This window comes from Lucilia cuprina, chromosome 3 (genome assembly GCF_022045245.1).
Source record: "Lucilia cuprina isolate Lc7/37 chromosome 3, ASM2204524v1, whole genome shotgun sequence".
NCBI lineage: Eukaryota > Metazoa > Arthropoda > Insecta > Diptera > Calliphoridae > Lucilia > Lucilia cuprina.
The window spans coordinates 57,291,065-57,363,153 of NC_060951.1; the positions used below are offsets into that span (position 1 = coordinate 57,291,065).

At 29.6% G+C, this 72,089-nt stretch overlaps 4 protein-coding genes across 5 annotated transcripts; 1 reads left to right on the forward strand and 3 right to left on the reverse strand.

Annotated features, from left to right (window-relative positions):
- Positions 1-12,820: 12,820 nt before the first annotated feature.
- On the reverse strand, positions 12,821-13,496 carry LOC111681374. Its single transcript, XM_023443130.2, has 2 exons — positions 13,378-13,496; positions 12,821-13,318 (listed from the first exon to the last, which is right to left on the reverse strand). Exons 1-2 carry the CDS (start codon positions 13,453-13,455, stop codon positions 12,896-12,898), a joined length of 501 nt encoding a protein of 166 aa, XP_023298898.2. The 5' UTR covers positions 13,456-13,496; the 3' UTR covers positions 12,821-12,895.
- A 2,594-nt stretch (positions 13,497-16,090) lies between these two features.
- On the reverse strand, positions 16,091-22,398 carry LOC111681377. The gene is made up of 5 exons (XM_046947124.1): positions 22,215-22,398; positions 21,714-22,131; positions 19,783-21,605; positions 18,267-18,467; positions 16,091-16,681 (listed from the first exon to the last, which is right to left on the reverse strand). Exons 1-5 carry the CDS (start codon positions 22,311-22,313, stop codon positions 16,220-16,222), a joined length of 3,003 nt encoding a protein of 1,000 aa, XP_046803080.1. The 5' UTR covers positions 22,314-22,398; the 3' UTR covers positions 16,091-16,219.
- A 1,065-nt stretch (positions 22,399-23,463) lies between these two features.
- Positions 23,464-24,644, forward strand: LOC111681373 (mediator of RNA polymerase II transcription subunit 15). The gene is made up of 2 exons (XM_023443129.2): positions 23,464-23,645; positions 23,769-24,644. The coding sequence occupies exons 1-2, from the start codon at positions 23,574-23,576 to the stop codon at positions 24,444-24,446; spliced, it is 750 nt and encodes a 249-aa protein (XP_023298897.2). The 5' UTR covers positions 23,464-23,573; the 3' UTR covers positions 24,447-24,644.
- Positions 24,645-35,510: 10,866 nt separating this feature from the next.
- Positions 35,511-60,271, reverse strand: LOC111681375 (cuticle protein 16.5). 2 transcript variants are annotated; one of them, XM_046945731.1, is made up of 5 exons: positions 60,115-60,271; positions 46,259-46,499; positions 45,450-45,866; positions 37,488-37,560; positions 35,511-36,177 (listed from the first exon to the last, which is right to left on the reverse strand). In XM_046945731.1, the coding sequence occupies exons 1-5, from the start codon at positions 60,124-60,126 to the stop codon at positions 36,111-36,113; spliced, it is 810 nt and encodes a 269-aa protein (XP_046801687.1). In that variant the 5' UTR covers positions 60,127-60,271; the 3' UTR covers positions 35,511-36,110. The 2 variants fall into 2 exon arrangements, with proteins under 2 accessions (XP_046801687.1, XP_023298899.1); XM_023443131.2 differs by having other exon boundaries at positions 45,450-45,875.
- Between the last annotated feature and the right edge of the window lie 11,818 nt (positions 60,272-72,089).

Below are 72,089 nucleotides of genomic sequence, written 5' to 3' on the forward strand. Positions count from 1 at the left end.
AGTAAGTTAGTAAGTTAGTAAGTTAGTAAGTTAGTAAGTTAGTAAGTTAGTAAGTTAGTAAGTTAGTAAGTTAGTAAGTTAGTAAGTTAGTAAGTTAGTAAGTTAGTAAGTTAGTAAGTTAGTAAGTTAGTAAGTTAGTAAGTTAGTAAGTTAGTAAGTTAGTAAGTTAGTAAGTTAGTAAGTTAGTAAGTTAGTAAGTTAGTAAGTTAGTAAGTTAGTAAGTTAGTAAGTTAGTAAGTTAGTAAGTTAGTAAGTTAGTAAGTTAGTAAGTTAGTAAGTTAGTAAGTTAGTAAGTTAGTAAGTTAGTAAGTTAGTAAGTTAGTAAGTTAGTAAGTTAGTAAGTTAGTAAGTTAGTAAGTTAGTAAGTTAGTAGTTAGTAAGTTAGTAAGTTAGTAAGTTAGTAAGTTAGTAAGTTAGTAAGTTAGTAAGTTAGTAAGTTAGTAAGTTAGTAAGTTAGTAAGTTAGTAAGTTAGTAAGTTAGTAAGTTAGTAAGTTAGTAAGTTAGTAAGTTAGTAAGTTAGTAAGTTAGTAAGTTAGTAAGTTAGTAAGTTAGTAAGTTAGTAAGTTAGTAAGTTATTAAGATAGTAGGTTAGTAAGTTAGTAACTAGTTAGTTAGTAGTAGTTAGTTATTTAGTTAGTTAGTTAGTTAGTTAGTTAGTTAGTTAGTTAGTTAGTTATTTAGTTAGTTAGTTAATTTTGGGCCCAATGTTTTACCGATATTAGTACACAAAGGACTCTCCTCTATTACAACATTGTAAAAAAATACGTCGAGAACACATGTATGTGTGTCTGAAAGGTACTGGAAGGCGGGGAGTCACGTTACATGCAAAATACGTATTACATATCTCAGAAACTGCAACAGCTTGCGTTCTGCAATTACTGCGGACAACTTTGACTTGAATATTTTTGCACAAAATGGGCGGAACGACTATGGTAGGTGTGGCATCTTCAACATTAAGAAAATATTACATCAGTATATCTGAGAAAATACATTGCTCAAATTTTGTCGGAGCCACTTAAGTGTCAATGCTTTTTTTTTAAACACAAAAAGGCGGACTATCATAAGGGGCCATCATTCATATGAATAAAATTAAAAAATTCGTTTATCTTAAAAAATCGTGAAAGTTAGAATATTCAAATTTTGTACGAAGGACTTTAACAACCGTGTAAACGTTTTGGTTAATTAATTGGCGGACTATCAATAGAGGTGCGGAACCTCTCACATAAATTACATACAAAAGATTCGTTTATATGTGAAACTAGATTCTATAGTAGGGGGAGGGGGGGAATTTTTTGAACACTTTTCTGTGGACGTTGTAAGTTTGTATCTAAATATATGTACACTTCTAAACGTTTAAGTTTTTAGTTGTATTTTTGCCACCTCTTCTCTTTCTTCTAATGGTAAATAAACAATATGGTTCAACAAAACTTTAACATAGATTTCACTTTTTACAGTGCTATTTATGCGCTTTTATTGCATACTGTAGAGTATACACAACTAGAATATAAAAATTCCTATTACCTTTTTATATTTTGTTGCATCAATTTAGATTCTTTTTTGAGCAAACTGATACGGAAATTAAGAACTTTGCATGTGTTCACAAAAAAACGGAAAAAAAACTAACATAACATAGAAATGTACATGTAAAATATGAAAACATTGTGTTGGATGGACAAATATTTAAACTTGCCAAAACAATTTCGTTTTTTTGTAATATTTTTGATTTGTTTTCTTAAACGGTTTAAAGGAAATAAGTGTTTGGATACAATAGTTCTTATCTTTTATATATTTAAAGGATTTTTTTAATTCTCAACTAATAAATTCCTCTAATACATTATTATTTTAAAGAGTAGATTTTAAAATTGAAAAAAATATATATATTTTTTAAAAATAGCAGGTACGTACTTATGTATTTTGAAAACATTTAAACCATTTTAAAAAAAGTTTATTTCGTAAAATTCAAAATAACATTTCTGTTTAGTTATTTCTCATGCATGTTTAATTTTGAAATATTACGTTTTAAAATGAACAAAACTTAAACTAGGAAATAAAACGTGTATGCAAAACATTTAAAATTCGAGAAGTAAAAAAATTCCACAAATTAACATTCTTTGGCGGGGATCCGAAATCTGGAAGAAATGGTGGGCCGCATTTAATATATATAATGTTAAAAATTGCATGTTTTAACTGCAAAATTTATGAAAATAAATTTGCAAAATTTCTCCATTTATGTTTAGGAGTAACTAAATTTACTCTTTCTCCCTGAAAATTTTGTAAATAGTATTGCCCCTCATATAAGCCGTCTCAGTTAGTAAAATGTGAAATGTATGATTTAGTTTTATCACACAATTTTTTTTATTTTGTACACAGAGTAAAATACATATAATTTATATTTTATAACTGACCATAATCACTGAATTTGCAATTGTTACGAAAATAAATGAAAGAAACAGATTTCACATAATGTGCGATTACCATTCATTGTAATTGTAATGTTTTCTAAATGCGAATGGACAAATACATTCATTTATTTACTTAACTCATAACGTAACAATGTGTAAATGTCTTTCAGATGACATGATGAAGACACGGGGATCCAAGCGTATGTTTTTAATATAGCAACAGACTAGTTAAAATACATACGTGTGTTAACGACTTGCCGGCATATGAAATAAAATAACTTTTATTTTAAAAGTTAAAGTCAATAGTTGTAGAATTGCAGATATAAGAAACAATTGCTTTGACAGGTTTTCTTTACAGTTGACCCTTTTATATTGTAACCGAAATGATTACAAAAGCTTAGGTGAATATCTTAAAGAATTTTTCAGTTATCAATGATTCATAAAACTTCTATTCTAAGATTAGTAATCTTATTGAACGATTAAGCCGTCGATTAAATTTACACAACACTTACATCTAATGATAATTTACTTGAATATAAAATAAGAACACTTTGAAAGGGTGGACAGTAAGTAACTGTTGATACTGTCATTTACAGTGATGTTCAAATAAATGTGTTATATTTTGTGCCAGAAAGTAGATAGATAGATAGATAGATAGATAGATAGATAGATAGATAGATAGATAGATAGATAGATAGATAGTATAAAATAATTATGAAGTTAGTATGTGAATACCTATTCAAATATACGTAAGTAGGTGTTTTAAACAAAATTCGATCTTTAAACCGTTCCCTAACGACTTATTACTATCATTTCACCAAAACTGTTTGGTTTAGTATATTGTTATCGTATGAATGTGTAAAGAATAGCAATAATTTGTGCAAGAATTTGAGTGTGTTTGTTTTCGTATTTACGAGTAGTAAACGTATCAAAGTTAAAATGTTAAGTTTATTGGCTTAAGTATGCGACGTGTTATAATAGAAAATGAGAATAAAAGAAAAAAAAAAACAAATATTATACATATACAAAAATACATACACATGCACTCACTCACTAACTCTCCCATCCACCCACTTGCTTTATTTTTACTCAACTTTAACTATAACTAGCATGTGTTCGTGCAACATAACAATAACAACAATGAAACATATGGCTGTATGCCATACAATTTATATTAGAGAGAACATTATTATTATTACTCGTTGTATTGTTATTAAAATCTAGTATATGAAAAGAGGAAAAACAACAACATTACAAAGAATTGTTAGACTATTTTCACACTCATACGTACTTAAATGTGGCGTTGCTCTCATGCCCGTGTAAAAAATGTTGGTTTCTTTTCGCGTGATTGTTAGTAAAATAATATAATTCATACGACTTGGTCTCACATACAGTGTTGCTAATTTTGACGCTTTGCCTATCAAATCTGATGGTTTTGAACTAAAAATTTCTCTAGTCTATAGCCTAGTCTATAGTCTGGTCTATAGTCTGGTCTATAGTCTGGTCTATAGTCTGGTCTATAGTCTAGTCTATAGTCTAGTCTATAGTCTAGTCTATAGTCTTGTCTATAGTCTTGTCTATAGTCTAGTCTATAGTCTAGTCTATAGTCCAGTCTATAGTCTAGTCTATAGTCCAGTCTCTAGTCTAGTCTATAGTCTAGTCTATAGTCTAGTCTGTAGTCTAGTCTGTAGTCTAGTCCATAGTCTAGTCCATAGTCTAGTCTATAGTCTAGTCTATAGTCTAGTCTATAGTCTAGTCTATAGTCTAGTCTATAGTCTAGTCTATAGTCTAGTCTATAGTCTTGTCTATAGTCTAGTCTATAGTCTAGTCTATAGTCTAGTCTATAGTCTAGTCTATAGTCTAGTCTATAGTCTAGTCTATAGTCTAGTCTATAGTCTAGTCTATAGTCTAGTCTATAGTCTAGTCTATAGTCTAGTCTATAGTCTAGTCTATAGTCTAGTCTATAGTCTAGTCTATAGTCTAGTCTATAGTCTAGTCTATAGTCTAGTCTATAGTCTAGTCTATAGTCTAGTCTATAGTCTAGTCTATAGTCTAGTCTATAGTCTAGTCTATAGTCTAGTCTATAGTCTAGTCTATAGTCTAGTCTATAGTCTAGTCTATAGTCTAGTCTATAGTCTAGTCTAAAGTCTAGTCTATAGTCTAGTCTATAGTCTAGTCTATAGTCTAGTCTATAGTCTAGTCTATAGTCTAGTCTATAGTCTAGTCTATAGTCTAGTCTATAGTCTAGTCTATAGTCTAGTCTATAGTCTAGTCTATAGTCTAGTCTATAGTCTAGTCTATAGTCTAGTCTATAGTCTAGTCTATAGTCTAGTCTATAGTCTAGTCTATAGACTGGTCTATAGTCTAGTCTATAGTCTAGTCTATAGTCTTTGTAGACTAGACTATAGACTAGTCTATAGTCTTGTCTATAGTCCGGTCTAGTCTATCCAATTGCTATCACGTTCCGGCTGTTTTTGTGACATGGTATAACGAGAAATCTGATATTGTCAACACCGATAGTCTCATACAGACATACATATACTCTTAAGCTTTTCGTGCATTTCTTCGTTTGCCGATATATTTTAATATATTCGTTAATTTTGTTGTCGTTGTTTTTATTTGTTGAAAAAGGTACGTGTTACAAAATATATGATGTATGTATGTTGTTACTTGTTTGTCGTTAAAACTCTTTTAATACCCACCAATAAACATTCTGCGGTATATTGATTTTGTCATTGCTTTTGTAACACATCAAAATTTCAGTCATACAAAAAAGAAAAAACAAAAAGAAACCAGTAATCCGCGCCTGAAGCAACCATGTGCGATTTATTAAAATCAATCAAATTAATCCCCAAATGGACTTAAATCTAGCTCAATTTGTACTTGTTTTTAAAATTCTGAAAATTTTATCAAAAAAGTTTATTACAAAAATATTATAAATTATCTGATGTTTTAGTTATGACTTACCATCGAACTTGGCACCATAAGTTCTAGTTAAGTTAAGCCAATAATGTTTAAAATAACACCAAATCAGATAACTTCTATAAGAAATGATAATAGATTGCATTGTTTTAAATTTAATATGCATGTTTAATGATAGGTATCTAAGATTCGTTGCAATCCAATATAACAGTTGAATTTGTTGTTTTACACTAAATTTTTTAAATCTAGAGGGCGGGGATGAGTGTTCTAGTATTTTAGAAGTGTGTGGATTAAAGCCACTAAAATATTTGTTTGAATTTTAAATTAATTATTTATTTAGTTTATCATTTTAAGTCTCTATTATTATTATTATTATTTCAAAGGAATAAACAAAGTTTAAGGCACGTGCGCTTTTATGAATGCGTGTGTATTGTTGAAAAGTGAAATGTAATGAAAATCATAAATTATTTAATAATATTTTGAATATTAATTTTAATTATTATTATTATTGTTATGAAAATTATATATTCTTTAGACGTCCAAAACATTTATGTAACTGTTTAGATGGTAGAGGGTGGATCGAGAAAATGGTGTTAGATTAAAACTTTTTAAGTTTTGAATTAAAAATAAAAAAAAACACCTGGTTAAATTTGTTCATAGATAGATAGAAATTATCGAACTTCTGGAAAACTATTGTAGTTTTAATCTTCAAAATCGTCAAGTGCTTTTAGGTTAGCAAATCGCAGTGGTGTAGATAGTGCAGGGCAAGGATTTCTATGCATGCTTGTAGTCAGTAACTCAAATTAACTTTTAACTAGTTTTCCTTTCGAATCAAACAATTTGCTGAAAAATGACATCGATTTGTTGTTGCATATTTTGTTTTAAATGTATAAAATGCATATTTTACTTTAAATTGCATTTATTTTGCATATTTGCAACATTTTTATAGCATATTTTGCATATTTTTGATTTTTTTTAACAAATTGTTTTATTTGTTTCTGTATTTTATATTTTTACAATAAATTTGGTATTTACATAAGATGTTATTTAGTCTTTATATTTGTCGTTCTTGAGGTCGTGGTTCCGTTAAAGAAATATTGTAGTATATAAAACAGTCCTGAAAAATCTTTATATTTGTTGTCAAGAACCTAAGATACATTCACAAAAAAATATTTTTGGTACATATTTTTATTGCATATTTTCCCATTTTATAGTGCATATTATAAGCGCATATTTAAATTTGTTTAGTGCATGAAAATCCTTGCTCTGATAATGAGCAATATTTCGATATGCTAATAAACATTTTAAATAACACTTTTTGTAAGAAAACTCTATATATTAAGTGACTAAGTGATAATATTTAATTGTGTCTCTATGTTTTGAGGTAAATTTTCAATTCAGTCAACTTTAGTACCCAATTATGAATCGCACAGTTACTATAAACACAAAAACCTGCCCAGAGAAGAAATAGGGTCTGCTTATGTGACCAGTTTATAGAAAAATTACTCGAAATTACACGAAAAAATGTTATTTAATGTTGCAATTTTGCAGCAGTACTTAACCACAGACATATGAACATATTTGTAGCCACAAACCAAATAAAAGTAGTATCTGTACGTATGTTGGTGTTTTATTTATTTATATGGGAATAAACAAATAAATTAATTTATTTATACTGTGAACTTTATAACACTACTTTTTAATTTAATTGCATTCGCATACAGATTACCAAAAATCCAAAATTAGTATTTTATATACAAACATATGTAAATATATACATACTTCATGCAGTCAATCTTTCATACGTACGTTCGTTCATTCACTCAATTTACATAAAAGGGATACAAAACAGTAGCAGTCAGTTAGTCCATTGTTATTTTAATGCTACTCATATGGAGCAAATTGTATAATTTAAAAATGATTATATAATAAGCTGTAGATAGTCACTGGATATTTATTTATGTGTATGTGTACTTACATACAAATGTATATGTTAAATTAATCTGATTTTGTGGGAGTATAAAACTCGATTAATTTAATTTGTACTCAAATTTAATTTAATTTGAAAACATAAATATTTTAATGAGCAGATAAATTGATGAATTTCATTAAAATATTTATTTGTATTTAAATTGAAAATAATGTTAAATATATTTGCAAATCATATTAATTCTGGTAGTTTTTTAAATTTTTCATTCTAGAATATTTGTTTAAGTAAATAAGAAGTTATAGGATCAACAGTATTATATGCATCGGATCGGTCTAAATTTGAGTGCGATTCGTTCTTGATCTATCTGTTTTACCCATTATAGAACTACTGATTTTAGATCTGCAGGAAAATACACGCTTATGTTAAGGTAGATCTGTGGAAATCGCTTTAAATGAAGTTGTCTACTACATAAATGAATCCTTCGATAGTAAACTGTATACACTTGCGGTATGCATTGTCATCGAAGGTTCTTTCAATAAAGTGCTCATTCATACTTTTATCCAATCTCTTGACTAGTTTTATGTTGACCGGGTTATCCGTAACAGGATCAACTACATGTTAAGGAACAAATGAATAAGCTGCGAGATGTACGATATAAACAAAATAATATAGGTATTTAGCGCTACACCACAGCATCACCTTTACTCTGGATTACCACGGTTATTAGCTTACAAATGATCCAACCCGAGAAAGGACTTGGACCTGTCTACTATGTAGACGATGTCACAATACTTTTAAAGGGAAAGGTTCAAAATTATATGTTTAGATAAGCTGATGAGGCTTTAAATATGACCTTTAACCGAGAGGCCTTAATATTAACACAGAAAAGACGGAAATATGTCTGAATCTACTACATACCACTTCCTGGACAATTATATAACGGTTACAGGCAAAGTTTAATATTTAAGTTTTATCTTTGACTAATATTTAAAGGGAAACATCATCAACATAGATGATAGGATTAAAAAGTGGATCTGTGCTGGACGATATGTAGAAGAACTATAGGCATAAAATGGGGTCTTAGTTCTACTATGACACATTGGCTTCATAAAGTTTATAAAGTTTATGATGGACTTCTTTGAGTACAAAGTGTAATATCAAACTACTACAGTATGTTCAGCGTACATGCTGCCTGTGTGACCCCCGGGCATATTATAATTGATGACAGATCCCATCTTGGTGTATTGCAATCCGGGGGTAGATAGGTGATACCAATACCTCTGGTCGGCCGGGAATATAAATTGCATAAATTGATTTATACTCAAATTCCCGGGAAGAGTGAGTTGCGGTTAAAAGACTGGTGTAGGGTAAAGACAATATTTCGGGATAAGTTCGGTGCTGTTGCCGAAACAACGAATAACCCACAGAGGTGTGACTGTGGGACTAAGCGTTGAAAATGAGTTGGTATTACTTGTATATAGGTATACGGATCTCACCCATCCGTATACTTATAATAAATGTGTCGTATGTTTTTTCTTTTATGAATATGTGAGATAAATAGGAAGTGTGCTGGGTTATCTGATGATGGATGAAAGGTATCATATACAAATGATACCATTGCATTTTCCTTCCTTGTCCAGATATGTTCAGAGTTTACTCTGTTCATATCAGATTTACCACAATGTAAGTAAGAACAAAGACTCGGTCTAGGTGCTGTTGCCAAATCAACAGAGCCCATCCCATCTGCGTGGTTGTAAACGGAAGTGATGTTTTTCATCTCGGAAGTTAAGCAACGGGGCAGCAGTGGTCAGATCTTAGATAGCTCAAGTACTCGAGCAATCCACGTATAAAAATTACAACCCGCGTGTGAGATACACAAAGGGGCAGTGGTGAGTTGTTTCCTTTTTACTCACCCAGTGGCTGAAAAAGTACCACCGTGAGATAGGGAAACATGCCAGGTACTCACGTAAAGCACATCGACTTCATGCTTCTTGGGTATAAGTGGTGTCATGTGCCTCCGAGACTTTGGAAACCTTACTATATATTACACCCATAGTTAAGATATGAGGCGGCGCTTTCACCGAACGGCTCATTAATTCAGGTGAACTGGCCAAAAGCGGTTATAGGGCACTGGACACATTAGAAAGCTATGTCGCATACCTGACACTGACGAACTCAAAACCATTCTATGCAACGAATGCTGAAATATGTATGTTTAAGAGAATTTAATAAGGTCTCTTGGAATCAAAGGGTCGGTAAAACTACAAAGATCCTATAGGTGACTAGCGAGAGCAAGACGAGAAATTTCCTCAAAATGTGAAAGTCTGAGATTAGTATGATCGCACGCATTCAGAGTGGACACACCCGATTAAGGGCACAGCTATACATTACTGCACATACTGTGGAGAAGACTGTGAAACTCTTTCTTTCCACTGTCAGGCATTCGTTCAAGTTAGATTGAAGTGTCTTGGGAGTGATGTTATTCCGAAAAATGATAGGGAATCACGTCCAAGAAACTGAAATTCTGAATATTGAAAGATAATCATAATCAGTGCATCTTTTTTAACAAACAAACTTTTTTCTTCCAAGAAAAGGAGCGCACAACAGGCCCAATAGACGCCTAGGTGTATTTCTTGGAATGCGGTGTAGTATGGATACTCCTATCAACTATACATATGAAATTTTTATGTAATGGAGAAATTAACATAAAGAAAATTTGAATATTAATAAAGTTAAATTATGTTTTAATATTTCCACGTATAATACTGAGAAAGAAAGTAAAAATATTTAAATGAAATATGAAAAAAATATAATTAAAATTTACTATTTAATTAAAAAAAAAACTAGTGTTAATAAAAAGTAAATAAAATTGAAAACAAAAGTAAATGAAACAACAATTGACAAACATTTAAAAAAATGTATGAATGTGAATCGAAAAAAAACGACAAATGTTTGGTATTTTTCAACGTCTTCTGCAAAAATTATGAGTGGAATAATTAATTGTGTTTAAAGTGTGAGCGAGTGTGTAATAGCACAGGGTTTGTTTGATGGATTTGACTGCCCTGGCATACTAACCAACTATTACTTATTTGGACTGTAGGTTTTTTTGTTTTTGGATTAACACTAACACACATTGAAAAGAAAGAAAAAAAAAACAACAACATAAAAAATAACTTATATGACGTATTTTGTTAAACAAATTTTGTGATTTAAATTGTTTTCAGTTGAGTGTTAATATAACAAGTTGGTTTAAACAATAAAAACATTAAACACAATATAAAATCATAACAGTTGCCAAAATCAATTTAAACCTTAAACAACTGTGAGTAAAACCACACAAAATAGTTTATAAAAAAACAAAAATTAAATAATTTTATTTTCTTTAAAGGATTTAACAAGAAAAAAAAAACACACACACACACAAAACCTAAAACAACATGTTCGCGAGTGTAGCTAAGAAATCCGCCTTTGGCTTGTTGGCCCTTGTCTGCCTTATTAATTCATGCACAGCTCAGTTGACATATCACACTGATGCCAATACAAATTCGTTCTCGTTAAAAACTCCCGGTTTACAACAGAGTTTTACACGTTTCTATGGTGGTAGTGCCCCACAACAGCAACAGCCCCAACAAGCTGCCCAACCTGTCCAGGTAAGTTGTTGACAAAAAAAAAAATCGACATTTCAACAAGTTGTTTACCTCAAAAAAAGAGCATTTCGTAGAAAATTCCTACGTCAAAAAGGACCTTAAGAAATGTGTCCCTGAAATATTGTTGCAACTAGTTGTTGCTTGTTTGTTTGCTTTTAAAGAGGCAAAAAGGAAACACATTTCCGTTAATTTTTAGTAAAACCAAGGATTTACTTTTGTATTTTGTGTTTTTGAGTGATAAGTTTGATTTTGTCTTAAATTTTTATGATTGAAATAATTGTTTTAAGAAAAAAAGTGATTTGAACTATACTAACTGTTATTCACGAAATTTACGAAACAGTAGGTCATACACCCATCTTAAAGTATACCAATCAGCTAAGTAAACCCCCAAGGATTAACTTTTGTATTATGTGTTTTTGAGTGATAAATTGTTTTTGTCTTAAATTTTTATAATTGAAATAATTGTTTTAATAAAAATGAGTAATTGGAACTATACTGATTGTTATTCACGAAATTTTCGTAAATATTACGAAAGCAGTGGGTCATACATCCATCCTAAAGGATACCAATCAACTCCCCTACAGGCTTCGGGAGTAATGATTGCCATTTCAATTACATTTAAAGTAATTGAAATTGAAGCTTTTCTAATTACAATTACTTTTAATTGTAATTTAAGCTTTGTCAATTACATTTATGAGTGTGTTACAATTACAAGCTTGCAATTGTACAAGTAATTGTAATTGAACGTTTTTTTAATTACAACTACTTGTAATTCTGAATTTTGTTTCTTATAATTACATATAATTTGTGAATTAAAAATAATTGTAATTGGTCATTACAAGTAATTGGTTCTCGGTTAATTAGGTAATTATAATTGATTATTTCTCAATTACACATTAGAAGTAATTGTAATTGATCATGTCCCCGAATAGGACTTTTGGGCTCATAATTATGTTAAATATTCTAGTATGTCAACAATTTCTGCCAATTTCTTAAATGATCGGGGCTCAGCCTCAGACCCTAGGCCCCATAAAAAAACTCCCCTTCGGAAAATGTCACGAAAGGCCAAATTTACTTATAAACACTAATAACAAGATTAAATTTTACTTAAATAGCTTTGAAGAAGTCATAAATTCCTCTACCAAAATTTATAAGAATAGATCCATATCAATTCTTACCCTAATATAAGCCCTCTTGTAGAAAATCTCTTCGGAATTACGATAGAAAACCAGTTAAATGTTTTATTGTCTAAAAAATAAGTAATCTACATTTTTAAAATATTCTCTGGTGTAGGTTATCATATGATCGGTCATGTATTTGCCCTACGAGGAAGTCAATAGATTACTCCATAGATTACGAAGAGACAGACAAAAGGCTTAAGTTTATTTTCTCTGTCGCTTACAAAGGGTATACTAAAGTGAAGATTATTTTTACTTTTGCGTACAAAGTTGGCGAATATTATAACCAATCATGTTTTCTAAAAAGTTTTGTATTCTGAAATCAAGAACGTGTCGTGCTCAAATCAAGACCATTTAAAGACTAATTCAATATTTGGTTTTCCTTAAGCAATCTAAGCTTTATCTCAAATCGAGTATGCATTTGAGCTTAAATGAAACATAAAATTCTCAAAAATATGCACATTGTGAGATCATTTTGAACCAAAACAGGTTTTAATAAGCTTTTTTAAACTTAGCGAATACGTACATACTTGAATCAATTAATAAAAACCATACTTATCGTACTTCTGAAAATGCTCGGGACTAATATGAGTACGAATTACTCAGTTAGTTTTTTTTTTGGTACAACTCTTAAGTTAATAGAGATGATGATGATTTACATATAAACATTTTGAGAAATAAAGTGGGTTTTTAGGAACATTTCTGAATTTTATAAATAATGTTCTTTTTATTTGGGATCAAAATATATTTTACATAATAAAATAGATTGTTTCAATTCAAATAAATCATTTTATTTTTAACTATTTACACTCAAATCATTTCTTTTTCAAATACATATTCATCAAATCATTGTTAAACTGTTCAAAACTATCGGAATTTTTAAATTTGGGCAAATCATTTAAATTCAAAGATCTCTTAGCTACGACTTTAGGTTCTTCAGATTCTGAAGAGGATGAAGAATAATCAGAATAAGAATAATCTTCATCATATAAATCCTCCTCCTCCTCTTCCTTCTCAATACCATTTATATCCTGCTCCACTGATCTTTTGCGTCTTTCATCCGACTCGGAAGAGGATGGACTGCGTTTTGATTTGATAGCATCACCAAAACCTACCTCCATGCCAGTTTTAACTTTAGCACCAAATATTTCAAATTCTTTATTATCCTTGGCGGCGGCGCCATTGTCTATAGTATCCTTGATCTGACCAGCAGCCAATAGGGCAGCAGTTTGCAGATCCTTAGGAATTTTTTTTGTTATTAGATTTAAATTTTATTTTCTTTTTAAAAAACACTAACCTCTGGCTTGCCTTGCACTTTTTCATTTAGCATTAAAAAAACGCTTAACAAAACTAAAAAATTTATAAATTTCAACATTTTACTATTTTAAACAAATAAGACAAAATTTTTTAAATATATTTTTGCCTTTATACTGTGGCCTTTTGTTTGGAATTTAAACTGGTTTTTATTAAATTTAAAGAATTTTATATAAAATTTATTAAAAATTTTAACTGCATGTTGGTGTTTATTTTGTTTGCGTATTAATAATACTTGTTTTGTTTTCGTATTTATATAAATTATATTAATTTATTTTAATTTTTAAACAATACATTTAAAGATTTGCATCATTCATTTTTCATATAGCATGTAATAGTTTGATTACAAATGTATTTCCTGTTTAATTTAGGCTATTCACAGTTATACATTTGTGGGTTTAATTACACATTTTTTTTCATTAAAACTCTTAAGCTTATCATCCATTTACGAAATATTTTATTGCCTGCTTTTTCTATTTGCTTGCTTGTGTAATCCGTGGTATATTTTAAGGCGTTTTATATTATTGGTATTTATTTTACTATATTTATTGAATGCTTTAATACTAATACTTTTTTGAAATTTTAAATATATCTAAAATACTAAACAGTTATAATTAATTAAAAAATTGCTTTTAAGTGGGCGTTTCTATAATTATATAAAATACTGCATTTATATATTACCTGATAACCTAATTATATATAAAAAATACTAATGCAGCATGAAAATTTATAGACCACTCACTCACTCACAGTTTCATTTCACCAAATGCTTTAGAATTTTTTTATTCATAAATCATTTAAATTAACATTTAACCCCTTAAAATTCACAGAGAATTAAAAAGTTTATATAGTTTATATGTCCATAAGGTTCTAAAAACTAAGGCAAGATCACAAATTTGGTAACTACTTTTTTCGTAATATTTACGAAAATTTCCTATATTATATGAAATATTATTTAAGCAAATTTTTTTTCAATTTTACGAAAGCGAAAATTACAAAATTTAAGAAAAATTATAATAAAACTTATGAATTATTTTCATAGCATTAAAGAAATTAATTTGTATTCGTATAATAATTTGTTAAGTAGAATTACAAAAATTACTTTCAATTGAGCAAAAATATTTGCATAAATAAATATCGCATGAATTTCATCATACTTATTCTAAATTTACATTTAATATAATTAAATTTTTCTAAAAATTTAATATATTTCGTACAATTTCTCATATAAAATGAAACATTTCGTATATATAATGAAACGCTGATGCATCGTTTCGCTTCGATTGATGAAATAAGTCGATAGCAACAATTCTTATTTGGTTTCTATTTCAAATTCTATTCAATTGTTGTTAAACTTATTTCTCAGTTATATCAAAAGTATTTTAATTCAGAAATAAAATTCAAATTTAGTTGAGAATACTTATGTAATAAGTGATAAATATGCGCTTAAATCATGCATTGAGTGTAAAGTCATGTTTCATAGTTTAGCTAAGTAAAGCATCGACATGGAGAGAGAGTGATAAAAAAAGTTCTGACGGCTTCCGATTATTTTGAATTACAAATACATCTAAGCAATTGAACAAAGAGTGATAAAGAACATCTGCCTGGTTTTGCTTCTTTTCAGTTACAAATACAATTCATTTGAAAATTAAATTTTTTTACTGAAATGTTCGAAAATCTAGTAAGAATCTATCTTAAATCATAACCATTTTCAGCTTAATTCAATATTTTACATTCTAAAATTAATCTTGATTTTATTTCAAACCAAGTATGCTTTAGAGCCGTACTTGACGTATCTCTGAAACTGATCAATTCGTTTGTTTAGTACAAGATCATGTCTTCAAAGTTAAACTAAGTAAAAGTTTCGATATGGTTAGAGAATGTTAACCATTTCATGCACGAAACCCTGCAGTTCGACAAAGAGTCAATGCATACGAAAAATACAGTAATTTCCACTAATAGTTAACCACCTGGATGTTTGTAATTCGTATGTTTTGGGTCATTCGTCACGAATGTACCCTTTGTAATCGGGAATGAAGACAGTCGTCACTTTAGTGTCATCTTTGTGAGCGGGAGCGGAGACAGTCGTCCCTTTACTGAGTACACATTTGAAATTTTTAACCTTTATTTAATTAATATCTTACCACCTGTTGGCTCCAATTCGCATATTTTGGGCCATTCATCAAGAATAAAAGTTAATCGTCATTATCCTAGAACACGTTCATGGTTTAGTTTTATAGTAAGAAAAGTAGCGCCAGTTAAAAAGCTAGTAATGTGCCCATTTGGAAATTACCATCCTTTGGCTGTTTTTGACCTTTCATTGACTGTCTCTTTGTAGGCTGTAGAGTGACAATTGACTTCCTCGAAGGACAAGTCCATGTTAAAATGGTTGGTTAAGTTCTTCTTCTGAATTCATTATTTTATTACTTTTTAAGGTTTAATTGGCCAATAATACTCAGTTAAACGTAGATAATAAGTAACTTAACTGATTACTGAAAAACACAAAACATATATTAAACCAGGTTTAACCTAAGAATGAAGATTATCTTTATCCGAAAAACCCGCCATAAGACTAAATGTTTCCCCTATTTTCTCTTTATAATTTAATTTATTTAAAGCTTATCTTTAACATGTTACCAAAAATAATTACACTTGACATTTGATATCAAACTTACTTACATTAATCATAAATTCTTACCAAAACAACATTTTCCTATTTTTTTTAAACATGTCTTTTAAAATTTCTTTTTAATTATCAGTTTCTTTACCTTCTACTGCGTTCAACAACAATAGAAAAAAAACTTAAATAAACATTCAAAAACATATTACAATTTATTTTCATAAACTTCATTATCATCTACATGTTTAGCATTATGATATTGCTCTGCCATCGCAACATGTAATTGTTGTAGTTGGTCGGGTGTCAAATCTTCTTCGACTATAGTTTCAGTAAATGAGGCACGCAATTCTTCTATACATTGTCGTATAGAATCAGTTAATGATTGCCACATATTTCTAAAACTTTCTGCTATTTGTTTTGCTGTTTCGGAAATTTGATCTCTTAAAGATGAAGATTGAGAGTTATCCTTTCCAATAGGTAAAATATCATAATTATCATCATAATATTCATTACTATCTTCAGCGGCTATATTTTCATAGGGGTTTATGCGTGGACTTATAAAGTCTTCTTCAGCTTGATACTGCTCGTGGTGTTCATTAGCAAAAGTATCACGTTTATGACGTAATGGTATCAAAGATGAAGAACTTTGTAAAAGTTTTATGGTTTTCTTGGTTGTTGTTTTTATTTTTGGGGTGGAGAATATCATTACACGTTTCAATGGTTGAAAATAATGTTGATAAATGAAGAAAAAGAAAAATTAATATAGTAAAAGAAAGTATAAAAAAGAAGGGTTAGACATTGATAATAATATTAATTAATACACCATTTCCCCAAAAAGGAAGAAAGTAATAAAGAATCATTATTAAATATTGGTTCAACTGAAAATTTTGTTATATGTAAATGTGAAAACATGGAAATTTGTTTCGTTAGAAAGTCATTGGAGATCTTCATGGAACATCTTAGCTTTGTAATCCTACAATTTGCAGCCTCTTACAAAGCTATATGATGATCCGTCTTCAAACCAGTTTCATTCAATGGAATCTATAGACATTTCTAAATCTATCTCTTAAATTATTCAATCTGTCCTTCCGTCGGTTGTTGTTACAGAGAAATGAGAACTTGTAGAACTTAGAAACTTAAATTACTTTGAAATAGTTGGAACTCTTAACTTGGAATACAATTATATTTCTTGACTCGAGTGGGCCCAGAGTATTATACTTATTATTACCTATTGATCATACACTGAAAATAATCAATGCTTAACTTTACAAACTACTGTTTTCATAATATTTACGAAAATTTCTTTCATAATACGAAATTATATTTAATCAAACCGTTTTCTAATTTTATAAAAGTATGAAAACCCGTGAATGTTATTTCGTTGTTTAATATTACAAAAACATATTTTAAAATGAAGAATAAATTTTCAAAATTAATATTTTATATTTACCCTCATTTTCACCACCTCCAGTTATCGTTTAACCGTTTCGTTAAGACAATTTTTATATGAGAACTGTCAATATAACTTAAAGTTTAAAAATAACTAGACATGGTGAAAATGATGTAATTTAATTTTTCTAAAATTATTCTGCATTTTACTAAAATATTTCTTACAAATTTCGTAAATATTATGAAACATGTTCGTAGTGTAAAACAGGGAAACTTTCGAACAATGTACGATATTTTTCGTATATATTAGACATAGATTGTTTTCAAAGTATACAGAGGGAAAAAGAAATATACACGCCTGGTAGCAAATTAACACCAAAGTGTTTATAATTTTTCAATAACATCCGTTGTCAAAGTATAAACATACGTACAACAACACTATGTTGTCAAACAATGCAACGTTGTCGATATTGAAACAAGTCGTTGTGGAAATCTAAATTTTATACACATTCTTTGTCTAAATGGTGTTGGTGTTGTATGTATATACATTGACATCGGATGTTACTGAAAAATTAGAGACTATTTGGTGTCAATTTTCCCATATTAAAGTGCAATTTTTACTTCATTTAAAATTTTAGTCATAAAACTGATCCTCAAGAACTAGTAACGTAACTAGTTAGTTTTCATTCTTTAAGAAGAAAAAAACGTTTTCCATCATTTTCACAGATAAAGGTTTCTAAGCTAAAACTTCCATTAACTTTATATTTCACTTAGAAATTTAAAATATTAATTTAAAAATTTCCAACTTTACAATTCGATTTCCTAAAGGAAACAGTGCAATCAATACCTTTACAAATATTTACCTTCGAACGTTGAACTACTGATTTCGCCTCCACATTATGATTAATAAGACATTGTAATACAACCGTCATTAGTAAAAGTATTGTGAAAAGATACTTTCCATTAACATTCGAAAAACCTTCAGCTGCTCTGCACACTTTCCTACCATTCCATAGAGAACGTTTCATTTCGCCTGGATTAATAAATTTATGAAACATTTTCATTTAATTGCCATTTAAAATTCCTTGATTTTATAACTTTTTCTTTGTTTTCTTTTCGACGGCGTAATTAATTTATTTGTTTAATTTAATAAAGGTATAAATAACTTTTATTTTCTTTTTTTTTCTCTTTTTGATTTAAATTTTTATTTATATTCAACAGCTATAATTTACGAATTTTTCTCTTTTCTAATTTAATTTAATGATAGCAATGATGTTTTATAGAAGACTGGATTAGAGGCTTTTGTTTTTGCACCTTTTTAATGTTTTTGGCTATATAATAGATAAATAGCCATTTTTGAGTTTAATGTTAGGTTTTAATTGTTAACTGTTTTAAAATGTTTTGAATTATTTTTATATTTACAGTTTTTACAAAATGTAATTACAATTACAGTTAGTTAGGAAAAACCAGCAGTTTTTAAAGTAATTGTAGACAAAATATTTCATTACATATAACTCAAGTTGTTTTCAAGTTTATTGTAAACACCAGTTACTTCTCTCATCCTTAGTAATGTATCACGTAGATAGTTGTACTTATTTCCCCATAAACTGCCATACCAGCGATCATTTAACTTTAAAAAAATCATTTACTACAATTGTTTAGCGTGGAACTAGTGAAATAACTAATGATAAGAAAACCATTACATTAATTTGATGAAATTTACTTTTAACTTATAAATTTACCTCTTGAAAACTGATTCCGTAAACTGCAGGGATCAAACAGTTTCATATTACAATTTGTATGTGTTTGCAAGAGGATGACAACGATTACGGCAATTGTATCCATAACGGAAATGCTTATTACTGTTATCACAAATTGTGTATCTTTGTATCTGTTTCATTACAGTTGTTGTTTTTGCTTGTTATACAAAGTTGTTGTTTTTTATATATATATTTAGATTTTGTTAAAATGTAAAACTTTTATACATATCCGCTGGCTTAGAATATTTAATTTTATTTTGAGAATGATTTTAAATAAAAGGGTTAAGGTTTTATTTAACAAAATAAATAACCCCCGACAACTGTGGGCTTATATCACAGTGTTGCCAAATTTCACTTTTCACTCAGCTCTGTCCAAGTTAAATCTAATTATTTTCTTAATTCTCATTTTATTCAAAATAATAAAAAAAAAACTTTTTTCACTTAACAGGATTTAAAAAATTTCTATATTTCTTAAACTTTTATTAAACAATAAAATATTTATAAAACAGTTACCATATACCTATATATTTATCAAATACATATTTCTAAATCTTTTTAACATATTATTTATTATACTCTTTTTACCGCCTTAACTACATGTCATATCATTCGCATTTTATCCCATAATTTGATCTTTAATAGTCATTGTCACATTTAATACCGTGTGCTTAAGACTTTCAGCTACATTACGTAATTTCTCGCCAAGATCTTGAGCATGTTGTGCGAATAGATTTTCCATGTTGTGATTTAAATCATCCAGTTCAGATTGACGTTTGGGTCGCATTAAAGCTTGATCATTGGACTTTATTAAATTCGAATTCTGAGCACCAAATTTATCTTTCATATTTTGGGTGACTTTTTCAACAGTTTGCTTTACTTTTTCGCCAATTTCCTTAGCTTTTTGCATAAAATCATTGTTGTCATGTTGTGCCTGACGCTTGCGTCGTTTAAAAGCTTGATTCATATTATTTGAAGGCATATTATTTGAACTTCCACCAAGAATTTGATCTTTAATAGTATGTGTTACATTCATTACAGAGTTCTTAACACTCTCAGCAACATTGCGGAATTTGTCACCAATTTCTGTAGCTTTTTGCATGAAATCATTTTGGGCTTGACGCTTACGTCTTGTCAACGCTTGATCATTTGTATTCATAAAATTAGAGTTCTGAGCACCAAATTTATCTTTAATTCTCTGCGTTACCTTACCTACAGTGTCCTTAACTTTTCCAGCAACATTTTGTATTTTTTCTTTAATACCTTGTTTGAAATCCATATTGCCCATGCCCTGATCATCGAACTGTGCTTGTCGCTTGCGTCGTTTGAAGGCTTGATTCATATTATTTGGAGGCATATTATTCGAATTTCCACCAAAAATTTGATCTTTAATGGTATGTGTAACATTCATTACAGAATTTTTAACGCTCTCAGCAATTTGTGTAGCTTTTTGCATGAAATCATTTTGAGCTTGTCGCTTGCGTCTAGCCAATGCTTGATCATTTGTATTCATAAAATTCGAATTTTGAACACCAAATTTATCTTTAATTCCCTGTTTTACCTTTCCTACAGTGTCCTTAACTTTTCCAGCAGCATTTTGTATTTTTTCTTTAATACCTTGTTTGAAATCCATATTGCCATTACCCATGGCCTGATCATCGAATTGTGCATGACGCTTGCGTCGTTTAAAAGCTTGATTCATGTTACTTGGAGGCATATTATTTGAACTTCCACCAAGAATTTGATCTTTAATAGTATGTGTTACATTCATTACAGAGTTCTTGACACTTTCAGCAACATTGCGGAATTTGTCGCCAATTTCTGTAGCTTTTTGCATGAAATCATTTTGGGCTTGACGCTTACGTCTTGTCAATGCTTGATCATGTGTATTCATAAAATTCGAATTGTAAGCACCAAATTTATCTTTAATTCTCTGTTTTACCTTTCCTACAGTGTCCTTAACTTTTCCAGCAACATTTTGTATTTTTTCTTTAATACCTTGTTTGAAATCCATGTTGCCCATGCCCTGATCATCGAACTGTGCTTGTCGTTTGCGTCGTTTGAAAGCTTGATTCATGTTATTTGGAGGCATATTATTTGAATTTCCTCCAAGAATTTGATCTTTAATTGTATGTGTTACATTCAATACCGAATTTTTTATGCTTTCACCAACATTGCGGAATTTGTCGCCAATTTCTGTAGCTTTTTGCATGAAATCATTTTGGGCATGTCGCTTGCGTCGTTCCAACTTTTGATCATTCGTATTTATAAGATTTGAATTAGCTTCGCCCTTTACCAGGTTTGAGTTTCTGCGGCGACCATTATTTCTGCGACTAGTTCTACGACCTGTGTTGGAGTTTCTTCTGGTGCTATTTTTGCGGCGGCGGGCATTAGCTCGTCGACGAAGTTCAGGTATGTCCAGAAAATCACCATCTATACCAAAATCTAGTCCACCAAGTCCTCCCCCTCCAAGACCTCCTACTCCGAGACCTCCTCCTCCAAGACCACCATCTCCTAGCCCTCCTCCAAGACCTCCTCCTCCGGTACTACCACCGCCACCTCCACCATCACCGCCTCCTCCACCATAACCACCACCTCCATAACCACCTCCGCCATATCCACCTGCTCCATACCCAGTTCCTCCTCCTCCTCCGCCACCACCACGACAAGGTGAACGTTTATCTCTATTTAATTGTTTCTCATTCAATTCAGCTTCAGCGTTCAACAGTTCATTATGTTTTTGCTCCAAATTAATCAAACTTCTTTTTCTGCGTCGCCTATCCTCTTCAGAGGAATCTTCTTCCTCCCTAAAAGCTGCTCCCGTACCAACTTTAGTTGAGGAATTTACTTTGACAAAGGGTAATTCAAAACCTTGTTGATCATTTATCATACCAGCATTACCCGCCATTTCAGCCACACTTCCCGCCAATTGCAAACCCTTGGTAGCAACATTTTCCAAAATATTAGTTTCCTTATTGAAAAAAAGAAAAGAAAATTATGTTGAGAAAGTATAAAAAAATCTTAAGTAATGTTCCACTTTATACACACACACACCTGTGGTTCAGCATTAACATTTTGATTCAGTATTAGTGCCAGCAATATTATAGCTAATGACCCTATTAAAAGGTTCAGTTTTAATAGGCGTAGCAACATTTTAAGGCATGAAAATTTTTAAATTTTTTTTTTTAAATTTAATTCTTTAAAATAAATTTAAATTTTTGCATTGCTCGCAGCAGTACAGCACATTTAGTGGTTTTCTTCTCACACTGCGGCGAAATATATTTGTTCAACAATTTTTATAATTTATTTATATTTTTCATTTTGTTTATGAATTTAATTTTTTTTATTTTATGAATTAAATTTCGCATGCAGTTGTGCATTTTATTGTGATATGCTGATAGTTTTGTTTTAGAAGTTAAACTAATTTTCATCAAGTGCATAGAAATTGTTTTTTATTTGTTTTATAAACAGTTGTTAAAAAGTTTATTTGTTAAAAAGCTGCAATTTTTAATTGCTTATAGTTTTAACTAAAATGAAAAATAATTTAAATTTGTCTTACTTTAGTTTTACTAATAAGTTCATGGTCAGTACAAACGAATTTAGTTAGTTAGTCAAATCCGAAAAAATACACCTAGGCCTCTTTCAAACTTGTTGTGCGATCTTCAACCAGTGCCTTAGGTTAAGAATCGAACTCACAACCTCCAAACGCTAACCACTATCCTACCGAAGACCACATATTTTTTATAAAACAAAAATCTTTCACAAAACATATTGCAGCCAATTAGTTGCGAAACTTTTAATTAAATCAACTACTGCATTAAACTTGATTAAAGTTTTAATCAAAGAAAACCGCCAAATACAAATTAAGACAAAATTTTAATTATTATAATTAATTAGTTAAAAGAATTTCAAAAACTAAAAAGTTTAAAATACCAAATATTGTCATAATCATCAAAAGTAGGGTAAATTTTAAGTTCATTAAACAGAGTTTAAAATAAAATATCTTTCGTTATTAATTTGCATGTTGACAACAAGCATTTAGCATGTTTTAACGAAGAATTATTCTTTAGTTATTTAATTTTTCAACTTATAATTAAAATTTAACAAATTGTTTTATTACAAATTATTAAAAATAAAAAACAGAAGCGTCTGAAAATGGGATATAAACTGGTTTCAATACAGCTCAAGCTTTATATAACTGTAATAAAGATAACCCACATATATACACCTTTTAAATAAAAAATAAAAATTTAATAACTAAAATTATTTATTCCTAGAAATCTTAATCATTTTTAAATTGTATTTTTATTATTCCAAGGAAATTAAGTAAAGGAAAAATATAAATTTTAATTAAATACGAAAAAATTCTCGATAACAAAAAAATTAAACGTGAAAAAGCAATAAATCAAAGCTATGAACAATATGAAAACATTGAATATGCCAACGATAACAGAAAAAACCGCGCACAAATGTTGTCATGCTGCGGTGAGCAACAAACAGCAAAAATTTCAATACTCAACATATTTAATGCTCTTTTTTTGATTAAACCAAAAAAGAAACTAGGTAAAATAAATTGTTTTTTTAATTAAATAATTTGTCTACTTGCAGTACGCTTCAGCTGTTCCACAATACCAACAATATCAGCCACAACAACAACAATTTGCTGGAGCTCAATATGCTCAACCTTTGCAACAAGCCCAATATAATCCTGCCGCTGCTGCTCCTCAAGTAGCTGCTTATCAACCAGCTGCTGCTTCTCCTTATGCCCAAACTTTGCAACAATATCAACGTCAACAACAGCAGCAACAACAACCTCAAGTGCAAGCTCAAGATGCTCAACAACAATATGCTGAACAATTGAGAGCCTACTATGCCCAGCAACAACAACAACAGCAGCAACAACAACAATTGTATGCTCAACAACAGCAACAACAACTTTTGAAACAACTCTACTCCAGCCAACCTACTGCCGCCTCTGTACAAGCCACCCCCGCCCCAGTAGCCCAACCCCAACAGGCCAATCAATACTTCACCGCCGAACAATATGCCAGCTACTTGACCAGCCAACAACAACAACAGCAGCAACAACAACAAGCTCTCAATGAACAACAACAACATCAATACTACTCAGCCCCCACCCAAGCTACTCACACTCAAGCCTACACCACCACTGCTACTCCTGCCTCTTCCTCCACCACTGCTCCTCGCAATGGTTTGCAATACTCTGCCGCCGATCAAGTGTCGCATGTCAAATTCCAAAGTGGCAATTTGGCCTATAACTTTTAAACACTTCCGTGAGCGTTAACAAAAAGGTTGTGTTTGATTAGCATCGCTGAGTGCCGCCTTTTCTGTGTTCTTAGTGTGTTTTGATTTTTTTTTTATTTTTCAAAATTTTTTTCTTCTTTTTTTTTGAAAAAATTATTTAATTATTTATCTTCATTTATATATTTTTTTTTGTTTATTTTATCTAGATTTAGTTGAAAAATTTTTAAATGTTCTCAATTGGAAATTAATTGTTTTCAAAATAAACAACAATTTGTTTAAAAACAAAAATTAATTTGAAAGTGTTTTTTTAATAATGGGTTAGAAGAAAGTGATAAATCACAAATATTTTGAAATTTTTTAAACAAATTAAAAAAAATGTGTTATTTTTTATATTTTTGCTTCGAGTTACTATTTAAATTATTACATTTTAAATAGAATTTGATTGATCTACAACTATTAAAGGGTGATATAAAATTTAAACAATTTTAATATATTTTGCTGCATATTTATAAAATAGCGAAAATTTGTCCTTAATTTAATGTTTTATAAAAAATAGAGAAAGGCGTCCAATCATATACTTCATCCGAAAAGAATATTTCTATGAAAAATCTAAAATTATTTAGATTTAGAAGAAGTGTTTTCAACCATGCTCTCATCTATGTTTTCTAAATTTATACATGAACATACATATGTATGTGTAGGTGTTAGGCTTCTTATTGCTTATCTGCTAATTGTTATAGTGGATAAAGCTTTGAAGTGCAAAACCTTACGTTTTTATCTAGGGTGTGCTGATTAAACAACGCACCACCGCCTTTTCACCACAGATGAGATGGTCTCTGTTGAGCCGGCAACAGCACCTAGAGTCTTGTTTTGGTAGACCGAAATATAGATATATTAAATAAGTCGACGACTTGTTCTTTGTGAGAACACACTGTGGTAAATCTGGTTTGAAAAGTAAACCTTGGAAATACGCTCAGAAATCCGAACGCTTACCACTTCTTCTTAGTAAGAACAACATCTAACACACAAACTCTAGGTATATAGATGGATAAGGTCTTCACAGCGCTTCATATCAGATCCCATATCATCATATAGTCCGACAATCAATTCTTTGCTATCAGGCTTTGTGATTTCTGGTTCTATCACATGTGAAAGTTTGACAGTCAAACCAATCCATGATAAGGTCGAGGATATCATTGATAGTCCCCACTTTATTGTAAAGATAGCAACTCTTTTGTCCGGGATTGCAATAAGAGCTATCAAGGTAACGTAAACCCTGGAGGCCTGAGAGGAGTATATGTAAGTTTGTGATTCCGTTTGTAATTTATTTTTCCGTCCGTATAAGGTATATATGTATGTTCCGACCGTCTGTATATGTGTATGTTGAAATAAGACCCCAGATATCTATGAGAACATCCCACTTAACACCAACTCATTTCCAGTTCTTAGTTCAACAGTCACTCATCTGTGGGATGTCTATTGTATCTTGGCAACTGCACCGAACTTATCACGAAGTTTTAACTGCCACATCCTCTACCATCAATATTTTAATCATCATTTGGCCCTGAATACTTTTGAGAATCCGCAGTTTAGAGTCCCAATTGACTAGAGAAACTAAAAGCGACCTTTTTCCTAGGAATTGCAATAACACCAAGTAAAGATATATACTTTCTATCAGTACAACCTGACCGGGGTCGTGAGAAGGTTTGTCATTCCGTTTAATTTTCCGACCCGACCTTTATAAATATCGGAGTCGGTTTAACCATGTCAGCCGAATAAGTTTTCAGAAAACTCCAGCTGTCTCTGAGATTTAAATTTTCAATAATTCTATCAAATGCTTTCGAAATCATACGAACCGATCCATATATAACGAAGATATTTGCAAAAATACTTAGTTTTTAGAACAAGAACCATACGTTACGATTGAAACGTCTTGAAACATGTCCAATGTAAATGAAAACCTATAAAAGAGAACATTAAAGGACTAGAGTGAATTAAAATTTAAAATCTAGGCTATCGTACTTTTGAAATATTAGCAAAGTGTTTGATTAAATAATATTTCGTATTATACATGAAAGTTTCTTTTATATAACGAAAAAAGTAATTTTTTTTCGTAAAGTGAAATATTTTAAGTGTATTTATTATACATTTCACCTTGACCTTCAAATTATTGAAGAACTAATACGTATGTACATTTATTTTGCATTTTATTTCCGTAGAATTTTGTGTCTAACATATAATTAAATTTTCCTTTTGCATGTTTATCTTTTAATGAAAATCAATAATCTTTAACCTCTATAAGATATTTATGATTTTCTTTTGAAATCTAAAATAGCATCTAAGCTTTAAAGCCAAAATTAATAAATTTGCAACATTATATTGTGGATATGTTTGCATCATTTAGAAATTCATATTTATGAACAATTTCATAAAGTCTTAAATGTTTTTCGTTTATATATATATATATATAATATATATATATATATATATATAATATATATATATAATAATATATATATATATATATATATATTTTATATATATAATATATATTATATATATATATATATATATATATATATATATATATATATAATATATATATATATATATATGTATATATGTATAATATTATATATATATATATATATATATATATATATATATATATATATATATATATATATATATATATATAATATATATATATATAAATATTTTGTACAGTTTGTCGGAGACACCGACTAAAGGTTAACAAATAATTTGGCAAGCATTCAAAGAAAAACTGAAGTCATCATTTTGGACCGATGACAAATAAATAAAAAAAACAAAAACAATTGTTGGCTATGCCTAGCATTGTTCTATTACAGCCATTGTATTGTCCTCACTCTCTAGATATTGTGTTTGAACACATTTTGTTGCAAATTGTGCATTACAAATGTGAATGTCCTGAATAAAATACAAAATGAAATTGTTATTGTTGTCTCTTTGAAATGTAAAACTATGATTATTGTAATGTCATAAAATGAAATGGTAGAAAAAATTGTCTAATAGTAAAAATTGTACAAATCTCAAATTGTTAAATTGAGATTTTCTTCAACAATTGAAATAGACATTGAAAAACCTAGAAATACAGTTTAAAGTCAAATATGGCGTATCATAATACTGTACAACCTGTTGTTTTCTTATATTAAATCAATTCCGATACATCGCAGCAAAAATAAGAGGAAGTACTTCCAAAAGAATAAGATTTATCACCACTTCAAAGTAGCACTAAGCGAAGTGGTGTTTATTGACTTCCAAAGAAGCGAAAATAATCCAATTTTTTTTAAATTAAAGGTATATTTCTTTTTGTACAGAAATTTTGTGAATTCAACCAAAAAAACTTCTCATCCGAATAACTTTTAAAAACCGAACAAAATTACTTCCTGAGAATGACTTTAGATGTTTTGAGTTTGGAATTAAATAAAATGACAAGCCTGTGTTAAAATCATCACTTTATCAGGACTTTTTCAGTATTTCCATGGAGTAAATTCTACTTTTTTTTGGCTTCTTTAGAAGTTTTTTTTTTCTTTTGCTGGAATGTATTTAAGTGATTTTTAGATGACAAACTAATCTTCTGAAGAAAAATTTATAGCTGTCCGATTGATATGTGTCAATCTTCCCAAAATTTTGTGAAAGTCATAAATTATTTTTGTATCAAAGATTCGTATGAAATTTCATTTCCTTTAAGGTGTTGGAAAACGTCAATAATTGATTACTTAAATAGTTTCTAATACTTCCTACATACATGGTTTTAAGAATAGTTTATTTTCAATATTATTTTTATTCTATTGTTAATATAGGAATCAATCATTGCATATACATTAGGTTGACATCAATATTAACCCTTCGTCATGCACATGTTCCGATAGTCACGTACGTAGCGCATGTATCTGGCGAGATACACTATGTATTTCAATACATTTATATGAAAAATATGCCATTTTAGTAACAATATTACGATATCTAACAATATTTGTAGAGGGTACCTGGATACTCAAACCCCTAACCAAATTAGAAATATATTAAAATCACAGTTAAATTCGTAAAATATCTGGCCAGATACATGCGCATGACGGAGGGTTAAAGTTACTGATAATCCTGGGTCTACTATACACTGTTGCCTTTAGCCTTTCTATGTATCATTTAGCCAGTAATTACTTGTGACTGGATGCTCAATTATAATTGTTACAAATACACGGGAATGCCCTACTCTAACCAGCGAAATAGATTCCATTTCAATTACTTCAACTTTATTTTGAATTGTTTCTACTCTATTTAACCAACCATAGACAGCGACTTTTATGATAAAAATAGAAGGGTTATCATTCGCCATAGGGGCACATCTGTCAATGCGAATAACTTGAAAATCGAGTAATCGATTTTATCGCATTATCAAATTTGGTTTTCGTTTATCGATTATCTATCATTCCTGAAAATTTGAAACATTAACTTTACATATGTTCGGAAGTAGACATGATTAATTGTTTTTCAAAAGGCTGTGAAAATATTTCACTGTGTGAACTTTTTGTGCTAACTTTTTTAGTTTTTGTGATAGAAAAAATATATTATTCAGTATAAGAACGTCAATAATAGTGAACAATATTTTTTCGATAATATAATTCAAAGCCGGAAAAAATTTAAACTAAAACCCAGAACTGCCCGTGGGGCACATGCGCCAAATATATGTATTGCTTGTGATGTAGAACAAAATTTGTTTACAATATAGAAAAAATCATTAATAATTTGTTTTAATTTTTTTGTTAAGTTTTGTGAAATAAACAATAAATGTCTGGTTTATTATACTTTGTTAAATGAATTAACAAAATAAGTTTTTATTTTTTCTTTTATTTTACTAATGACAAATCTGCCCCATCCCCTTGGCGCATTTACCCCATGGATAAGGCGGTATCATCGGTTTTGGTCAGTGCGGAAAAGTTAAAAAATATGTACATGAGGATGACTTGGGAAAGATTGAAAGAAATAAAACTAAAGCCAACATATGTAAATATCCGAACCAAGAAAAAAATTAAGAATATGTATTATGGTTTTAATTTGAGGCCGCCTCAAAAAAAAGTGCCGTATGGTCCCCCTTAATTGAAAAGTAAGTTCAAGTCATTAACATGTTTTTACTGGGACATTTTAAATGTTGTTGTTTACATTATTAAATAATGATTTGAAATAAAGGTTGATTTCGAAAAATTCAAATAAATAAAAATCTATATAAATAAAAGACCAATGTTTGCTCGTAATCGATGAATTCCGGGCATTTCTAGTAATAAATAAAATGTTTCTCCTTACAAAAGGAACCCACCTTAGTAAACATACATACGTATGTGCCTCAACAACACACTGTAGATAAATGTATAGAATTCAATTTAGAAATTCTTTACTGTGATTCTTTTTTCCCATAATAACTGGAAAAATAAATAATAAAGATATAGTAACAACTTATTCATCCTAATATTATTTATGCTGCTAATGATGTCCTGTTGATTAAAAATAACTACTTATTTGCGTCATAAGGTAGATAAAATAAAATTTCATGGAAAATGTTGGTTGTGTAAAAATTGTTTAAATATGCATGTTGCATATGTATGTAGGTATCATCGAAATTATAATTAAGCCTTGTGAACAATATAATGCACTATTCAATTTTCAAATGCTCGGTCAAATTTTCCTAAAACTCTTTTATTATTGATTTTTGTAATGAAAAATTTCTCAATGTAGTTTTTAATTGATTTTTTTGTTTGAAGAAATATTTGCTTAAGCCGGCTTTACACGATCACACATGTGTAAAGCCGGCTTAAGCAAATATGATCTGTCAAAATTTTGTGTAGAATAGAACGTATGGGATCACAATATGTAATGAAACCATCACACATTTAGAGAAAAAACGAATGGAAAATTTGACAGTCGCTATGGCTCTCTTAATTTTTTTGAAATCTTTCAAAAAGCAAGCAAGTCGCATCTGATCAGGGATGTATTTTTATGTTAACACATACAAAAAAAGTGAAACAGCTATTTTCATCTTACTTTGTTATTGTTTTATAAAAATAGTGTAAACACGAAAAATATAAATCAAACGACTTTTATTCTCTTTTTTTGTCATACGAATGGAATTTCATTTTCATTTTTCATTAGACTTGTCGTACGCGAAGTGTGATCGTCTGAAGGGCCCTTTAATAAAAAGTAATAAATACACGTATGTGTACTTTGAACACTTATGTTATTGAAAAATTATAAACACTTTGATTTCAATTTGGTACCAGGCGTGTATAATTAAAAAGGTTTTCCCTCTTTGCATCAACCTTATTAAGGTGGCCGCATTTCAGTGGGGAAAAACAAGGTAATGATATTGACATTCTCATGTAGTTATGTAACCAAAATTATTGTTGGTCATGAACGATATTTACAAAGTTGTAATACATGAACAAGATGAAAACCAAATATATATTCATCCTTCGCCTTATCCTTGATGCTTAAAGTTACATTATACTAGTTAAAGCCAACATCAAAAAATATGGTGGGTATATTGATTTGGTAATTCCGTTTGTAACACATAGAAATATTAATCATAGACCCATGAAAGGATATATATTCTGGTTCCTTTTTACATTCTAAGACAATCTAGCATTGTCTGTCCGTTCGTCTGTTGAAAGCATGATAGAGTCCTACAGAGTTGAAATTTTCACAAATATTTCTTATAGATACAAATGGCCCCGAAACAGCCTTAAAAGCTGTAACTATAAGAGTCAAATTCTCTCTACCAAATTTTATGCGGATCGGTCCATTATAGACCCTTGTAGCGCTGATTTAAATTTGCCGTATGCCGTAAGTGTAATGGGATAGCATTCAATTTACGGTTTGATGGTGGGTATATAAGATTCGAATATAACACTCTTAATTGTTCTTTCTTTTATTACAATTTACATGTTTACCACAAAATCATATTGCATTGATGGTATAACCATAATACGAATGTCGCAAAAAGTTGACATTATATTTTCTGTGAAATTCATGAGAGCTAAAGTTCTTTGGAATTAAATTGTTTAAAATTTATAACAAAAATTTTATGCACAAATAGTAATCTACATGTCAATAATATTTATGGTGGCAGTAATATTAGGGTTGTATAAAATTGTTGTGTCCAAATTTTTAATATTTACATATTTTTAATGGTTTTAAAATCCATATCGATTTATATGCCATATATAAATCCTTGAAAATTATTTATGTTTTTTGTGCAACAATTTTATAAAAATATTTTATTTATTTTTCCCATTTTTGCCATTAAATTATTAAACAACACAAACCGGAAGAATGGCTTGCAAAGCGGATGTGTTGAAGAAAAAAACTAGCGAACCGGCAAAAGACTGCATAAATGTACAATACTTTTATGGTTTTTCGAAGTTACTGGTAGATATATAAAAAAAATATATGAGAAACAAATAAATCTCTACAGAAGGAAGTTGTTAAAATAAATAAATTCGCTCTGACAATGACAAAACTACTAAAATTATTTGTATTAAATATTTAGCTTTAAACATTTTGACCTTCACTTATCGCGGAATTTAATATTAAATTTTATATAATGCATAAACTGTTTGAAAGATTTTAGTTTAACTTGGAGTCATCTAGGACTAGAAAAGATTCGACTGAAGTCGATTAGAAAAGACCCAACTGAAGACGAATAGAAGAGATTCGACTGAAGTTTAGTAGAAATGATTCGACTAACGTCTAGTAGAATATAAATAGAGAGCAGAGGGTTGACTGGAATTGGGTCGACTAGAATGAAGTCGACTGGAATGGTTACTAGAGTTGATGAATAGAGTTGACTGGAATTGAGTTGACTGTAGTTGATTAGAATAGAGTCCACTGTAGACGACTAGAATAGATCGAGTGGAGTCGACTGGAGTTGATTGGAATAAAGTCGACTAGAATTGGGTCGACTGTAGTTGATTACAATAGTGTCCACTGTAGTTGACTAGAATAGTCGAATAAAGTAAAGTAAAGTAGAGTGGAATAAAGTCGACTAGAATTGAGTCGACTAGAATATAGTCTACTAGAATAGAGTCGACTAGAATAGAGTTGACTGGAATCAAGTAGATTAGAGTCGACTAAAATAAAGCCAAATTGAGTCGTCTAACACAGACTCAACTTGAGTCAACTAGAATGAATTTCGGTGTGCTTTACGTGAGTACAATTCATGTTGCCCTATCTCACGGTGGTACTTTATCAACCACTGGGTGAGTAATGAAGTAAACAACTTATCACTGCAGGTTGCAATTTTTGAATATGGATATTCCGGTCCATGTTCAAGCACTTTGCTCAAGTACTCGAGCTTTCTAATCTCTTGCCAGGTGTCATGAGCAAGCTCAATCCAACCCCGACATAGAGTCGACTGCTTTGGAAAAGTCTATAATGGAGTCGAAGACAATCGATTAGAATAGACAACTAGACATGAATCAATAAGAAGGGAAACAAGATTTGTGTAGAGTAGAATTTACAGGAATATTGTCGGCTTGAATAGATTCGTCTGAAGTTGACTGGATCCGAATTTCTGAAATAGTCTGAAATAAGAAAGACTAGAGTCGACTATAATAAAGACAAATGGAGATAAAAAGATTAGAGATGAATAAAATCAGATAATTTTGACAAAATGTTAAAAATGTAAATTCCAAACTCCTCCAGACCATTAAAAAAAGTTTTCCAAAATTTTTTATTTAACATCCTGTACATAAAAAAATCCCATTAATAAATACAAATTATTTCAAAGTTCATATACAAAATATCTACAATCGATAAATGCAAATATGTATCTATAACAAAGTTCGAAAGTGATGCAAACAAATTAAAAATAGAACTTTATCTATGTTTGATGTTTTGTACAAAAGTTAGAAAGACTCAGACACTTGGGACTTATTGGCCACCTGAGCTATATTTAATAAATGAAATAGAAGAAAAAAACAAAAACGAAAAATGTTTCAATCATCTACATATCTATGCATAAATACTTTTCCCTTATTTAAACATGATACAAAATTTTTCATTTTTTTTTATCTTGTTGCTAGCTGCATGCTCTCAATTTGTGCAAATGTTTATCCTGGTCTTATCGTTTTACTTTTTTTTGTTTAAATCAATGACACTAAAGAATTTATACTACTGTATCCTGTAGTTAATGTTATTGTATATGTTTTGTAACTCTATCAAATAAAGTTTTTTGTTTAATTTTATGCGAACGTAAATAAAATACTTAGTTAAATAGATTTCATTGAAGTCAATCATGCTTAAAACTAATTGATGACACAGGTTATCGAGATTATTAAGTGTCTAAGAGTCGTACGTTAAATTAAAATAACTTTTTTGAGCAAACAATTGTTCAGTGATCGCTTTAACATATCCCTCAGATTTTAACTCTTATGTATTTTTATAAAAATCTCAAAAGTTTTAAAATTATTTATAACTTTTTTTCTCATATTTGTATAAAATTTCAACCCTCTAGCCTTTTCCGTTCGGACTCTATCGTGCTTTCATCAGATCTTTTAGGATTCTAGTGTTTGATCTTATAAATTAATATTAGTTTTCCTATGAAAGAATCAACCTTTTTAAGTACTTATTAAAAACTTTGCAAACTTTGATCATTTTTAATAATGATCATAGATCGATCATTAATAGGCAATAATTTAAAAGGTTTTTTTGTCATTAAGTACTTTTGTAATATTGTTGTTAATTGGCATTTTCACAATTATCCTTGATCAGGTAGATTGCGAATTAAAATCCTAATATTGAATTAGATCTTTAAATTAATAGTTAATACTGAGCCAGATCAGAGATCTCTCAATAACATTATAAATATATATTTAATCTAAAAGTTAAAATCATTTTAAGATTATTATGATTTCTGATCTAAGATTATGAGGACTATACTACAATCCTGTTATTTATAAATCACATAAGACTTTAAACATTTATTTAATGGAGAATCGATCTCGATCAATGATTATTCCAAATTTCAGGAAAAAATTCTTAAAATATCAATGATTATTCTACATTTCAGAAAAAACTCCTTGCTATTTTGTAAATTAGTGTTTAATAGAGAAGATGTATTTCAAGTTTGATCCATTAAAGTTAGTTTGATCAGTGATCACTCAAATTATATGTTTAAGTATTTCTGAATCAAAGATTTTTAATAAAAATCTTTAAGGCAATTTAATATGATCATTTATATTGCAGAAAGATTTGAACTACCTTTATCTTTAAAACTATTCCACGATCATTTGATTTTTGTTGAGTAGCATCAACAAAAGTCTTTGAAATACATAAACTATCCGATTATGAAATTGGAAAACTTTACAAAAGATCTTGCTGATTTAAGTATGATCAGTGATCAAATTTCAATCAGCAATTTCATTTTTTGATCAATTAAAGAAGCTTGATCAGTGCCCACTCAAATTATATGTTTAAGTATTTCTGGATCAAAGATTTTTAATATGAAACCTTAAAGAAACTTAATCTGTTGTCACTTATATAACAGAAAGACTTGAAGTACGTTTATCTTTAAAACAAACATGCGATCATTAGTTTTTCGTTAAATAGCATCAACAAAAGTCTTTGCAATACTTTTGGGGTGGAAACTATCCGACTAAGAAAGTGAAAAACTTTGCAAAAGAACTTTCTTATTGTAGTATGATCAGTGATCATACACAGAGAAAAAAGCTCGAGCAATGATCACTTTCACATTTCTGGATCAAAGTTATTTAATATGAAATCTTAAAGGAACTCAATCTATGATCACTTATATTGCAGAAAAACTTAAATTATTTCTATCTTTAAAAACATCCTGCGATCATTCGTTTATCAGTGAATAGCAAAATGATTTTAAACCTAACTCCTCTGAATGGGTTAAACAAATCACACATATTTATATTGGCATAATTATTTATCTATCTCTATTTTAAACAACAAATGCTAAAAAGGATTATTTTTTAATTTATTACCTTGAATTATAAATAAAATAAATAAAAATTTAAAAATTTTATGGTTTTTTTAATATTTCTCTTTTATTTCGACACATCATTTATAATTGTTGTTGTTGTTTTTACATAGTAAAATTTAACCGCGATAAATTGATTAAAGTGTTTATTTACAAATTAAAGTTTTTGTTTTTATTTTTTTTTTTAATATTATAACAAAATTTTCGGAAAAAAGGAATCATAAAAAGATGTTTAGTTTTAATACTACATTTTTTGCTCTCTTCTCCCCTTTTCTTTAAAGTGTTTGTTTGTATTTTGTTATATTTAAGTGTGTAAATCCTTCGATAGAGTTCTTTCTTACTTCACATTAAAGCAACAAAAGTAAATTAAATATTTACAGAAAATAAATATTTTTCATATTTCTGTTTTTTTTCTTCTCTTTAACTTTAATTTAAAGGTAAACGAAAAAAAATTTAAAATATGAAAATTATTCAATACATAAAATAACAAGGTTGGTTGTTGGTTGGTGTTTAGATTGGGTTGGGGCAAGCTATTCGGAAGTTTTGCAATATCATCATAGTTCTCATGTTTTCTTTTTTTGCTCTCTTTACTTCTCTTATGTTATTCTTCTTCATCTTCTTTTTTCCCTGTAACGCGTTCAAAGTGTTTAGTAACCGTAATGGACACCATGACCGGCAACGGATGTATGCACTAAAGCTGGAGCAGCTACAGTTCTGTAAAGGAAGTAAATAAAAGTTGAAACAGTTTTTTTTTACATTCTTTTTGCAAACATTCTTTACATAAATCAGCAGTATAAATATAAAAAAAGGGAAATTGTTTAAAACATTTTTTAATAATTTATAAAGTAAGAACTAAAGGTAAAGATTTTATAAGAGTATTTGTTGTATTTTTTATATATCCTAAGCTAGTGGTGAGGACTTAGTGTATCATCTGTGTGCATATTTTTAATAACCATAAGTATTGATTCGTTTGACTGCAAAATCCAGAGTAAGAAATTTTTCATTCATGAATACAATTTAATTTACATCTCTCGTTATAAAACTAATTTTCACGAGATTTTTGTATTTCTAAACTCACGAAAACTTTTATGTAAACTTTTAATATTTTATGTTCATTTCGGGAGATACAACTATTCAATTTTGTTCTTTTTTAATTTCGCTCACGAAAGAAATCAAAATGAACAGAACATGAATACAACTTATACACAAGAATGAGTTCTCGGAAACCGGATTTATGGCAAAGAAAACATACTTTATGTACAGTGACCCTCAACCCCCGGGGTATTTTTTCTTTGGTGTATTGAAATACCGGGGTAAAGAGTTGCTACCAGTATCTTTAGTCTGCTGGGACTATAAACTGGTAATGTCACTTCACTCCTAAGAATTTAATTTGAATGATTTGATATGGAGTCGATCCAGAGAACCACATAATCTGTTATTACGAAGATTATATAGAACTATGTCCTGGCTGGTAGTTGGATCAGGTTACTTCAGGATCCACATAGTGGCTGTAGTTCAAACTCAAATTCGTGGGAAAAGTCAGTTGCTGAAATCTATATTTTGGAATAAGTTCAGTGCTGTTGCCTTGAAGAGAAAGTCCATGGCTAATTTTATGGATTCGTACTTCGGTCTACAAATTACGTGGTCATCACATCTGCGTGGTTGTAAACGGAAGAGATGTTTTTGCATGTCGGAAGTCAAGCAACGAAGCATCAATGGTCAAAGATTAGAGCCCTTCGATATTCCTACTTTATGTGCAATATTATAAAATTCACGAATTATTAATATCACTCGCGATATTTATTGCAAATAGTTGAAGAAGATTCTAGTGAGTTCAAAGTAAATAACTCCAAAAACACCTTGTTCGGGTATTAATCATTCTTTAATTCTATTTATGATGATTATTCCGTGAATAACCACCACTCCCTATAGTGACTATTATAGAAAGCTACTATGTATCGGTGTAGGATTAAAGTCAGTTTTGATTGTATTTAGTTTCATTTGCATTATTTTTCAATACTTACTTAACGAGAGCAGGAGCAGCATAATGGGCTGGAGCCAATCCCAAACCATGACCAGCTAAGACAGCACCATGAGCTGTAAATAAGTTTAAGATTGAAAATATTAAAAATAGGATTTTGATATTGTTAAATTACATTTGATAAAAGTTTTGTTGAACGAAATAATTTAAAAGATTTTTAATCGATAAAAGAATTGAATTTATCAGGATCTGATCGTTCTTTATATCTCAGTTAAACGATCTTAATTTTTTTGATTTAGCGCATTTTGATTTTTTGCATAAATTAATTATGTTTATTTATTAACAAAAAATCAGATGTGTTTTGTTAATCTTTAAAGAAATGTCAATAAATTACAAAAATTTGAGCCTATTTCACACACTCTTGTAAAGAGTACTCCTCATAGGACTACGATTTGTCCAAAACTAATACAAATATCTGAAAAACTGCTGCATTTAACATTGTTATGTCCTATGTGAGGTCTATGCATAACATTAGAGTAATTCCAAAACTACTGCTTTGATCCGCAACATGGTCCCATGTACGGCAGAACCATATTGTTTTCAAAAAAATAAACATGCTCCATGCCCTTATTACATCGGACTACAGAACGGATCATGTACTCTAATAGTGTTTAAAGAGGGAGTAGTTTTAAGATTACTTAAATGGATTATGTATCCTCAAAGAACTAGGACTTGTTCAAAATTAATCCAAATATATGGAAAAAATACTGCATTTAATATTCTGTCATAGGTGAAGAACATGTTATGCACAATGTATAAGATCGGAGAAATCTTTTGTTTAAATTATAGAATTGTTTTCAAAAAAATAAATAGACGGATCATGTACTCTAATAATATGTATGTTCCAGTACTCGTTTAGGTTGCAAGTTTTTACAATAAGTTGTTCCCCTACTAAAATTTCAATGTATTTTGCTGTTTTTCTGATTATTTCTGACTGTATCTGACTAAAAACTGCAAAACTGACTAGTACTGGAACAAAGATAATAATTACAGGTGAGTAATTTTAGAATTATGAATAAAAAAATCTTCCGAGTTAATAAAATGAAATGTGGAAACCAACAAGTTGTTAATCTAAACAAGTTTTTAACAATCTCTTTGGAACAGCTATACATAAAGGGCTCTCTTACTACTTTGCTTATCACAGCTTAACTTTAGCTAGTGGTTTTAAAACTAGGAAAGGTAAAGAACTTTTATGCTTTCTCACATATGTATGCTCACATATGAATAATACAAAGAGAGAGAGATAGAGAGAGAGAGAGCGAGGACTCATTCTAAAGAAACAAATTTTCAAAATTTCACAATTTTTTAAACTTTATATGTTTTAGGAAATGAATTTTATAAATTACGCTTTTATTGAGCGTTGTCTCCATTAGTTTAGTGGTTAATATTTTTGTCTGTTAGACTGGATTTCAACCGTTCGAATTCCACTTGAGCAACAGGTTAGGAAGGACACATAAGAGCCCCGCTTGAGGTCTGGGGTATTTTTTCAAATTTTCTTCTTATACACGTAAATTAATATTTAAATAAAAAATTTTGCAAAAACTAGAAAATGTATTAAATTAAATGCAATTTTTTAAATCACATTGCTTTAATAAAATACAACAGTTTTACTTTTACAACTTTAACACTTAATGACCCAATTTTATATTATTATTCCAATTCATTTATTTCAACATTCAAGCATTATGTATGTGTATTTATGATCTTGAGACACATAATTATCCTTAATCAATATATTCATGAAAAGGAACAAAATCCCGTAAATGTCTACCGTGTAAAAAACAGGAGACAGAAACTCACACGGATACACATTCATAATTACAAAAAGAAAACCCAACAAACACAAATATTTAAACTGAAATTAACTTTGCTCAAAATTTCATAATGTGAACGCTATAATTAAATAGAAATCAAGATTTTTTCTCTAGTCTAAAGAGAATTTCTGTTTAGTTTTTGAGAACATGATTAAATGGATCTACATCTACTCAAATATAAAATTCAAACTTATTTAAACTTTTAAATTAAAATTCGATTTCAAATTTAACTAAAACCTCAGTAAAAGTTAAAGATAACATTAGAATATAAACCTTTTTTGTTTATTGGGTATTCACTTTTATATACACTCATTCATACATTAAATTTGTTGACAATTTGATTGATGATTAAACTTTTTACCAGCCATTTTCCTGTGAAATTAAAATAAACTTGAAATTGATACGAGCGACTGATTATAAGCGAGATGAATTGGAAAAATGGCATGAATGGGGTAGCGAGATAAAAAAAAAATAATAGCAGGAATCTGTAAACGAAAAAATCACTGATAAACAGCCACTTTTAGTGTGACAAGTAATTATTGAAAGACAATGATAAGTCAAAAAAAAAAAACATCATGAATATTAGGGTGAAGTTTGTTTGGGATAATCGTATACAAGATTCGAAAGAATAAGTTCTCAAGTTGATTTTATATTACAAATTCCGATTAATTTTTAACCCAGAAGGACTGAATTCTGCAGAATCACATTTTTTGAGAAGTTATAACTACTTTATTCTTATAATTTTGTATATCATTTGAAAGTTCATAGTGCCAGCTTTAAAATAAACTCTTAACATCTTCTTACTTTTTCAAGATATCTTCATCTGAAACTATTTTTAACAATAAGATGATAACGACTTGTACATTCCATTCACATTTTATCTATGAACATTTAAAATCTTTTATAGTTAATGAGATATCATTCGTTGAAATTGACAGACGGACGGACATCGTTTAGTCGAATCTTAAAGTGATTTTAAGTCGATTAGAACATCGTCAGATAGTCTATATTTTTATTCGTTATAAACGCACTACAAACAACCTATAGCTGGACATGCTTTAGGAGAATATATCTGCATGAAAAAAAAATTACATGTCATATTTAAAGCCTTTTTTTCAAAGCTGGCAGGACTTTCAGATGGCATACAACATTTTACAAATAAAGTTATATTGGCGCAGTTATAACGTCCTAAAAATGTTTAAAAATAGCGTTTTGACAAATTTCAGGACACGAGTTCTGAAAATTTTCTTAAGATTTTTTAAAATCTCCTCCCTAATGCTACACACTTTTATGGGTTTCTGTGTGTGTCTACTTGGAATGAGGTTAATGATTTTGGCTTTTTATCTCATAATAATTGAAGTGCAAGTGGAAATAAAAACAAAGAAGTCATATCAAATTAAAACTGACAAATTGTCAAAACCCAAATGTTTTTTACTTCTGATTTGATTTTTCTTATAGAATATAAAGATTCATAAGAGAATCTTTTCTTTAATGGTGAACTAAAAAACTGTACAAATTATCTAATAGGACGTAGTGCTTTGTGTACCCTTCTACCTAATAAATCAAATAAAGTCTAGGGAGAAAATAGATATATTGATTAATCGATTTACTGAAGCAGCTGGCTTAAAATAATTTTGTATTTTATAAACATAAATTTTGAAAAAAGCTAAATTTTTTTGTGGTTTGTAGAATTTAAAAATTCCACATGTCATCCCTGGTGTATAGTCTATCTTTAATTGCAAAATCCTACACACACATATGTATACATTCGTGAACACTTTCTAACTCTGACTAGAAATTAATCAATCATTTTACAACAACAACAAAAAGCAAACAACATGTCTATTGCCATGTTTACAACTACAGCAATGACAACAATGCTATTTTATGCGAAATGCATTGTTGTCATATCAAAAGTTCTAAAAGATACTCGACAGCACACACAAAATAAAGGACATCAATCACACACAGACAGAGACACACATACATACACACACAACTACGCGCGCATATAAATGTCTGCATATCCTTTCATTCAATACGGCCGAAATGTCATTAATGCATCTTCTCTACTAATAAATAAACAACAAACAAACAACAATGATGGTAACAATAGCAACAACTCTTCCACACATATTAACGAAAAACATACATATTTATGAATATTGTTAGTCCTTTTCGCAAAGCTCGTTAAAAATGTTCTTTCTTCTTCTTCTTGTACAGCGATTGAATTGCTGTTCTTAAGATTGTAATGCTAATGATGATGATATTTTATTATTGAATAAGTGTAGGTGTCTGGTAGATTGACATTTAATCCATTGTTGGTGTTGCAAAACATTTCTACTTGATTGGTTAAAATGCTAATGTAACGCATATGCAGAATTTGATTGTAGATATATATACAAAAAAATAAATGATTATTGACAATTATATCTGAATCCGTCTGCAAAAAGAATTGGAATTGCATGCAATATTTTTTTTTCAAAGATTTACCAATTAATGATAACGATGTTTATGATATGTTATAATTCAATGTACTATGTAGGGGTTTCTTAAATAAAAACAATATTTGAATGTAAAACTTGAGCGCAATTCTAGTCTATAATCTATAGTCCAGTTTAGTCTATAGTCTAGTCTATAGTCCAGTCTATCGTCTTTTCTATAATTTAGTCTAGTCTAAAGTCTAGTGCATATAGTCTAGTCTATAGTCTAGTCTATAGTCAAGTCTATAGTCTAGTCTATAGTCAAGTCTATAGTCTAGTCTATAGTCTAGTCTATAGTCAAGTCTATAGTCTAGTCTATAGTCAAGTCTATAATCTAGTCTATAGTCTAGTCTATAGTCTAGTCTATAGTCTAGTCTATAGTCTAGTCTATAGTCTAGTCTATAGTCTAGTCTATAGTCTAGTCTATAGTCTAGTCTATAGTCTAGTCTATAGTCTAGTCTATAGTCTAGTCTATAGTCTAGTCTATAGTCTAGTCTATAGTCTAGTCTATAGTCTAGTCTATAGTCTAGTCTATAGTCTAGTCTATAGTCTAGTCTATAGTCTAGTCTATAGTCTAGTCTATAGTCTAGTCTATAGTCTAGTCTATAGTCTAGTCTATAGTCTAGTCTATAGTCTAGTCTATAGTCTAGTCTATAGTCTAGTCTATAGTCTAGTCTATAGTCTAGTCTATAGTCTAGTCTATAGTCTAGTCTATAGTCTAGTCTATAGTCTAGTCTATAGTCTAGTCTATAGTCTAGTCTATAGTCTAGTCTATAGTCTAGTCTATAGTCTAGTCTATAGTCTAGTCTATAGTCTAGTCTATAGTCTAGTCTATAGTCTAGTCTATAGTCTAGTCTATAGTCTAGTCTATAGTCTAGTCTATAGTCTAGTCTATAGTCTAGTCTATAGTCTAGTCTATAGTCTAGTCTATAGTCTAGTCTATAGTCTAGTCTATAGTCTAGTCTATAGTCTAGTCTATAGTCTAGTCTATAGTCTAGTCTATAGTCTAGTCTATAGTCTAGTCTATAGTCTAGTCTATAGTCTAGTCTATAGTCTAGTCTATAGTCTAGTCTATAGTCTAGTCTATAGTCTAGTCTATAGTCTAGTCTATAGTCTAGTCTATAGTCTAGTCTATAGTCTAGTCTATAGTTAGTCTATAGTCTAGTCTATATTCTAGTCTATACTTTAGTCTATAGTCTAGTCTATAGTCTAGTCTATAGTCTAGTCTATAGTCTAGTCTATAGTCTAGTCTATAGTCTAGTCTATAGTCTAGTCTAAATTCTAGTCTATAGTCTAGTCTATAGTCTAGTCTATAGTCTAGTCTATAGTCTAGTCTATAGTCTAGTCTATAATCTAGTCTATAGTCTAGTCTAGTCTATAGTCTAGTCTATAGTCTAGTCTATAGTCTAGTCTAGTCTATAGTCTAGTCTATAGTCTAGTCTATAGTCTAGTCTATAGTCTAGTCTATAGTCTAGTCTATAGTCTAGTCTATAGTCTAGTCTATAGTCTAGTCTATAGTCTAGTCTATAGTCTAGTCTATAGTCTAGTCTATAGTCTAGTCTATAGTCTAGTCTATAGTCTAGTCTATAGTCTAGTCTATAGTCTAGTCTATAGTCTAGTCTATAGTCTAGTCTATAGTCTAGTCTATAGTCTAGTCTATAGTCTAGTCTATAGTCTAGTCTATAGTCTAGTCTATAGTCTAGTCTATAGTCTAGTCTATAGTCTAGTCTATAGTCTAGTCTATAGTCTAGTCTATAGTCTAGTCTATAGTCTAGTCTATAGTCTAGTCTATAGTCTAGTCTATATCTCTAGTCTATAGTCTAGTCTATAGTCTAGTCTATAGTCTAGTCTATAGTCTAGTCTATAGTCTAGTCTATAGTCTAGTCTATAGTCTAGTCTATAGTCTAGTCTATAGTCTAGTCTATAGTCTAGTCTATAGTCTAGTCTATAGTCTAGTCTATAGTCTAGTCTATAGTCTAGTCTATAGTCTAGTCTATAGTCTAGTCTATAGTCTAGTCTATAGTCTAGTCTATAGTCTAGTCTATAGTCTAGTCTATAGTCTAGTCTTTAGTCTAGTCTATAGTCTAGTCTATAGTCTAGTCTATAGTCTAGTCTATAGTCTAGTCTATAGTCTAGTCTTTAGTCTAGTCTATAGTCTAGTCTATAGTCTAGTCTATAGTCTAGTCTATAGTCTAGTCTATAGTCTAGTCTATAGTCTAGTCTATAGTCTAGTCTATAGTCTAGTCTATAGTCTAGTCTATAGTCTAGTCTATAGTCTAGTCTATAGTCTAGTCTATAGTCTAGTCTATAGTCTAGTCTATAGTCTAGTCTATAGTCTAGTCTATAGTCTAGTCTATAGTCTAGTCTATAGTCTAGTCTATAGTCTAGTCTATAGTCTAGTCTATAGTCTAGTCTATAGTCTAGTCTATAGTCTAGTCTATAGTCTAGTCTATAGTCTAGTCTATAGTCTAGTCTATAGTCTAGTCTATAGTCTAGTCTATAGTCTAGTCTATAGTCTAGTCTATAGTCTAATCTATAGTCTAGTCTATAGTCTAGTCTATAGTCTAGTCTATAGTCTAGTCTATAGTCTAGTCTATAGTCTAGTCTATAGTCTAGTCTATAGTCTAGTCTATAGTCTAGTCTATAGTCTAGTCTATAGTCTAGTCTATAGTCTAGTCTATAGTCTAGTCTATAGTCTAGTCTATAGTCTAGTCTATAGTCTAGTCTATAGTCTAGTCTATAGTCTAGTCTATAGTCTAGTCTATAGTCTAGTCTATAGTCTAGTCTATAGTCTATAGTCTAGTCTATAGTCTAGTCTATAGTCTATAGTCTAGTCTATAGTCTAGTCTATAGTCTAGTCTATAGTCTATAGTCTAGTCTATAGTCTAGTCTAGTCTATAGTCTAGTCTATAGTCCAGTTTATAGTCTAGTCTATAGTCCAGTCTATAGTACAGTCTATAGTTCAGTCTATAGTCTAGTCTATAGTCTAGTCCATAGTCCTGTCTATGGTTTTGTCTATAGTCTAGTCCATAATCCAGTCTATGGTTTTGTTTATAGTCTAGTCCAGTCTATGGTTTTGTCTATAGTCCAGTCAGTAGTCTATAGTCTAGTCTGTAGTCAAGTCTATAGACTAGTCCATTGTCTAACCTGTGGTCCGGCCTATAGACTAAACTTTTGTCGACACTCTAGTCTTTTTATACCAGAAGAATTTGTCTTAAAGCAATGATTCTGTTCTTCCGCTTTTAAGATCAGAATTAAACATTAATATGATCACGATCACTTATGTGTTCTCATTGATTGGTCTACAAACTCTTATATTAAGGGATCTATAACCATTAGATCGATTGTCGAGATAAAACGTTAAAAGGAATTTATAATTTTAGACTAAATGGATTTTTTGAAATTAAAATAAAAATATATGTAAAGAGTTTTATTGACATCCTAAGGGGATGTCATCTGTGCTATTAAAAATATATATAAATATTTGTGCAACAACTTAACTAAAATCCTTAAACTAATGTTAATAAACTAAATAATTATTGGTGCAAATAGTTTTCACTACAGAAAAAAGTATCTGTGCAAATTCTATGAAAGCATTAAAAGCACTTATACTCTAGATTACCTTTCCTATTGCTGTAGTTAACCTACCGATTGATGGTGCTGAAGTATATTTGATGGCAGCAGGTGCGGCATAAGCACTAATGCCATGTGAGACGCCATGCGAATACAATCCATGTGAGAGAGCGGGAGCAGCATAAGAAATGCCATGTGAAATAGCAGGAGCGGCAGCAGCATAGGAATAACCATGTGAGATGGCGGGAGCAGCAGCCGCATAAGAAATGCCATGTGAAACGGCAGGCGCAGCAGCAGCATAAGAAACACCATGAGAAAGGGCGGGAGCGGCATAAGAAATACCATGAGAAATAGCAGGAGCGGCAGCTGCATAAGAAATGCCATGAGATAAGGCAGGAGCGGCCGCAGCATAAGAATAACCATGTGAAAGAGCTGGTGCAGAATGGCCAATTAAGGCGGGGCCATGACTGAGAACGGCAGGAGCAGCAGCAACTACATGACCTTAAGTTTTATGTATTTTTTATATATATGAGGTTAGATTATATACAAATGGTTAATTTCAAATACGATTTCACAATACAAAAATGATCAGGCTTTTTTATACCGTTTATAGATAATGGATAGGAAGGAATGTTTAGAATTTGTGGAAGTTTTTAGTGGATTAAAATTGACTAAAATATGTTTAGGAAACGGGCAAAATGGGATAGATATATATATGTACATATGTTTTACAAATTTTACTGTGCAATATTTTTATGTACAAATTGGTGCTGAAGTTATATAAATATTTTATATAATATTTTGTTTTCATATTACTTAAGGAGTTTTTATAGGATATTTTATGTTTAAGGTTTTTTGTTTTGTTTTCAAGGGCAAAAACTTACCGGGAGCAATAGCAGCATCATTGCTAATGCTGGAACGTTGTACATGAGATTGTGAATGTGCGGTCTTAACTGCACTTGAGTATTCCGACTGTGAGGATTGACCATAATGACCCTTGACGGTATGCTCTTGTGATTGACCTACTGAAGCATGATCAATACTGGGTGCAGAAATTGAATAAGCAGCTGGACCACCAGGTTTAGCATAAGCGCAGGCAAGGAAAGCAGCCAAAACAAATACAATCTAAAATGAAAAGATTTTAAAGAATATAAATCAATTTTAAAACTAAAAATTTAATAAAGTAAAGTGTGTATTAAGGAGTTTGCTGTTGGAAACATGTGAAGCATATTTTAGGGAACCATTTAAATATTTCAAATTTGCCTTAGTCTTCTTATAATATTTCACTTTGATATTTTAATAAGAAAATTCCAGTAACGGGACTTGCTTAATTTTTAATTTAAATTTAAATTTTATATTATTTTGCTTCAGTTTTTCCTTTCTTATAACAGCCAATTTTTTCACATACGCAAGCAGTTTTTGTCACTTTATCTTAAAAAAACTCATAAATTTTTTATTGCTGCAGACAGGTATAAAATCTCAATTGTTGAACACTTTGACAGCAATAAAATATTGTCTATATTAAACATTAAGAGCCAATAACTCCCACTACTTAAAAAATCTATCATGTAGACATTATGTGAATAATAATCTAACGTTTTTTCTTAAGTTTTCTTTACACTAGGCATTTAATATATAAATATTCTAAGCCAAGTTAATTCTTTACTGAGTTATAAATCTTAAAATAATTGCAGTCTGTTGTTAGGCGCATTTTTAAATACTAAAACAATAAAACTTTTACTACTTGCAAACGAATGGAAAGAAGAAAAGCAACAACTGCAACAGACAGTTGCAGAAGACACCATCATATTTAGCATGGCTATAAAACTGGCCAAGAAAAACTATGACTGAAAAACATGATATTTTTTGGCATTAAAATGCAGCAGCAATCAAAATGCTTAATTTCCGCTTAGTGTCCAAAGAAACGTGAGAATTCAGCAATACATGGGATTGCAGAGAAGACACACAGCAGCAAAAATGATTATGGCCACGATTTTTGTTTTTATGTTGAAGAATTTTTTTTTTTTGGCAGTCGAGTATTTAGAAAACAGCTAAACTAACAAAAACATTTATAAGTAAAGATTTAGGTGGTCAGAAAAACTAAAACACGCATACAGCAACTACTACAAATTGTGTAGTATGGTTTTAGGGATTTTTTACAGATTTATTCTTCTAGACTAGAATATAGTTAATTTCACATAAAAACTCCCAGATTCTTAACAACTAATCACCTTCAGTTTGTTGGGGTTTAAAAAACTGTTTATCCCTTTAATGTTTTGAAAAGTAAAGCATACTTTTAGCTAGTCTGCTTAAAAATATATTGTGGCTTATTTTTAGGCGCTTAATTCTACAAAATCATATTATGCTATCTCTATCCCAGGAAAAAGTTTATCTTTTCCTCTTAATAAGCATACATACACACATAAATTCAAATTTAACATAAAGTAATTAAGGTAAAAACATAATTCTTCTTTTTTTGCAAAAAAGTTTTTGCCAAATGAAAAATAAAAAAACTTATTTGGCCGCCTTAAAGTAAATAAGTTTTTGTACAATATAAATTAATTAATTTTCTGTTAAAAGCCATTTTTAATGATTAAAAATCATAATCATTAAATTTGCTCATGTGTATGTAACATCACACCTCAATAAATTTCTCACAAACTTTAAGACAAAAGTTTTAGCAATATATTATTTTTTTGATAAATTACGTATGTAAAAAAACAAAATATGTATTAGAATAATCAGGACTCGAAGTCTGCAACACAGACAATGTCTGCCTTATGTTATCATTTCATAAACAAAATTATTGAACGATTTTTGTTTTTCAAGAAATTATTTATTAAAGCAAAAGTTCAAATATTTTCTCATTTGCAAGAAGAGAGAGAGAGAGAGAGAGAGAAAAACAAAACGTAATTATTTAATGTTAAGAAAATAATAATGGTAAAAGTCTTGATTAAACTTTACCTAAGTTTTCTAATCATTAAGGTGGTATCATGAACATTAAATATGTAGAAGGCATTCAAGAGCTTTTGTATCCTATAAAGCTGCAGGACCGGATGGTATTTTCCCGCACTTGGTTTCTGTATATATGTCAAATAATTTTCACTATATGTTTTGAATTAACTTATAGCCAAACCAGGGAACTCTAGTTACGTGACTCTTCAAGTGCTATCGACCGATACGTCTTTCTTACTAAAAACCATTGAGTGGATAGACTATAGTATGAAAATAAGCCGTATACTAAACAATGAACTCAATATAAGCAACATGCTTATGTAAAGAAACGATCGGTGAAAACCGCGTTAAACGAGTCCTTTGATAGGAAACTGTATACAACCTTTAATCAGTTTTATGTTCGACGGGTGCTACGAATCTGGTTCAACTAATTGCTAAGGAATAGATGGATAAGCCATAAGGAGAAAGTTATTTCGTGGTACCCTTGAATACGATATTTTTGAACCCCTCTTATGAATGCTTATATTGACAAAAAACTTTTCCATATAAACATGATAATTTCATTTAACATCTACATATTTTTCTAGCTTGCTTCTATTTGCTCATGTGTCCTTCAAATTAATAAAACTGCAGCTGCCACCAAATAAAAACACTGATAGGATATACACAGAATATCGTTATAAATGTAGTAAATTTTTGATGATACAAAAAAAGAAATAATACAGCATGTAGACATTTAATCGCAAACGACGCACTTGAACAACTTGTATGGATGAAACTTTTTCGCACTCAAAACATTTTGTTGTTGAAATAAGTTGGAAAAAATGTGTGAAAATATTAAATAAAAGGATACGAAATGAAATCAATGAAAATACTTTTTATAAATGAAAAAATTGTGATTTTTATATATTTAGCCAACATGTGTTTAATAGATTGAAATCTGTTAACAGTTTGCGAAAATGTGATTATTTCCAGTCATTTGTGACAAAAAAGGGTAAACATATAAAAAAGAAGCCTTAAAGTAGGCTATTAATAGGGGAAATAATACTTGTTAACCCAGCAGTTTTTAGTGCAATGAAATATACACAAATTCCTTATTACTCGATTGACTCAAATTATATGTTTCGGTTAATTTATCGTGTAGTAAATATACACTTTTGTGTCTACAGGTAATCTAGAATGTAAACGCTTGCAGTATACGAATTAAATTATTTGACTTAATTGCAAGATGTTGTTGATGTTCAAAGACTGTAAACCGGAACAGATGGGTTGTTTTATGTCACTACTTTGTAGTTTTTTTGTCGATATAGGATAATGATAGTAATTGAGAAAAATTATTTCACATTATCACCTCATGTTGGAAATTTAGTGAAATATTTACAAGCTAAACAACATTTAACCTTCAATATATCTTTTTCAAAATAAAAATTTTATTATAAAATCAATATCAAAAGACTATATATTCAAAATTCAATAGCTATAATTTTCATGAAGAGTAAATTGTTATTGAGTCAACGATAACGCGTACGTGATGTAAATTGTAAAAATGTATATTAAAGTCTTAAGTCTAGCCTTTAGTATAGTATATTGTCTACTGTATAGTCTAGTCTATAGTGTGTTCTATAGTATAGTCTAGTCTATAGTCTAGTCTATAGTCTAGTCTATAGTCTAGTCTATAGTCTAGTCTATAGTCTAGTCTATAGTCCAGTCTATAGTCTAGTCTATAGTCTAGTCTATAGTCTAGTCTATAGTCTAGTCTATAGTCTAGTCTATAGTCTAGTCTATAGTCTAGTCTATAGTCTAGTCTATAGTCTAGTTTATAGTCTAGTCTATGGCCTAGTTTATAGTCTAGTCAGACTATAGTCTAGTAAAAGGTAGTTTAAATGGTACTTGAGATGCACAAGAATATTTAACATATTTACATATGAGCTGAAAAAGCCTAATGCGAATCACAATCACTTAGCCGATTGGTATGCTTTAAGGTGGTTGTAGTTGCTAAGTCTCAATATAAACTTTTTTCTGCCGCAAAAATTTACATTTTAGGATGGAGACTATTCTATATATGAAGTTATCAACACACCTTTTTACCATATTTTCCAAACTAACTCCACAGAAAAAAACTTTTAAAATATATGCAAAAAAAAGTTCTATTGACAAAACTAATTTAAACAAACACTTAAATGTAGATGACCTGCAATTGACATAAAAAGGTGAAAAGAAAAGAACAAGTGTTGAGAAATGTGTCAGGCAAATAGCAGCGAACCAGCATTATTTCTAATAGCTACCAAAGCTACCGCAATGTTAAAACCATATTTTTTTTCCTAAACAAACACTAGTTGATATCCTCAGTGTTTTCTTTTTATACTACACATACATATATACTTACATTTTATTCTATCCTTAGTCCTTTTAAAGTGTATTATTGTTTGAATGAATGTGTTATAGACACACAATCTAAACTGCCACTTGTTTTAAGTGCATTTTATTGAAATTGAAATAAAACTAATGTTAGCAATAGTAGTGTCAAAGTTCTTTAAAAACAAAGTGCAGAAAAAAATAAATATTTTAAAATTAATAGTTAAAGTTTAAAATATTTAATAGTTGAAAAGTATTTTAAGAACATTTAAAAGGAAGAAAATTTTCATAGGTATAGTTTTGGAAGTAATTATTTGGGAATACATAGAGGTTATTGATCAACATATTCAGTTATATATATTGAGAATCATTTTCTGAGTCAGTCCATGTTTATCTTATAATCCAACTACAGGTCTCGGTTTGGAAAATAATAAAATTTTTTAAATTATTATCAATTGTCCCAGGAAAGAAGCCTATTGAAAATAGTTTCAGGAATATGAGAGATAATCCCCCGATATTCTTTTTCTTTTTCCAAGAAATAAAATTGAAATAGTTTTTTTTTTCATTTATTTTTTTAACATTGCTAATGGTTGACATTATATTTAAAATATTTTTTAATTAAGCTATGTGGCTCAATAAATGTCAATTTTTTAAGTAACATTTTCACAACTTTACTTTACAAGGAATTTTAAAATAATATTTAAATAGTTTATTAACAGCTTAATAATATTTAATATAAATTATACGCATTAACGATACTTAACAATTTGAACACAAAACAAAAAACTAACTTTTTTATTCAATTATTTTAACATGGACAAAAAACTAACTAAAAAAAGAAAAATATGTTTTGTGAATTATAAAATCTCTTTGTTATAAGGTGGCCAGATTTGTCAGAAATGTCCTAACATTTCTATTCAAATAAAATCAGATTCCACAATGAATCATCAGTTGCTTTCTTTTTGAGTTAAGTTCGATATTAACTATGTATTAAACTTACCCAGCAAAAAGATAACTACTAAAGAAGCAAAAAAATAGAATTTATTCTATGGAAGTACTGAAAAAGACCTAAGGAAGTGATGATTTCAACCCAGGCTTATCATAGGACGGATGTCCTTTTTAATTGATTCCAAATTCACTAAATCCGAAGTAATTCTCAGGAAGTAATTTTTATGTTACGCTTCTTTGGAAGTGAAAGAACAAAGAAGCGTAAAAGAAGTAGAATCTACTCCATGAAAGTACTAAAAAAGACATTAGAAAGTGATGATTTTAACACATACTTGTCAAATTCACTGCATCTGAAGTCATTCCCAGGAAGTATTTTTTATGTTGTTTTTTTTTTTTTTTTTTTTTTTTTGAAAGTTATTAGAAAGTGAAATTGCAGTTATTTAGAATATAAAATAAATAAATTACACACATTTATCAATTACCTTCAAAATAAAATTTGTTGAATTCAAACAAGTATAAATGTATAGTCGGACATTGCCGACTATATGATACCCTACATCAGTCAGTATGTTAAAACAGTGGATATTTTTAAAAAATAAAGCATTTAATATGTTCTTTAACCATATTGTGGAATATTTTTACGTAATATTGACAAAAAAAGGGATTTTCCACAAGAGGGCTCATAGGGGAGTAAGGATAAATGTGAGCCTATCCTTATAAAGTTATTTATATAGATTTTAATCGTTTTATTAGAAATTATAAGTAAATTTTGACCTTCAAGACATTTCCTGAAGGTGAGTTTGTATTGGGGCTAGGGTCAAATGAGGCCCGATAACTATAAAAATTAGTAGTGTCATTTATCGTTCTATAAATTAAGTTTTGCAGCTTTTTATTGACTTAATAGAACATTTAACGTAAGGAGGTACGGTTGTATTGGGGCTAGGCGAAATAATGGACCGATTTCAACCATTCTCAATAGCGTTCTTCTATAAACCAAAAAAAAAAGAGTGTGTGAAAATTTCATCAAATTATCTTGACCGGCTGGACACACAGTCAGATAGACAGGCTGATAGACAGACAGACAGACAGACAAACAGACGGACGGACATAGGTAAATCCACTCAGAAGGTGGGTCTAGAACCAATTTTTTTGAGTGTTACAAACATCAGCACAAACAAAACAGGGTATACAAATTTTAGTACAAAAATATTCCTTCAACATAAAAAAACTAGATTATTTTTTGCTTCTTTGGAAGTTAATAAACATTGCTTTCATAGAAGGTAAAAAATCCACTTAGTTCTACTTCTGAAGTGGTGATAATTGATATTTTTTGGAAGTACTTCTTTTTATTTTTGCTAAATAGTTTAAATTAAATCTTAAACTGATCTCTTGTTGTTAGAAATGTTATTTTGAACACCACCTGGTCACTTTAGGTTTTTAGTTTTTATTGCAACATTTAATAGAATTTAATTAAATTGTTAACCTTTTCAAAAAATAATAAAACCCCAACAACTTGGTTAGATTAATTCATTCATTTTTTTTGTTTGTTTCATTGTTTTAAATTTAAAATGCATGATGTCGTTTGGTTTGTTATTTTATTCGTATGGTAAAACATGAAATACCAAAACAATTAAAACATTGACTATTTTTTTTTCTCTCTGTCTCTTCTTAATGGCAACAAAATAAAACATGTTGTGTGTAAATAATTTATTATGTATGGTTTAGTTTTAAAAAATACATATACATATATTTATTAATGTAAAACTGTGTTTATGGTTTATTGTATTCAATTGTTGCCACACTGCGTATTAGTATTGCAACATTGAATTGCAATTCCATTATACAGTGCACAATGTCAATCAAGATTAGTTTGCTGCAAATGCATATTTAGAGGGAAAAAAACAGTTTTAACCTTATTTGTTTAATGTTAATCGAAAATGAGACAGCAGCAGCTAAAACATATTAAATGAATTGCTTTTCTGCTTGGATTTTATTTCTTTTCTGTAAGTAGTAAGTGTTTGTACAGTGGGGTGTGGCATATTAAGACAAAGTTTTAGTTTTTTTTTGTAATTTAAACTCAACTTCCATTATTATACACATTAATTCTTTAAAACGTTGCATTACTCAAAACTCATTCGAATTCTTTAAAACTAATTTTAAACAGATAGATATTTGACTTATTTACCATAAAAGCATAATTTTCTATGATTTAATTTTAATAGCATATTTAAAACATATTTCGAGCATATTTTAATCTTTTAGCTCATCTTAGCAAAAAACTTAATAATTTACTACAACATAACTTTAGCATTACTTCTAAATACTCTTATAATGACTTACCTATAATTAGATAAGTATTTTATTTTGAGTATTCCCATTTTATTTACACACAGAAAGAAATCACCCAGCAATAAAAAATCTAAGTACTTCCAAAAGAATTACATTTATCATCACTTCAAAAGTAGCACAATGTGATTTTTTTGCAGCTATGGAAGTGATGTTTATTAACTTCCAAAAAAAGCGAAAATAATTAAGGTTTTGAAATTTAAATTATTGGTTTTTTATAACATTACAATTTTACTGTCTAAAAAGTGCATAAAAATCACATCTTGAGAATGACTTTAAAAATAGTGAATTTGGAAATAAAGGAAATTTCTTCTATGATAAGTCTGTGTTGAAATCATTACATCTTTAGGTCTTTTTCAGTACTTTAATAGAGTAAATTCTACTTCTTTTTTTGCTTCCTTGGAAGTTCATTTTTATGCTGGGCAGTTTTTCGGTTTGATACCCATTGTTAGAAGAAAAATCTAATAACTAAGTAATGGTATTGGGAGAACGAAAGCGAACTGAAGAAGAAACTATGAGTGAAACAAACTCCATGTTTAGGTACTTATTTAAGTAGTTATTTGTAAGCGATCGTGTTAAGTACTTGCCACCGTGTTAAGCAAAACTTTTTCTAAAGCCTATTTTTTCATTTTTTTAACTGCATTCTTTACTGCTGATAAATCTCTTTTTTAGAGAATATTATGTAATTGAAAATAAATTTACTAAAATTGACACAGTTCTTCAGCTGGTTAGTTACTGTTATAAATAAAATTTAGAATAAGGGTCACTTAAAATGCAACACTTTTCTATTTATGTCACAAAATATTAAAATGATATCTAGGTATGGTTATAACCTCCCTACATCATAGTAATAAGGTTTTAAAAGTTTGTCATTACGTTTGTAATTTCTACAATAATTTGTTCACATTTATTAGATATCGTAGGACTGTATTTTATAGTTTTAAACACAATTCTTCAGTAGAACAAAAAAACTGTTTATAAAGGTTGTTGTAAGAGATTGGCTGTAACTAGATGTTCTCCCTTGGGAAAAAATCTTCCGGTCGATACAGCTGTTGCTGAGTTATCTGACAATCTTTGGTCGATTTCGAATTGGGTCGTTTCGGAGAGCAGATCAAATTGTCGTGGGAACGTTTATATCACCAGTTCGTATAGCATATGTTTCTAATAAAATTTGTCTGAGAGATATTATGAATAAGGTTTCCAAAATTCGTGTTTTACCAATGTAACACTTAAACTTCTTTAATCTTACTGCAAAATCGCATTTTTCCATCATAGTCCCCGTTGCAGCATAAATACTTATTGACCTCTAAACAAAAAGACAAACTGCAACTTTAGGAGAAAAAAAAACTAAAAGTAATAAAAGAAAACTAAAACGAAATATAACTATTTTCAACAGTAAAGAAAACTGTTCTAAATTTAAAGTTATAAAAAAAGGAATTTCTTGTACCCGGCTTTGTAAGGAGATGGGAATAATATTTAGATATTTATCCATTACCATACAATTATAAATTATATTTTAATCTAATTTACCTAGCAGCAGATAGGAAATCTTTGGTGGGAATCGAACCCATAACCCCTAGACTGATAAGCTGGTACACTACCAACCAGCCTACCACAACAACCAATGATTTCAGATATTTTGTGAGAATTAGGAATTATTATTGTTTAAAGCGACAGCCACAAAATTTATCGAAAAAGTACCTTAATATTATAAAGAAGACATTGGAAAATGTTTTAGTTGCTAAAAAAATATCAATACTTGTTTACCAGTACCAGTTCTATAATTTTCCCCCTTTTCATGAGACGTTTGTCTTTTCGTTTTTAATTTCAATAAAATTATATTTCGAATCATTACAGATAGCGTAGTCGATTTAGCCGTGTGCGTCTGTCTAATTTATAACTCTTTTTTTCAGTACTTTTTCGATCTTTGACTGCAAAATTGAATTTAAGCTGTAGAGCCCGGAGTAGATGAGAAACTATAAGATGGGGACTTTTTGGTACTTTTTCGTTCTTCAAAAGGTACTTTTTGTCGTTCCTGCAATATTAAGTATTAAGAAACATATAATTGAATTTTGTTTTGATCTTTTTGTTCCTCAATTAGTATTTTTTGTATCTTTAGTAATATTGAACCTAAAAAAAACTCAAAATGAAACATGCACTATACTGATTGAATCAAAATAAATCTCTTACTTTTTTTCTATTCATGTGGTACTTTTTAGATTTTGAGAATTATTGATGCTGGATCCTGATGGAATGAAAACGTATAAGATTACATTTGTTGGTACTTTTTCGTATGGTACTGACTGGTTTTTTAACAATTTATGTTGAATAGTTCCAAAATGATCCAGAATCTGTAGTAGTCGCAGATATATCAACTGTTGAAATTGACGTACGGACAGACATTATTAAGTCGAACCAAAAAGAGATTTAGAGTGATAGAATGAAAAGGTATAAAATTAAATTTGTGAATCCTTTTATTCATATGGTACTGACTGTTTTTTTTTTTAACAATCAATAGTAAATGGTTCCAAAATGATCCAATATCTGTTGTAGTTGCTATTATATCATCCGTTGAAATTGACGGACGGACAGACATCATTTCTTCTAATCAAAAAGAGATTTAGAGTCGATTGTAACATCGTCAGATAGCTATAGATGAATATATCTCGAAGAAGAGGGAAGATATGTCAGATATTAAGCCTTTATATTAATGGTTTTAGAATGGACTTTCAGGTGACCTACAACATTTTACAAATAAAGTTGTGTTGGCACTGTTATAACGCCTCAAAAAGATACATAATTTGTAGATGTTACGAACAAACAAACAAACTCTCAAAAACATTGATAATACTTTTCACGTTTAAATTTATATATTTTACGTTATCTTACTGTCTGTAACAACTTCTTTGATTTTAATGACAAAAAATGCAAGAATAAACGATAAAACAAACTTTTTTAAAAAGGGAAAAGTAGCACATCATGTAATGCTATTTACTACATTTATTTTCAGCATGATTTTGTTTTGCCAATCCCTTCTTTTTATTCCTTATATAAAATGCAGCACAATGCAGTATTTGATGCAGCTGCTGTCGCTGATGAAGAAACAACAGGACTCAAACAGGTCCTTTGCGCCAGAAGCAATGGATGAATGTGTTGTTAAAAATTAAAAAAAAAAAATAAGAAAATAAACAAACAAAAAAAGTAAATAACTACGAACTTTTTCCTTGTTTTAACTTGTTGTTTAAAATGTTCTTGAGTTTATGTTTGCAAAAAACACTCTACCGACAAGTGTTTGATGTTTTAAAAGGCCGGTAACGTTAACTAAACAATGTTAAAAAAAAAAACTACAAAGTTAGTTTTTCTTTTAATTACAACTCAAATTTGTCTATATCCGGAATGTTGTACTTGACTTTAGTATAAGCTTTAAACTATTGTGGACTTAACATTAGTCATAATATTTATATTTTGCTCTTCAAAATATTTTTAACTAAAATAGCTGCTTGTTGAGTCCAGTTTACCAATTTAAATAATTTTTTGTTGTTGTTGTGCTATTTCCTAAGTTTTTCTTTTGCTTTAGTAATGCTCAGCATGTTAAATAACTTTTTAGTTGTTTTTTTTTTTCATTTCTTATTTTGCTTTATAACCTGCTGTTTGCTTAAAAAACAAATTTCATTTTTCCTATACCCTTCTAACTCGACCCAAATGTTTAAGTAATCAGACAAAGTTAAAAAGTAAGGGACTAACGGGAAAAAAATAAATGATGGAATGTTTAAAGTAAATGTATAATTTAATTAAAATTAATGTTGATTTCAAGCTGATTTGTATTAATGGGAATTCAATGCACTTTTTGCTTAAAGTAAAATACGCACAAAATAATTATGTACATAAATCTTTAAGTGGTTAATTATGAAAATAATCGACCCTACGAAAATTGTCGTACATTTTACGAATACTTAGTTGTATAGCTTTCTTCGGAAGTTCTTTTTTTTTGTTGGTATTAATCCAATTATACAGTAAACAACTATGGTGTCCATCAGTCTGCCAGAGAGTCTTGAAAAAATGTTGTACATACGAACACTTTGTTGTTTCACTTTCCGAAAAAAGAACTTAAAAATTACTTTTTGACAATGACTTCAGAAGTAGTGAATTTAGAGTCAAATAAAAAGAACATCCCTCCCATGATATGCCTGTAAAAAAATTATTACTTTTTCAGGTGGTTTTTAGTATTTCCATTTAGTATATTTTACTTCTTGGGAAGGGTATTAATGCTATACCCAAGGGAATTGGACTTGGGAAGAACATTGATTCGTCTGACCTTCCTTCAGTTTATGTGTCTTCGAAAAAATTTTATACATTTAACAAAAACTTCGCTGTTTTACTTTGCAAAAAGAAGAACATAAAAATCACTTCTTGAAAATGACTTAAGAAGTAGTGAATTTTGAATTAAATAAAAATTACATTCCTGCCATGACAAGCCCGTGTGAATTGATCTAATACCCATCATATAGTATACCAATCTGCTCCGAATCACTTTCTCGTCTGGATGTGTTTGAAAATGTCATACTTTTTACGAATACTTCATTGTTTCACTTTACACAAAAATTAAATAAAAATTACTTTTTGAGAATGACATCAGAAGTAGTAAATTTGGAATCAAAAGGACATCCCTCCTATGACAAGCTTGTGTTAAAATCATCACTTCTTCAGGTCTTTTTCAGTACTTCCATGAAGTATATTCTACTTACTTTTAAGCTTCTTTGGAAGTCTTTTTTTTTTTTTTTTTTGTTTTTGACAACTTCAACAACGACAAAAACACTGCTTTTTTAAGAATTAATTAATATGGTATTAAATTCAAAGGACATCCCTACTATGTAAGCATCACTTCTTCAGATCTTTTTCAGTACTTCCAGAGAGTATTTTTTGCTTACAATTTAGCTTCTTTGGAAGTTATTCGTTTTGCTGGAGTGATTTCGCTTCCAAATAAGAACATAAAAACTACTTCTTAAGAATAACTTCACAAGTGGTGAATTTGGAATTTAACAGAAAGGGCATTCCTATTATGACAAGCATGTATTGAAATCATTACTTCTTGGATTAAATTCTTCGAAAGTTCCTTTTCTTCGAAAGTTCCTTTTTGCCCGGATCGAGCCGATTTTTCTCTACACAAATATGGTCATGAAGAGCATTATGCGTTTGATCTGATGTTTGTAACAACCAAAAATATTGGACCCATGCTCAATCCCAATCTGCTCAGAAACACTTTCTCAGTCGATTTAACTATGTTCGTATGAATGTCCGTGCGGCCATCCATCCATCCGACCGTCTGTCTGTGTATCCATGTAAAACTTGTGCTAACGTTACAAACTGCTATTTTCAAGATAATCTGATATTCTTTTGATTCCAGGACAAAGCCTTTTGAAAACTAACTGACTATAAGATTAGCAAAGCAACCAGGGTATGCTAATAGATATATAAACGAGAAAGTGAAATAATAAAACAATTCCAAAAAAGTTTACTTCTTGATCTATATGTAACAACTTTGATTTGATTTTTTTTGAAAATTTGACACCTGTAGTTCGGAAAAGCCTATTTAAAAAAAATTTGTGATTTTGATTAAAAGTTGTTTAAATAAAATCGGTTTTTTAACATAATTTATTTAAAAAGTTTAACAAATTTGTTTTGCATTTTTTTAACATTTTAATTTATGCAGTTAAAGGACTAAAAAGGAAAATGAAATATTTTTAAGCAATAAATATTGAAAAGGAAAACTATATAGTTTTCTTTTTATGCACAGCATTCATCACAACAATTCGAGGAAAATCGATGAAAACTTTAAATTAAAAAACCTGCAAAAGGAAAACTGAAAACGAAAACTATAGAAAAATAAATCCTTTTTAGCATTTTATAATTGTTTTTGGTTAAGGAATGGTGGAAAACATAAGTTTTAAAACACTCGCACACACACGCATATTTAAAATATCCTTACAACACACATAACACAAAACATTTTTTCCAACATTACAATGTCCTTTTTTTATTATTATTGCTCAGAGATTTGGTTCATTTTAAGTTAGTTTTCTTAAGTTTTTTTCTCATTTATCCTTTGGATTTAAAACACTTTTTATTCTTTACGCACCTTGAAAGCCATTTTTATTTTATTTTTGTTTTTTTTTTTACTTAATGTTTTCTTAGTTAAAAAAAGAAATAAAAACTTAAAGTTTTTTTGTTTAAATTTAAAAATTGGCACCGTTTTATTGGGAGTACGTTAAATAAACTGTTTTAATTTGAAATTCTGGCACTTTATTTATACTTTTGGGTTTGAATCGACTGGCATAGACTAGACTAGCAGCATAATATGCTGCTGCCACATGATGTAGTAGCAACATTTACACTCACACATGTATAACTAAATGTTTAGATTAACTGCCGCATAATGTGCTTTTGCTATAAAAATCTTAAAGAAAACTAGTTTTTTGTTTAGACGCTTTAACATGATTTAGTTTTTCCAGCTTTACAAAAAACAAATTAATAATAAAATGGTTTCAAACTCAAAACAGTTTGAAATTTTTAAAACTCTCTTTATCTCTTATACAAAAATATTTCTCTATTGTGAATGATTTTGTGTAAGTGATCTTGTTACTCTTATTACAAAATCTGGTTTTCAAATTTTATAATTTTTCAATTTATTTCATCTCTTTTTAAACTAAATTTTTAATAAATACATATTTTTTTATAAATATTATTTGCAGTACTTTAGCCTCAATTAATATTTTCTGCTTGTCGTTTTACTTAAATTGGGCGTAAAAAATAAACTGCACATTTATAACTCGTATTTCATAATTTATCCATAATTAAGAGATTTTATTTATTTTTTTTTTTAATTTAATGCATGATTGGTGTTTGTTTGACGTTACAATTGAAATGTATGTATAAGTTTGTTTAATATTAATTTTCTTTTATATTTTTTTTAATTGTTACATTAATTTAATTGCCTGACACCACTGAAGTTGTTCTTATTTTACTTCACTTATTAAACTTATTTATTAATTATTAAAGGTTCGAAAGTACTTTATTATTTAATTAACTACTTTGTCTTCTTATTGTACTTTGAAATCTGAATTCATTTAAATATGTTTGCTATACCATTAATTGTAGACCCACATTCTGTATGACTTGCGACCCCAAGCACGTAAACCCAGACTATTTAAGAAATGTATTGTTATATTTTTAGTAAAAGTCCAGTTCAGCTTGTAGAACAACAAAAGTGTCAACACGGCCGTGAAATGTCGTAAGCAGAGCTCAAAATGAATGAATGTCGAAAGATTAACGTGAGCACCTGCCTTGAGGCCTTATCTCACGGTGGTCTTTTTCATCCACTGGGTAGACTAGAGACGGACTACCATGCGCCCCTGAATTCCTTAATGAAGAACTCAGGTAGCAATTTTTGTACATGGATGTCCGGTCCATATACAAGCACTTTGTTGAAGTACTCGAGCTATCTAATCTTTTGCCATAGCATCCCCGTTGCGGAATGACAGGCCGCATCTGGAATTAATCCGCGTACCCCGACAAGGAAAAAACAATCACTGGTCTAAAGTCAATAGAAGGGGGTGACGAATATCAACATCAGGTGGAATCAATCTACCGACAATGCGGAAGTGACCACACTTAATGATGTCATGAAAGAATAGCATTATTAAAAATGCAATATCCATCATCTAATGACCCATTCCAGTGCATTCTTTAACCTCTTTAAGCCTGCGCAAGCACACTACTAAGATGGCTCTGTTGTTTTGGCAACAGCACCTAGAGACATATTTGGTAGTCCGAAATACCCAACAAAATGGATCAGGATCCCTATTTTATGATACGATCAATGTAACAAAGTCAATTAATTGCAATAATTGCCCCGACAAATAGTCGCGCAGCATTATCAATATATCCTGTTGAGTTGGCAACAGCAACGAAGAACTTCCCCGAAGTGTAAAAAGGCATACTAAATCAGTACTAATCTCCAATATATGGAGACTTTCCCGATCTTTCACCAATGGTTACTAAACCACAGCCACTACGTGGATCCCGAAGGAACCTCAACCAACTGACTAGCCAGGACATAGTCCTGCGGGAAACTGGCCACCCGTAGAGCCTATAATCTGGCTAGACCTCATGCCAAATCATTCCGAGGCGAAGGCAAGGATACACTTGACATCACCAGTTTATAGTCCCGGCAGACTAGAGGTATTGGTAGCACCTCTTTACCCGGGGATTGCAATACACCATGATGGAGATTTCATCATGGAAACATGCCCCCGGGGGGAGTTCAAGATGAATGTAGAATCTGAAAGACCACCAGTCCCCAAAAGAAACAAGGCTTCAAAGAGGCCCTAAGCAAGAAATTCTCATTGTTGCTAGACCGCTCTAAAGTTTCTGGGGGAGGATCCCAAAAACTATAAGTTTTCCAGAAGCGTTATCTGTGAACAGTGGAGAAAAAACCGATGCTGTTTGCGTGAACTTGGATGGAAAACTACTATTCTCATTCTATTAAAGAACATCTCTTGGGCACTCCTGAAACTGATAATAGCTCAGAGGAGGAACAAGTCCTAGCACTGTACCAATGTCTAGACAGCGATATAACAGCATCAAATACTCAATAGAGCGTGCATTCTCCTGGAACAGATAATAGGTTAAAAGCTACTGTACTTTGCGTGTCGACACCACGTTTCAGAAGTCTTGTTGAGAAGGGTTTTTAACTGCAAGTCTGAGACCTCAACCAGACATATTCCAGAGGTTACACAAAGAGTAGTCGGCGATCCAAGTTTGTTGTTTGGTAACTACTGCCCAAAGAAGAAGAGGAGAATGTCAAAAAGGAACTACAAAGAACACTATTGGATTGCCAGCCAAGAGACGACTACAAAGAACTGTTACAGTTGGCATTGCTATATCTTGACCATCTTGACGGAAAAGATGTACTCTACAGGTCTACAGGTGCAGTATGCAATGAGGAGTGGATAGCAAAAGCTTTTTACTCACTGAAAATACAACTCATCTGTGATTAGTTTAAGCTGACTTAACAAGAGGCCCTAGAAGACCTTTGTATTTTCATCATTCGAGTCTAAGTTTTAAGGCCTCCAGAGACTGTTTGGCATAATTTACATCCTTCTTTAAAATTAACTATCAATATTTTCATACCTTGGTCCTTTTTTTGTTTATAGTAGAGCATGATTTTTGAATAGAATTACTTTGTTAGTTCTTTCCTAACTTGTAATCGATGCTTTTAAGTGATATATCACAGTATTATGTAAGTACTTACTTATTTAATTCTACGTTATTTTTAGTTCTGGCAATAAGCGATGTTAGTACGCGTTACTTTTCAACTGTTCTATTCCAACTATTGAAATGATTCAAAATAATCTATGACAGGCTCAATAACCATTTTACTTCTAACTAAGTTAGGAGATCTATTAGCAATATATATATTAAAGACTCGTACCACTTACAATTTTATTATTAGGCAAGTAATCTGTTTATTTCTCAACTAAATATCTATAAGAAATATTATTTTGTAATAAAATTATTAAATTATTTCGACAAAAAATTTTTTTGGGTATAAAAAAATTTACTCATTAGCGTGTATTTACTTACAATTAATTTAAAATGCATTTACATAAGTGCTACACTTCTAGTTGCAGCTAAAATGTATTTTTGGCAAGTTGGCAACTAATTTATTAAAATGTTCTTGATTTTGTTTCCTTTTTTTGACTTACTTATTTGCAATAATAAACAATTTTATAAAACTGATTATGAACATTTTTTAATAAATATGGTTTGCGTGTGTCAAAGTCTAGCTATTTTGGGGTGTGGTAATACAGAGACATTGTGGGAATTTTGAAATTATTTTTTGCAAATAATTTTCTAATTTTAATAAGTATTTTTATTATTATTTAAAATTAATAGAAAAAAATGCAAGTAAATAATTGAATTTTACACTTAATAATATTGTTTGTTTGCATTTTCTGTCTAACACCCATATAGACAATGTTCTAAAGACTTTTCAAATCGATTTATTTAAAATTTATTAACTTTAATTACAACCCTCTGTTTTCGTCATATTTGAAAATAAAAAATCATGTACGAAAAAGACCCACCTTAAATTTTCAAAAAGTTAATAAATTTGTAATAAAAATAATTCATTTATGATTTTTTTTAGTTTATTAGTTATATGCCTATAGTTATTAACTACAGTTACGGGAAAAAGTGTGCGTACAAAGCAGGTCTTAAACTTTAAGCCTTTCTACAATTTGTTTTCCGAAATAGTTTAAACTTCAACACTTCTGGATTGGTTAGAACTAACTGCTGGTTACAACTTTTCTTCTCTATCTATCTATCTATCTATCTATCTATCTATCTATCTATCTATCTATCTATCTATCTATCTATCTATCTATCTATCTATCTATCTATCTATCTATCTATCTATCTATCTATCTATCTATCTATCTATCTATCTATCTATCTATCTATCTATCTATCTATCTATCTTCTCTATATCTCTATCTATTTATCTTTCTAACACATACTACCTATTAGCCATCACTGTCTCTTTTACAGCAGATCACTGTTACAATCAACAGTCTAAAAACTGACACCTTTACAAAAACCATTGTCGGTTTTGAACGTTGGTTCATTGGCGGACTGTCACACTCACTCATACGCATGTTTGATTAGGCCTACAATAACGTTTTTCGCAATTTATGTATATTTAAGTTTTTTTCTACAAAAATAACACATACACTTTGTAGACAAGTCTAGAAAAATCAAATTCGAAAAAAATAATTTCAATAGAATTCAAAAATAGTTTTTAGTTGTTGTTGTTGATGGTGTTTCTGCTGTAGTAGACATATAAAACTAAATTGTTGATTGATTTAAAGCTATTAAATTTATGTTGCTATACAACAAGAAAATGTTGTAATAAATACATAAAGATAAATTTTATTATAAATGCAAGAAAAAAGTTGGATAGTATGAACATTTTCAACTTTCAGAATTATGAAAGCAAACTATATTTTGTTACAAAAAATATTATTTTTTAACAATAAAATGCTGTGACAAAATAACTGAACAAGTTTTCTTTAGTTTAAATAATATAATATTTCGTTCAATTCATTTACAGTCATAAATCTGAAAGTTTTTTGCACAGTCTTAAATTTTTTTAAATTAATATTAATCATACGTCACCTAGAATTTTTTTTATAAATACTAACAACCATTGTTAAATTAATAATCGTTTTTTGCATAAGGCGGTTAATAACTAAAATGAAGCAAACGTATTGAAACATTCACTTTGTTTATCTCAATGTCTCCCTTTTGTTGTTAAAAACATAATGACCGTGTAGTTTCATCCTTATTTATATTTATTCCAGCACACTTCTTAACCTTGTGCACTTAATGCTTCCCTATTTAAATTTAAAGCGATAAGTGCATACTTACACACATTTTTAACCTTTTCAATGAATATTTTATTTACATAAATTAATTAACGTAAGGTAACTAGTCTAGACTATAGTCTAATATATATTTAATTCCATAGTCTAGTCTATAGTCAAGTCTATAGTCAAGTCTATAGTCTAGTCTATAGTCTAGTCTATAGTTTGGTCTATGGTCTAGTCTATAGTCTAGTCTATAGTCTAGTCTTTAGTCTAGTCTATAGTCTAGTCTATAGTCTAGTCTATAGTCTAGTCTATAGTCTAGTCTATAGTCTAGTCTATAGTCTAGTCTATAGTCTAGTCTATAGTCTAGTCTATAGTCTAGTCTACAGTCTAATCTATAGTCTAGTCTATGGTCTAGTCTATAGTCTAGTCTAGTCTATAGTTAGTCCATAATCTAGTTTAAGATCTAGTCCATAGTATAATATTAAGTCTAGTCTATTCTACTGCCTATAGTCTAGTCTATATTCTAGTCTTTAGTATAGTCTATAATATAGTAGTCTAAAGTCAATGGTCTAGTCTATGAACTTGTCTATAATTTAGTCTATAGTTTAGTCTTAGTCTAGTCTGTGGTCTAGTCTGGAGTCTAGTCGTAGTCTAGTCTATAGTCTAGGCTATTTTGCAATGATGTTCTTTATTGCAATTCTACAACTTTTATATAGTTTATTGCTCTTGTGGTTTATTTAAAACATCATACTCTTTTCTAACAAATTTTAAATATCTATTTTGCTATTTTATATAATTTTCCCCACCAGACAAGGTTAATAAAATTGTCTCTTTATCGATGACACCATCACCACACACTTTAAAGTACTATGTCGCCTGAACACTTTAATATAAAAACATTAATCCTTGCTACGCTCCTTTATCCTTTTACTATGCATTGAGATCTAAATAAAACAGGGACATGCTGGTCACACACCAAGAGCATAAAGTATTTTGAGAAGAAAAAATATGTACATAAAACAGCTTTAAAAAAACTCAAGGTTCTTTTGGTTAAAGCTGTCTGCAGATTTATAGTTTTATGAAGCGCATATACATTATATAACACAAATTTGCGTTTCAATAACTAACTTAAAGACAAAACAACTTTAAAGTGTTTTGTTGAGTAAAAAATGTATTGGTTTAAACTTTAAATTGTTTTTTAAGGCTTTATTATGGTGGTGTCGAAATCAGTGGTCGGAAAGAAGAGAAACCTTTGTATTGTGAAAAGCTAGAATTATAACATGATTTTAAAAGTTTTACTAATATTAATGTGCATTTCCGTTTTGTTTTAAATTTAGAGCAATTTATGAACTTTACTATCTGATGAATTAAAATGCTGCTCGCTGTTCTTTTTTTGCTGTATTTATTTATTTATAATGATTTATGCATTTTTGCTATGACATGCCCAGATAATTGCAGTGATTATGTTCAGTTTAACAAGTTAATTTTTTAAAGTTTTTTTGTTCAGTTTATTTTTTTTTTTTTTTGTTATTATATAAAAATAATATCAACGGATGTTTAAATTAGACAAAGTACAGTTCGTAGTAAATAAAAGGAAATTGTAATATTTTGAAATCTTACAAAAAATTAAAAGATTTTTAAAAAAAGTCCTTTGCACTGAAGCTCCATATAAAACCTTAAATCTACTTTTTCTTTCCAAAAAATATAAAATGTCCATTCAATTTCTCCACCCACTGTTTAGTTACACATTAACAACGTAATTAATTATCATTTTTGCGTTCACTTTAATTATAGCGTTAAAAACTTTAATTAAATACGAGTATAAATTTCAATTAATATTAAACTGTTTCGTAAAATTTAAAATAAACATATTATGCTCTAAAAATTTTAAACAACTTTTCCATAAAATTTATTTCTAAATCGTGAAGAAGAGAAAAACTCACTAATGTCTTTGTTCTTTTGAACAATTAAAAACATGCAGCAAAAATGCCACCCGAGGATAAATGTGTGTTTTTTGTAGCTAAAGTCCTTAAAACAACATAAAAATAGAAAAAGGAAAGAAAAAATCATCTACAAAAGAAGTTTGTTAAACGACAAAAGAATAACGCTAACAGTATTATTTTATTGCTAAAAGGAGCTAAACTGAAATTTGTGAATGGTTGCAGTGTAGAGAAAGCCAGAACAATTAAGCTACAAACTGCTTACTTTTAGTATTACTAATAAGCAAAAGATTAAGTAGCCAAGCTGTCAAAGAATGTGAAAAGTTTTGTTATAAATACAACCTATCTTTTCCTGCTATAGGGTGCTTTCTTTTGCAGTTGATGTTATTTCACAATCTTTGTTTTTTTTCTCGAAATCAAAAACTTTTTCTCTAAACTACTTCACTTAAAATACATTTGACTCTGTCTTGTGTATACGAATGTATGTATGCTTTGTGCTAAATATTATCTCTGTGCCAGTCATCTCTATATTCCTCTGATACAGGTAATTCATTCCTTCACTAATTACCTGTTTTTTACAAGTACTCCTAAGTTGCGGTTCTTGTTTAATCAAAATAAAAAGCAAAGCAAACTTTACCTTTGAAATGTAACATACATAATAATAATAGTGTAAGGAATTTCTGTAAAATTCTATTTTTCAAAGTCTTACTAACTTTGAAATGTATCAACAGTTGGAAATAAAAGTTTTCCTACGCCTTAGATCATCAATTGTTAAAATGGAATAAAATTAACAGAAAACACTTTAGGGAAAACAAACGTTGATCTCTGGATCGATTTATTACTACCTCTTTAAAATTGTTAATTGAGAAAAGTTGTGAGATCAGCGATCACTTATCGATCACTGTCCGTTATGTGAAAACTTCTTTAATATTTATAAGCTAATTGATCTGTGATTATTTCAAATATGGGTCGACGGTGGGTTGTCTTACATGTTAGTTAGTTAGACAGATAGATAGATAGATAGATAGATAGATAGATAGATAGATAGATAGATAGATAGATAGATAGATAGATAGATAGATAGATAGATAGATAGATAGATAGATAGATAGATAGATAGATAGATAGATAGATAGATAGATAGATAGATAGATAGATAGATAGATAGATAGATAGATAGATAGATAGATAGATAGATAGATAGATAGATAGATAGATAGATAGATAGATAGATAGATAGATAGATTTAGTAGTTAGTTAGTTAGTTAGTTAATTTGTTAGTTAGTTAGCTAGCTAGCTAGTTAGTTAATTAGTTAGTTAGTCAGTCAGTTAGTCAGTTAGTTAGTCAGTTAGTTTCTATAACATAATCATAACCCAGGAGTTTTGTATTCCAGAATTGCGCCTTACAAACATATAACCTGTAACATTATTTTACTCCAAACTGTATGAAAATCAACCTTCTTCGCCTTCAACTATCAAAATGTTAAGTTTATTTTTTCACCAGATTTACAATGCTAAGTTAACTGAATACAATTGAGTTGTCCGAAATCATTAAAAATTCTCCATGAGAAATGAAATTTTAGGTCAATGAATTTATCTCTTTTTCTGTGTGTTAAACACAAACGCACTAAAAGGAAAAAGGACCTTAATAAAAATAATTTAAAATTCACTATCGATCGCTTGTGGCAAAGAGATGAAATTAAATGAAACAAAAATTTAAATCTTCTCATTTAATCTTGTCTTGTTTAATGAAAGCAACAAAAAGAAAAACAAAAAATTTTAAAACCCCAGATAAAAACAAGAGGATATTTTTAATGCAGATTTAAATGAACTTTTGTCCTGTTTTATTTCGTTCATTACAATTTGTGTGATTTTTGTTTTTGTTCTTCTTTAGGGGTTCTGGCTGTTATTTTAACTTTTGACCAACAAAAATGTTTTGTTCTGTTCGGTGCTTTTGGTACAATTTTGGCAATAAGAATGTGTGTCGCATGTTTGATTGTAGTTACAGGCGCGTTGCCAATATTTACACAATACATTTAACTATTATTTTATAGATACAACACTGATACATACTCTCGCTTATGTCTGTATAGGATTTTTCATTTATTGCATGGATATGTGCAATACTCGTATGAATATAACAAGTATCTGTGTTAAATTGCTGTTTTCGCTTGTTTTGTGTCTTCTTTTTTATACTTTCTTTATTCGTTTTTAACCGGAAATTTTATGTTTTCTTTTGTTGTGCATTTTATCGCTGCAAATGGCAAAAATGAATTAAAATCTTAGTCATTCCATTAACAGTGAATTTTGCTTATTTTTTATCTTCTTAAATTTTCTTTTATTTCGAAACACTTTCAGTTTTCGTGTACGTAGCACTTTAACACTTTATACTTTTTTATCCCAAAACATCTTTTAAATATAAATTTTGGAGTAATTTGAAAAAAAAAATAAAAATTGTGGGTTACAAATTTTTCAAATACTTAAAAATTCGCAATTTGTCAATAATATTTTAAACAAACGCATTACTCAACCCACGCCACGTCTATAGTCTAGTCTATAGTATAGTCTATAGTATAGTCTATAGTCTAGTCTATAGTCTAGTCTATAGTCTAGTCTATAGTCTAGTCTATAGTCTAGTCTATAGTCTAGTCTATAGTCTAGTCTATAGTCTAGTCTATAGTCTAGTCTATAGTCTAGTCTATAGTCTAGTCTATAGTCTAGTCTATAGTCTAGTCTATAGTCTAGTCTATAGTCTAGTCTATAGTCTAGTCTATAGTCTAGTCTATAGTCTATACTGGAGTCTAAAGTCTAGTCTATAGTCTAATCTATAGCTAGTATATAGACTAGTCTATATAAATCTTAAAACTCCTTTATAAATATTGAATTATTTTAATCGCTAATCTAATCTTTACTAAAAATAATTATTTATGTTTTATATTTCTTAAAATTTCCATTACAAGAAAGAAAGATAAAAACATTTGTTTAAAAATTTCAATGAAAATCTTGTCTTGATTCCCTTGATCCCCGTTGTGCCACTTAGACATGCATGTAAACTTACATTCCTACACATGTTATGTTTCCATTGTTATTTGTCTTCATATGGGAGAGTGTGTGTTTTCCATACTCCACATAATGTAAGGTGTCATAAATTTATTTATGAATACATTTCAGTTGGCTTTTGTGAGGCTGTTCATATATAGAATGGTGGGGCTTTAAAGATTTTTGTTTTTGCAATGAGTGCGGCGCTGTTTTTCTTGTTCAGTATGAATATCTGTGTGTATGTGTGCCTTATTTTGTGTAATTTATCTGCATCTAAGACCTTCATTGATACTTTGAGTATGAGTATGAGTATAGTTTTTTTTGGGTGTGGTTCCTTTGAAGTTATTTTTATTGAAACTTTAATTTTAAAACACACACAAAATAATAGTTCCTTTGTTTTGTGGCGATTTTTTCTTTCGATTTCTTATTACAAAATAATATTAAACAAAGTGTGTTTAGTTTTTATTTTGTCTAATAAATCTTTGGACTCAAAAGTCTTAAAACTTATATTATTGTCTTAGAAAACACAAATCGTTAAATGTCAACCATTATTACACAAGTTTTTTTTTCTACTTCATTTTTCTATTTCATTTGCCAAAAGGTCAATAATATATTTGGTGAGAATTGTTTTACTTTAAGACTGTTAACAAAATCATGCAGTTTATTGGAACGTGTAAAAAAAACATCATCAAAAATTATTCAAAGAGTCTGTTTTCTATCATTTAATTTTAATTTGGCCCAGAAAATGAAGAAAACTTTCTTAAAGATATAATTACAGGCGTGTGTATGTAAAATTAGTCTTCTATTTGAAAACTTTTCACATTAAAATACATATTTACTTGGGAAAAATAGACAACAAGAAAACAACAGCAACTGCCACAACTAAACTTTTCGTATGAATTTAATATAAGAAATTATCTTAGAATTTTCTTTATACTATGTATGTTTGTATCAATGTTGTAAAGGCGTTAGGGAGACCAACTAGAAAATATTGGTAATATAAAGGAAAAGTTTGTATAACATAAAAATTGGCTTTAAGTCCTTAAAAAAGCGTTTTTTTGATTAAAAAGGGTATTAAAATTTAACACAAATTAAATTATTCATAAAAACTTAAATAAGAAGAAAAATTTTATCTAGAATCATTTCCATTTTAACTATTTGAAAATAAAAATTTAACAAAATTTGAACACGTTTTTAAAATATTTTTGGTTGGTTGGTTACGTATCCTTAAACTGCAGTATTCATCATTCTTAAACAATTCAAAAATTTAGTACACAGAAATACAGGAGCAGTAATTCTGCATTTACAAAATACTGCAACATAACAGCAACAACAAAAACATATGTGTGACAGTATTATCAGCAGAATGTAAACAACATGTTGCCCATTATATACTTCAGACTTAAAAGAACAAATACAAACATGCATCCTGGCAGTCGTTGAATGTAGGGTGGTGTCGGCATGAAGATGTAGACATGTGTGTAAATTTTATTAGACAGATCTTTGCACGAGTACGAGTTGTTGTGTAAAATGTTCATTTCACCATAATTTACAGACATCAGTTGAGGCAGAGTGTTCAAGTAATGTGAACATATAAAATGGAACTAATTATCTATCTATCTTTCTATCTATCTATCTATCTATCTATCTATCTATCTATCTATCTATCTATCTATCTATCTATCTATCTATCTATCTATCTA

Excerpts from the sequence above, each read along its gene's own strand:
- LOC111681374 (XM_023443130.2), bottom strand. The coding sequence starts at position 13,455 with ATGTTGAAATTTATAAATTTTTTAGTTTTGTTAAGCGTTTTTTTAATG. Across the intron at positions 13,319-13,377 it reads AAGTGCAAGGCAAGCCAGAG|GATCTGCAAACTGCTGCCCT; the intron begins GTTAGTGTTTTT and ends AAAATTCCTAAG.
- LOC111681377 (XM_046947124.1), bottom strand. The coding sequence starts at position 22,313 with ATGTTGCTACGCCTATTAAAACTGAACCTTTTAATAGGGTCATTAGCT. Across the intron at positions 21,606-21,713 it reads CGGTGATGGTGGAGGTGGCG|ATTTTGGTATAGATGGTGAT; the intron begins GTGGTAGTACCG and ends TTGGTGGACTAG. Across the intron at positions 16,682-18,266 it reads CAGTAGTTCAACGTTCGAAG|AAAACCATAAAACTTTTACA; the intron begins GTAAATATTTGT and ends ACAACAACCAAG.
- LOC111681373 (XM_023443129.2), top strand. The coding sequence starts at position 23,574 with ATGAACAATATGAAAACATTGAATATGCCAACGATAACAGAAAAAACC. Across the intron at positions 23,646-23,768 it reads ACAAATGTTGTCATGCTGCG|TACGCTTCAGCTGTTCCACA; the intron begins GTGAGCAACAAA and ends GTCTACTTGCAG.
- LOC111681375 (XM_023443131.2), bottom strand. Across the intron at positions 45,876-46,258 it reads TGATGCTGCTATTGCTCCCG|GTCATGTAGTTGCTGCTGCT; the intron begins GTAAGTTTTTGC and ends ATAAAACTTAAG. Across the intron at positions 37,561-45,449 it reads TACTTCAGCACCATCAATCG|CTCATGGTGCTGTCTTAGCT; the intron begins GTAGGTTAACTA and ends ACTTATTTACAG.